The 72,089-nt window shown below is 35.2% G+C and overlaps 1 protein-coding gene and 1 non-coding gene across 3 annotated transcripts; one reads left to right on the forward strand and one right to left on the reverse strand.

The window, feature by feature from the left end:
* The first annotated feature begins 3,110 nt into the window (after positions 1-3,110).
* Positions 3,111-59,154, forward strand: SPAG6 (sperm associated antigen 6). Of its 2 annotated transcripts, XM_039877559.1 has the most exons (11): positions 3,125-3,282; positions 3,369-3,464; positions 20,185-20,351; positions 23,809-23,992; positions 37,196-37,401; positions 38,259-38,432; positions 39,582-39,734; positions 42,165-42,356; positions 50,561-50,677; positions 54,047-54,192; positions 58,212-59,154. In XM_039877559.1, the coding sequence occupies exons 1-11, from the start codon at positions 3,258-3,260 to the stop codon at positions 58,279-58,281; spliced, it is 1,530 nt and encodes a 509-aa protein (XP_039733493.1). In that variant the 5' UTR covers positions 3,125-3,257; the 3' UTR covers positions 58,282-59,154. The 2 variants fall into 2 exon arrangements, with proteins under 2 accessions (XP_039733494.1, XP_039733493.1); XM_039877560.1 differs by lacking the exon at positions 54,047-54,192 and having other exon boundaries at positions 3,111-3,282.
* LOC120614720 (5S ribosomal RNA) lies at positions 9,604-9,722 on the reverse strand. The gene has a single exon (XR_005656057.1). It is a non-coding gene; the product is annotated as a 5S ribosomal RNA (ribosomal RNA).
* Positions 59,155-72,089: the final 12,935 nt, after the last annotated feature.

Here is a 72,089-nt window from a genome sequence, read left to right on the forward strand (position 1 = left end):
TTTGAGTCTACTAACTTAGTTATGGGGCATGTAATGCCTTTATTTTTAATTCAAGTATATAAATATGGAGTTATTTCAGTAATTTTAGATTTGCTGTTGGCAAAATGATTATTGCGTTCTCATAACTCGAACAATTACATGCAAACACCAAATGAATGCTTATTTAAATACTATGTTTTAATTCTTTGGGGGGAGAAGAGAAGGAGATTTCATACATAGATAAAACTCAGCTAATTTTTCTTAAAAACGAAGTTTTTTTTACATTTAAGTGATGTTTTAGGTAGTCTCACCTCTACATAGGTTACCTCAAGTCCCTTGTCCTTGCTCCCAGAGTATTTACTGTGCTCAGAGCAATTACAGCCCTTAAAACAGGGAAGACTGCAGTAGATGCTTGTTGAATGAATTAATACTTTGTTTACATGCCTATTTCCCACTAGATTTCTTGTCCTAGAAGACAAGCACATTCCGTTATCAGCAAAGTGTCTGGCACATACTGATATTTAATATGTGTTTGGCTTGATGAATATATATGTACATTTCACCTTGATTCACCTCAACAGCAGTTTTTTAACTATGGATGTTAATATCTAATTAGTACATATTAAGCTTTAATTTTTAAAATTCAGCTGAGCTGAAGAAAAATTACATATATGTTAAAATTAACAAAATTTCTTTTAGGCATGTGTAGAGCATATTCTCATGATAATGGGATTTTCTGAATTCCAAAAGCAGATTTTTAAAGAGAAACAGAACAGGATTTTTGAAACTGGCTTTATACCGTCACTTTTTAAAATCTCATTTTCATAAATAGAAGAATTGAATACAAAGATGATTTTGCAGTTACATAAGATTAGCTTTCTACAAAAGAGCCAAAGTCTTCCAAACAAATCTTTCATGGAAACATTTTTGTAAATTGTTCAGATAACATGTTTCATTCTCAATCAAATGTATAGTTTAATGTGTTAAGTACATTGTACATCTGTATTTAAAGACAGCTGGTGCTTTAAGAACTTAATCTTAAATAGCACTTAAAAAAACTGAAAAAAAAAAAACCCTGAAATATCCCTTTGAGTAGTTTTTTTGTTTGTTCTCACTGCTTAACTGTTAGAAGTATGTTTGTGATCATGGGGTGTTCAATTAACTTTGTAAAAACAATGGTATTTTAAAGTTAGGAAGTTGAAAAATGGGTTAGAAAAATATAGATTGACTTTTTTGTCATTAAAAGTAACCTGTTGCCATATTTTATATTTGAATTACTAACGATTCATTTCTATGTAAGTTATGATCATTGTGTTACATTTATCCATTTAATTTTTAAGACTTTAAAAAAAGAAAACTAGAGTGAAGAGCAAGGATCTAGCTTCTTTGATAAGTCTAATTCCAGATATAAAGTGGGAATCTTATATGTGTTTTATCAGGAACAATACAATTTAACTCACATTGTTAATGACAAACTCTCAGAATCTATAGTTAAAAATAATTTAGATGCCATTCGAACTTAAGTTTTCAAACTTTGTAGCATTCCATAAATAGAGTTATGTTTACAGATTTAGACCTTTTTTCACCATTGAGCTCAGCTCAACACTTTTAAAGTAGAAAATACACAGTAAAACAATTACTAAAAATGGCAGCTGTAGTAGCTTGGGAGTTTGAATTGTTCAAGGGCTGAAACCAATTTTGGAACCTTTTAGTTTAAGGGGATTTTTTTTTTCAAAATGCAAAAAGGAACTGAAAATAAAATTACAATGAAGGTTTATTTGCAATTTTAATTATTTGCTCAATCTGTCCCCCGCCCCCCCCATCTTGAAATGTGGACACACAAAAGCTTTAATTATGAAAGAACTGTTTCCTTAGGGAAATGTGAAGATCATTGTGAAACTAATACCTGAGCGCTAGGTATAAAGACTGTGTATGTCGCTGGCTCTGAAATGCAAAGCAAAAGACCGGTGGGCACCTGCTCTGGGTCTCCGATTGCGGGTCCATTCCCCAATGATTTGGGGCTCCACAAAATATCAGGACTTCATCAGAAAGCTCCAGTCAGAGTGAGATATCCAAGATTATTTTATAGGACTCCCCCCAAATATGTTTGCACACTCCCTTCTACTGAAGAGATATCAAGACGTTTCCTGTCTTGGCACTACTCAGCAGCTGTGGCTAACTACTCACATGACACCTGGTGAAATTGTAGTTTCTGATGGAGAAACATTTAAACTTAACACCTGTCATTGAAACATTTGGTATACCGTTTTCAGAGAAGCTAGAAGCCAGTGTTAGACTGAGCTTTTGACTTTTGTTACAGGAGACTGGGTAAAGAGTTAAAGGTTTACAAGCTAGGGGAGTCTGGTTTAGATCATTTGAATTAAGACTTTCCAGGTAAAGACTCTCCCTTTCTTTTGAAAATGTCATTCAGCAACAAAATGAAGTCTAAATTTAAAGGACAAAGTCAAATGTTTATAAATCACATAAAAGTGAGGAAACAGCAAAGCTAGTAGTGGTAGGAGAAAGTCACAGAAGACAGGACATTTATCATATTCTTTCCTCGTCTGCTTTTCTCGTTGAATCTCTAGGAGTGCTTATTAAATGCTTTCAGTACAGTATAATTACGTGTATGAACAGCGTTGTCCTGACCCTCTAGGAATCCTGAACCCCTAAATGCTAGGCATTTAAAAGCTGGACTGAAGGGGAAAACGTTTGACTTTCAGGTCACATGGACTATAATGTATTTATCGGGTTACACAGTGTCACGTGTGAGATTTCTTTTGACCGTCGATGCTAAGACGACTCCATTGCCCAGTTTCCTTGTCTCGCCACATTTTCACCGGGTTCTCCCGACGCATGGGGCTCCCCAGCCGAGATGAGTGGCGCGCAGTCCGGCATCTACACAGGTCTGGGGTCGTTTTGTAAAGAACATGTCCTCCCGGCGGACGCCCGTACGAAGCAGCCTGGTGACACTCGACGGCGCCAGGCTCCCGCTGCGGCGGGGCGCGTTTGGCACGTCCGGGGCGCCCCTGCAGACGGAGTTCTCCGGAGGCTGGCTGTCCTTGAGGGGTGCGGGGCCCCGGGGGCCGTGACGTCACGCCGGGACTGGTCGTTGCCACGAGACGGCCGCGTTCCGGTTCCGGTCGGTTTCCCCGGAGACGCGGGTACACAGAGACGAACGGCTCCGGTCCGAGGCCCGAGTGACCGCTGCGGTCGTCCCGTCTGCGGATGAGGCACGTCACCCCCGAGCTTGTGGCGGGCGCAGAGCCGCAGTCGCCATGAGCCAGAGGCAGGTGTTGCAAGGTAGGACCCGGGGCGGGCGCCCCGACGGCGGGCGGCGGGAGCGGGGTACGACGGGGCGGCCCGCTCCACCGTGTCTCTCCCCGCAGTGTTCGAGCAGTACCAGAAAGCCCGGACCCAGTTCGTGCAGATGGTGGCAGAGCTGGCAACCAGACCCCAAAACATCGAGACTCTGCAGAATGCGGGTGAGCCCCGCACTCCTGGCACTGTGTCACCAAGGGCCCTGGCCTCGACCTGCTCCTGGAGCCCCTGGTCGCCCCGGGTCCTTGGCCCTGCCTCATCCCTCCCTCGTATCCCCCGCCCCTCGTCTCCCAGTGTCCCCTGTCCTCTCCCAGCCCAGAGTGCCGGGTCCCCCGCCTCAACCCTCTCCTCACCTCCCCCTGCCACCTTCTCCCCCCGGCCGCGCTCCGCTGTGGGCTGAGCTTTTGGGGAGGAGAAGGATGGGGACTGGAGGACGGCATCCCTAAATTTCTCCAAACCACCGCGTAGGCTGTAGAAACAGTCAGTCTCCTTCGCAGCTTTTGGGGATGAGGCCGAGAAGGTGAAGCTTCCAGATTGGTGTGCGAGGGGCCCGACGTCCCTACTTCCATCCTTATCGCAACCAGAAAAGTGTCAGTTGAAAGTCAAAGCCAAACGAATTGCCTGGAAGTCATTTTAAGTGAATGGGCATCTACCCTAATCAGACTCATTTTATCCGGGTGCCGTTTCATGTCACCCTGCCTTTGATCACCTTCGACTTCTTCACACCAAAGGAATTCCAGAGCAGTTGGCACATTATTTCTCATCTTGTATTAGTGAAGGAACAATGAATGATATGCTTAAAGATTTTCCAAGAGATTCAAAGTAGGTAAAGACAAAGCTTTGAGAAATCCTTATGGTGTTCTCACTTCACCCCTCGGTCCGAACTCATGCAGACTCTACAGAGAGAGGAAGAGTGTGAGTATGAGAGTGTGTGTGTGTGTGTGTAGAGAGAGAGAGAGAGAGAGAGAGAGAGAGAGAGAGAGAGAGGAGAGAGAGAGAGAGAGATTTGCTTCTAGGCTGTTCACATCAAAAGAAGAGATCATGGTGTTCCCTTCTCTCCATCTCTCTCTGCTCCCTCCTCGCTTCCTCCCTCCCTCCGCCTCCTTCCATCATTAAAGATGGTTCCACCACCATCTAAACTCAAAGAAAACGTTTTATCACTACTGCGTCATGAGAAACCTTCAATTTATAGAATATGATCTTTAAAACTTATTTAATTTAACGTGAAATTAAAAGAAAATTAAGAACATAGAATATATCAACAGCAAGAGAATATTTAGACATAATAATAATTTTTTTTAGAGGAATTATTACTGCACCGAGATGGTATTTTTTTTCTTTTCCTTTGTTTTGGTCACTGGGAGGGATTTTGGTGTTTATTCCTCCTTTGGCTTTATTTGGGGACAGGAGATGTATTTAGAATAGAGAAAGTGTATTTTATAATCATTTTTAAAAATGCTTTTTTTTGAGATAATTGTAGATTCACATGTAGTATGAAAAAATATGAGATCTGTGTATCTCAAAACTGTAGTGTGATATCACAATCAAGATAATGACATTGATACAAATCCATTCATTTTTTTCAAGTTTCCCCAGTTTTGTACTTTTGTGTGTTTGTGTGTGTATGCATGTGTGCTATGTAATTTTGTCCTATGTGTGTGCATCAACACCATAGTGAAGATACAGTATTCTTTCATCACCACAAAGATGCCTGATGTTGCCTTTTTATAACCACATCCACCTCCCTCTTGTTCCTAACCCTGGGCAACCACTAATCTGTTCTCCATTTCAAAAATCGTGTCATTTCAAAAGTGATAATCTTTTGTTTTGCAATTGTTTCATGTGGATTAATTTTCTTCTGCATGTGTGTGTGCTTGTATGCATGCATGTATACTTCTTAAAGTACCCAGAACATTGCTGGACACAGTGTTTCATAGATACTGACTAATTAATTAAAGCTTATTAGAGCTATTACATTTTAAAAATGCACTTATTTTTTAGTTTTTTTCTCTTAGTCTTAGTTAATGGCCTTTGTGGATGGATACTTACTATTTACAGATATTTAATTTTTGGATATTACACAGCTAAACTAAAACTTTTTTAAAAAGAAAAATGATTGACATTATATTACAAAATTGATACTGAAATATGGAAATACAGGTAACATTTAAGATACAGAATATCATGTTTTGGCATAATGGTGGCAGGTTATCTCTTTCCATCATTGTACAATGTAGAATATATTATGGAATTTAATCAATCCAAACTGTTAGGGTAAGTGATCACCAAAGTATAAGTGACTTAGATATGACATTTTAAATAGCCACCTATTTCTCTTTATGGTCTGGTGTATGAAAGGATGGAATACAAAAGGAATATAAATGTTTTGAAGTTATCTGCACTTCACTAATGTCTTGATGGAACAGTAAGATTTTTCTCTTCCTGAGAAATTTACTTTAATGTTATCTAGATTTAAATAGACACAGATAATGAATATCCTAAATATTTATTCTTTTAATTAAAAGTAATCTGTAAGCTTTGTTATGAAAACTTTTCGTAATAGTCAATTAACCATGCAAATGTTTATTCTTTTCTTGAAAAATCACCATTTAGGTGATCTAAAAAAGGATTTAAAAATGCTTTTGAATGAGCCACAATATGTGTGCATCAATTATATATTCTGATCAAGCTTTATTTTCTTTTCAGTAAAGTGACTTTATGTTAGTAGTATAAGACACCAGTACATTTTATTCCTGACTTTGACATAATCTCTGCATATCTGGGGAGGTTTTGTTTTGTTGTCTCACTTTTCTCTTCTAATAAAGTAAATAAATATGTGTCATGTATCCAAGATAATGTGAAAAACATTTTCATATAAGCAACATGATAAATAAGTAGTTTACTTGTTAAGACTTTTTGAATTCATTTACTAGGAAAAGAATCTTAAAGGTGAAAATAATCAATGGAGTTTTATTTCATTTTAAATCTCTGCTCTGTTCATTGTGTTTTTGATGTGCTAATGAATTTGCCATATTAAATATGACCAAAGTAATTACTAAGACAAAATGTTGCAGGATACCTTCTTCAGAGTATTTAGATAAAAATAAGATTGATTTCTAATCAAAATTGTTACTAGAAAGAACTCTAATGTTTCTATAACCTAGAGTTACTTTTTTCTCATTGAGATTTTATTCTTCTAAATCAAAAGAGCGTATATGAAAACATTAAAAGTTTGTTATAAAGTCTCTTTATGCACCCTCAAACCCTATAATGTTTGTCTTGCAGAGATTTGAAAATGCATTTTGATATTTCCCCTTTTTGGATAATCAGTAACACATGACTATAATAGCAGAGATAATACATTGTTACTTCTACCAATTGTAGAATTTCAGCAATTAAAGGTGGTGGTTTAGTTATAAAAATGTAAGAAACATGTTTTATGGCATATTGGAATACGAGGCCACTCTTAGGTTTTAGTGGGTCTTTTGAAATAAGCTAATAAAAGCTCCAAGAAAATTATTTTGAAATTGCTTAGCTAAACTTCTTCTGAAGCAGCCATTTTTATAAGAAAAATAGAGGTAAAGTTTAAAATAATACTTTGTAATATATTACATATAACCTATAGTAAAACAATAAACATGGCAAATCAGTTAGATAAGCACATTTTCAGAAGAGTAGGAATAGAGAAGTTTGCATAACACTTTAAATACACATTTGTATGAAGCTAATTTACAAGTTGAGTCAATTTAATGGGTTTATAATTCAAGAAAATAGTAATATATGATGACATTAAGTGATTTGAAATTACATGTGTCTGGGGCAGGGTGAAAACCTTCAAATTAATGATCTAATACCTCACTTTACTATAAGAAGGAAAAGCCTGTGGTAAGCACTTGTAATGTATTGAAAACATATCCTGGTCGGGAAGAGTACTATGATTCTCCTACAAAACTACTGTTCCATAGGATTCAGATAATTAGTAGAACAATTTGAAAAAACTTAACCAATCATGCTATTTCAATTTGATGCATTTTGTCAACGTAAGAGTCTTCTAATTATAAATGTGATAATTAACTCAAAGCACTTATTTTTTTTTTAAAGATAGGGATAGAGGTTTTTTTTAAAAAACATATGCTTAAGTGAAAAATATTCTAGGGAACTATAAAAATTTTGAACTTGTAGCACCTAACAATGTGTCCTAAAACCAAGATTATTCAGAATTTTAATCTGTGTTCCAAACCATTGTTCCTACATGGACATTGATCTGTTTCTTTATCTAAGCAATGGTACATAAATAAGGCTAGCATCTCACTGTTTTTTAGGAAAAACTGGATAATTAAAAAAAAAAAATCCAGCTATAGATGAACCTATTTAAGCAAGGCTTAGAAATGGCAAATTGTGTGAGTTAAATTTAGATGTTACATATTAATTGTTATCGAAAAGTTAAATATTTCCTAATTCCACTTTACATTTGAATGTTTTTTCATGACCTTTGCTCCTCTGACTAGCACTTTTTCCTATACTTCTTTGCCTCATTCTTTATGGCTCTGTTTAGATGTTTGTTCCTCAGAGAAACCTTTCTTGAGCCCTCATACTAAGTCTCCTGATTTATGTTTTCCTTTCTCCTAATAGTTCTCTTTCATACTTATTGCAATTGTGACGATTTAGTTTCTGTTCTCTCCACTAACTGTAGATTCCATGCCTCGTGTAATGCTTAGCATAAACAGATGTTCAACGTGTTTAAATGGAATGAAAGAGTAATTATTTCTCTAAGTGTTTTCACATCTCTTAAAAAATAGAGTAGGTATCTTCTTCAGTGTGAATACTTAAGCCAAAAAGTTGGATAACTGCTCACAGAGTGAGTTGGTTATCCAAACTGGGACCAGGATCTGTTTCTTAATTGCTGCCTGACCCTGTGCTTTTTCTGCTTGCCGATATTTGTAAACTATTTCTAAATGGTTCTAGGAGTTTCTAATAAACCTCTATGTTAATTATTAAAACAAGTTTTCTAGTTTAGGCCTTTGGGTACCATTGGCCATCCAGTAATTATGCATAATTGGCTTTTGAGGTCGTCTTGAGGACCATTATGGGGGCTTGAGGGGAGGCCAGATGTAGAGGACTAACTTTGATAAATACATGGAGGTTTGAGAGAGTGGGAATTGCATTTAGAGTTTAAACTGTCCTCAGAGCTCTAAAGCAAGGGTCCCCAACCCCCAGGCTCTGGTCCTATAACGGTCCATGGCCTATTAGGAACCAGGTCGCACAACAAGAGGTGAGTGGCCAGCAAGTGAAACTTCATCTGTATTTGCAGCCGCTCCCTAGTGCTAGCATCACCGCTTCAGCTCCACCTCAGGTCATCAGGCATCAGATTCTCATAGGAGCACCGGTCACTAGTGCCAGAAAGGTTAGGACCACTGCTCTAAAGGACCATTTGGCTTCCTCTGGCTTTTAAGGAAAAGCCTTATCAAACCAGAAGCTCATTAAAAGCACCTAGGGAAAAGTATGTAATCCATTGTGAGTTGACACCCAAGATAGTACTTCAGAGAATTGTTGGAGGAGACCCTACCTAGATTAGGGGAAGTTCAGAGGGGACTTAATTAGGGCTCTGGGTGGTCAGTTGTCCCGTGATTGGCTGCCTGCTCTCCTGGGCTTTTTGGGAACACATGAGGTAGAGCACAGTAAAGGAGGAGGCATTTGATATTTTTTGGTTGATTGGCGTGAGTATACACTTAACACCTCCATTTGTTTTTCATTTAATCATATTTTATGTGAAGAACTTTTCTCCTATGTTACATAGGGGCAGAATTTTGGGATTTCTATTGAGAAAGTGTACTGGCCCTAGGAGAAATCTGGGGCAACACCTAGAAAATATATGGCCTTGCCTTGAACACAAGTCAGTGAACACATTTTCAAAGTGAAATATTGGTTTTGCCATGTGCCCCTATGCTGTCTATCGAAGGGTAGCTCAATTTAAAATATATTATTTATTCAAGTTCTGTTAAAAGTCTAGGTGAAAACAAGTGATATTTGTGCTTGTGTGTATGTATGCATGTGTCTCCAAAAAAATGATCTCTATCCACTGTTGTACATATTCTATCTCTGTGTCAAGTTATAATCACTATTAAATTCTACACTGGGCTAGATTACATTAGTTTTCCATGGAAATATCTTTGTAGAATTAGTCTAATAATATGCTTTTTTTTTTTTTTCAGGCGAGGCAACCTTTGGTTGACCTCACAGATTGCAAGGATCTTGTCAGCTTACAATTCCTTACTTTTTATTTTTATTTAATTTTATTTTTTACGCCTACAGCACCTGGTCTTCCTAGGTGGTCTCCCATCCAAGTACTAACCAGGCCCGCCCCTGCTTAGTTTCCGAGATCAGACGGGATCAGGCTTGTTCAGGGTGGCATGGCCGTAGACTAATATGCCCTCTTTTTAATTTTTAAATTAAGGGATTATTTTAAAAATAGACAATTTCCCCGTAGTGTCTTTAATTCTGTTATTGAAAACATAGTTCATTTTGAACAAAACATTGTTAAATGTTTTTATATAAAGGTACATTTATTTAACCAATTTTCATTGTATGTCAAGCTAGTCTTAGGTATGAAATTTCAGAAAAAAATTATTCCTACTTTCATTTATTTCACAAAGTGGTTCCTTTTGTACTTTTGCTGCCAGGAAGCTCAGTGCTATGTTGAGAAATCAATTGCAGCAACGGTCTGTAACCTGTATTTCTAATAAAATTGTTCATCCTCTTCTCCACTACATGGCTTTTAATAATTACATTTGTATGCATATCTTTTAGAGTAAATCATCTAAAAAAATTAGAGTAGGTGGAGTATAAATGAAATAAAAAGTAATTCTATCTGAAGATATAGTTTTGAACTGACCGCCTTCCAAAATTTTGCTCTTCAGATATTACTCATGGAACCTCTTGGGGTAGACAGTTCTTTTAGAACTGTCCTATTTGTTCTCTATACATTTGGTTTCAGTTTGTTCATTCATAATTCAATTAACATTTGAGCGTCCAAGTGCCAGATGAATGCTTAGATGCTACTCATACAAAAATAGGAAGCATAGACAATGTCTTTAAGGAGCTTATTTGCTAACGGAGAGACATATGAAATAAAATACTGTTTAATAAGTGTCTAAAGATAGACATATAGAGCACAAATGAAGGGTACCTCACTTAAGCTTTGGGCGTGAGGGGTGCCGTTCATGGGAGACTTCTAGGAGGAGTTCCTAGGAGTTGGCCAGATGAAGAAGGGGGAGGGGAAAATTGCCTTCAGGTAGAGGTAACGTTATGTTTAAAGGGACAGAGAAAATGTGGAATGTACTTGACAGAAAAAGGCAAATGTTTAGGTGTGGCTGGAGCTTCTTAAGGCCAATATGGCAAGGGAGAGGAAAATCAGTGGCTAGAGAGGAAAACAGGATTAATTATGAAGGACCTCACCTGAAGTTTGGATTTATCTTGAAATTGATAGAGAGCCGTTGAAGAGTTTTAATTAGAGGAATGATGGAACCCATCTTGTGTTTTAGAAAAATGATTTTCATAGTAGTGTGGAGAATTGTTTGAAGGTGATTAAAACAGAATCAGGAAGACCAAGTATCTATTTTTACAATAGCAGTCACGCTGGATAAGAGATCTGCAGGACTTATGCTTAGTAGAAGCAGGCAGGGGCAAGGTCAGGTGAGGAGAGAGATGAATTCAGAATGACTCCCAGGCTTCTGGTTGCTTAGGTGCAGTAGCACCGTTCATTAATGGAGGAAGAGGGTACAAAAAGCAGAGGGAAATGGCCATTTTACTCTCTAACAGTGTTGAGTTTGTAGCGTGTCTGGGATAGCTATGTGCCAGTGACCATGGTAAACAGTTTGGATATATAGGGCTCTGGGCTTAGGAGACACATGTAACTGTTAATACGGGTTTGGATATGTGGAATTTAACATGTTCATTTGAAAACTATAGCAAAAGCCCATTTTATATTTCTTCATGTAATTATAAACATGTAAGTTCCAATCATTTTATCTAAAGTATAATATAAATTGAACTTGCCATAACTTGTATGCTCTACATTCTCAGTTCAGATCTCACACATAGATGGTGATGGCTCTGACCTAGTGCAGAGTCACACAGTTGCACTGGAAGAATGAATGGAATTTGGGTTTAAAACAGTAATCATGGGAGACAGCTACAGCAATGTCAATGGTAGAATAATGCGAATTCAGCATATTATACCCTTCAGTGTGCACTCAAAACCTGGCAATTGGCCAGTTTTCATTGGTAGATGGTGAATGCTACGTAAGTGTATGTTAAATAAGTAAATAAATACATACTGCACTGCCCTGCCCTCTCACAAGTGTTGGTAGTTGCTCAGCGAGTCAGTGGTCTTGGTCCCCTCTTCCTCTCACCCCTTCCATTTCAAAAGTGATGTATCAGATATGGTAGCCCTTCACTCATAAACAACTGACTTAACAGTAAATCGGCAAACAAAATTCATAAGCTACGATAGTGAATGAGAATAAATTTAAAAGGAGAAAGTAGATTATTCTTGATCATAAGAGTTTCTTGAATTATTTACCGTTACAATGAAATTCTATGTAAAAAGACTGTGCATATGTTTTGCGATTCGTTCTGACATTTTAAATAAACTGTAAGACTCTTCATGTGTTATAGAGGACATAGCATCTAAAATCATAACTGACTTGATAGTTATGATAGTGAAAAAGTATTTCACAGGAAACAAAACAAATAGATATGTGATACCAAAATTTATGATTTCTTAATCAAATCCAGGAATAGTGGCCAGGGGTATATAATCACAGAGGCTGAAATAAACCAAATCAAGGCCTGAAAATCCTTATTCTAAAAAAAAAAAAAAAAAAATGCAACAGAGGAACACTTACATGTTTTCAAGTAAAAAATAACCAATGAAGGAATATGAGAACATGTAAAATTCATTAGTATCATGAAACTTGCTTCAGTAATAGGTAAATGTAATATCTTATTATAAAAAAAATTAATATCTATTAAAGTTGATAAGTGTCATTGGCGTTACTCTGTGATAGGAGAATAGGTAGTGCTTAGAATAGTAAAACTGAAGTGAATGGTGTTTTCTAGAGCCAAGACCACAAGTTTTTCAATAAGAGTTAGCTGTGAATTCAGAACTGTGCTAGGTAATTTGAGAAATAGAAAAAGAATATAAAATATAAGCTCTGCTCTAGAGATGTTTGTTATTTTACTGAGGAGATAAGATATTTATTCACATAAAGTGACAAAGTAGAGAACCACATAACATGCTATGTCAAGGATGGCTGCTGTGCTTTGCATAACTTTAGGAGTGCCATTTATGTCGTGATCTATGGGAGTGGCAGCCCCTCGATTTGTACAGTCCACAGCCTACCCAGCTATACATGGTGGACCTTGGAAGTATTCAAAGTTTTCATTTTCATTTACTTCCCTGAGAGTAAGTGGTATAAACAATGAAGCTCCCCATGGCTTCCCATGTCACTTAGAATAACAAAATCTTAATTTGACCTATAGCCAGATTTGGTCTGGCCCCAACTAACCTCTCCGGCTTTAACTTTTGCCATGTCACCTTTCCCACTTTATGTCCCATGAATTTATGGCTTCTTCAACTGTATGCAATAATCATGCATCCCTTGTTTAAGCCAGAAACCTAGGTGTATCACTGATTCCTCCATCTTCTTCATATCAATCGGTTTGTTTCCTAAATATCTCCTTAGACCTTTTATTTTTCTCTTTCCCTTTTGCTAGACTTTCTTCATGTCTGGTGTAGGTTCCTACAATAGCTTCCTAAGTGGTCTTCCTGCCTCCCATCTTGTATTTCTCCATCCTTTTTTCCCAGTGTAATCACAGTGATCCTTCTTTACAAAGTGAAAATTTGATTCTGTCACGGCATAGACATTAATGTTCAGATGCAATTCAAAATACTTAAAATAATTCATTGGATCCTTGAGGACATTCGTCTCTGTCAATCTCTCAGCCTTCTTCCTCCAGCCTCCTCTCTCCTCTGTTATGCAGTAGTCATATTGCGTTTTCAGTTTTGTCAACATATCAAACTGGTTTTGGTTCTGAGCTTCATTTATATAGTTCCTTCTGGTTGGAATATTCTCCAATCCTTTTCCTCTCTGGAGACTCCCTCCAATTTTTCAGCAGGCAATCTGCCCCCAAAACCTTCCAATCTCAACTTCAATGTTACTTCCCCTGGGTCACGTTTCCTGTGTCCTTCAAAGTCTGGGTTAGATGCAGAGCACACTCTACTACTTCTCCTTTAGTCACACACATCATAGTGCGTTGCATTTATTTGTCTCTCACAACCCCTTTATAAATTCCTTGAGGTCAAGGACAATTGTGTTTTGAACATCTTGCGTATTTTTAAGAGCTATTTCTTGAATGAATGGTGACTGAATTATTCATTCTATAGTAATTCTAAACGGTAGAAAAGACTCAGTCTATGGGGCCGCAGAACCTTAAATATTTCTTCATCCGAGTGGAAGGTATTGATTAATTAATTAGTCACATACACTAATAATAAAAGTTAATAAAAAATACGGTCAACATAGAGAACTGATTAGTTAGCACTTTTATTTATCAAGCACTTACTGGTGTTTATTCTGTCCCAACACATCTTCTTAGCATTTTAGAAATTTTAATTTATTGTAATTCTCACAATAGTTTTATGAGATAGTCCTAGAATTTGCCACAATTTTACATATGAGGAAACTAAGACACAGAGATATTAAGTAGCCTCACCGAGTCCCACAGCCGGGAAGTGGCAGAACCCGGATTTGAATCCAGTCAGTCTCCCTCCAGATACGTACCTCAGTCTGTTGTCTTTCAAAATAGGCAGGAATGTAACATGCAGGGCAAGTGATTCCTTGTTTTCCCCAGCATGAAGCTTCTTTTATAGTTTCATTGGACCCCAAACAGAATGCCTGAGTCAGATGGTAACACTGACAGTCAAAGGCGAATTCTTTGCTGTGTATTGGTTAATTGTGTGTGGAAATCACTTCTTCCAAAACTTGAATAAACTACAATGGCAATTTCATAGTAAATGGTCATATAGAAAGCAGTTTAGATAAAAATGAAACATATTGTTGGAATTTAAATTTTTAAAGCTTTGCAAAATTTACAATAATAAATCTTTAACATATTTTATGTTTATGATAATTTTGAAAAAAATTGGAAAGTAAAAAATATATATAGTAGAAATCACTCATTTTAAATCTAAAAATAACAAAAGGGCATCAAAGGACACTATTAAGAGAGAAAAAAGACAGCTCACATAATGGGAGAATATATTTGCAAAGCATCTCTGAAAAGAGATTAATATCCAGAATATATAGAAAACCCCTGAAATTCAACAAACAACCTCATTAAAAAATGGCCAAAAAATTAGAATAGACCTTTCTTCAAAGAAGTTATACAAGTGGACAAAAATATGTGAAAAGATGCTCAATATCACATTATTAGAGAAAAGCAAATCAAACTATAATGAGATAGCACCTCCACACCTATTAGAATGGCTATTATAAAAACAACAAAAAGTAAATGTTGGTGAGAATGTGGATAAATTGGAACCCTTGTGCTTTGCTGGTGAGACCATAAAATGGTGCAGCCACTGTGGAAAACAAGTTTGGTGGTTCCTCAAAAAGTTAAACATAGAATTACCACTTGATCCAGCAATTACACTTCTGGTTAAACTGAAAGGATTGAAAGCAGGGATTCAAATGGATACTTGTACACCAATATTCACAACAGCATTATTCACTACAACCAAAAAGTGAAATCAACCTAAGTGTCCATCAACAGATGAACAAACAAAATGTGTTGTATACATACAATGAAATATTATTAATCTTAAAAAGGAATGAAATTCTGATACATGCTACAATAGATGAACCTTGAAAATGTATTAAGTGAAATAAGCCAGACAAAAAAGGACAAATTTTATATTATTTCATTTATATGAGATATCTACAGTAGAAAAATTCAGAGAGACAGAAAGTAGAATAGAGGTTAGCAAGAGCTGGGGGTAGAGGAGAATGGGAAGTAATGATTCAGACAGAGTATCTGTTAGTGATGATGAAAATTTCTGGAAATGATAGTGGGTGATAGTTATACAACATTGTGTATGTATTTAATGCCACTGAATTGTACACCTAAAAATGGTGAAAATGATAAATTTTATGTTATATATATTTTGCCACAATAATAAATAAAATTTAAAAAGTTAGAAAACAAAGAAGATAAGTAACCAGGGCAACCAGAAATCTTTACCATAACTTAAATGGGCCCAAAGGCCCAGTTTGCAGATACTTTTTTTTTTAAATTAAGTTTACTGGGGTAACATTGGTTAATACAATTATATAATACAATTATATAATTTAACATCTGTACATTCTATCGTGTGTTTACCACCCAAAGTCCAGTTTCCTTCAGCTACCATATATCTGATCCCCTTTACCCACTTTACTCTCCCCCTACCCACCTATATTTGACTCCCTTTAACCCGTCTACCTCCCCCATTCTCCCTCACTTCCTACCCTCTGGTAACCACTAGTCTATTGTCCATGTCCATGAGTCTCTGTTTGTTTGTCCTGTTCCTTTGTTGCTTTTAGGTTTATATCCCCCATATAAGTGACATCATGTGATTTTCAACTTTTTCTGTCTGGCTTATTTCGCTTAGCATGATTATCTCGAGTTCCATCCATGTTGTCGCAAATGGCTGTATTTCATCTCTTCTTATGGCTGAGTAATATTCCATTATATATATGTACCACAGCTTCTTTAGCAAATCATCTATCGTAGGACACTTTGGTTGTTTCCATGTCCTGGCCACTGTGTGCAAATACTTGTTTTAAAGAAACAAAGTTGAGATGTTAAATATCTTTATAAACAGAAGATTGAGATAATATGTATATAAATTATATACATAGAGTATGAGAATGAATGGGTGATATTTTTGTCTTTGGAAATGTTTGACATTTTCTTCCTGATTTATTTATATATGGAGTTGCCATGCAAAGTCAAAGTAATTAGGCCTATGTTGCATTAAAAGGAATTAAAGGAAAGAGTTGTGATTCTTTCCAGGCTATTGTATAATCTCCTCCATTAGATTATTAGTTTCTTGAGAAGAGGAACTGCCTTAACTCATGAGTAGTCTTATTCTTTGCCATTTGTAAACCTTGATCTGTTTTTTGAATGAATGATTGTGGACAGGATAAGCAAGGTTATTTTTGGCATAACTGGATTGCAGTGTAAATATTAGCAGCAGTGTCTCCGGTATGGCACTGGAACAAGAGAAATAGAAAAGGAACTCAAAGTTATAAAGTTGGAGGAGGGGGAACATTGTAAAGATTCATTCTATAAGTTAAATTTCAGAAATAGTTTCACATCATCAGATAGTACGTATTGTCTCCTTCAGTGGGGATCTCAATGAAGTCATTAGCTGCTCCTAGAGATCTTGTGTATCAGATATTGTAGCAACTGTTCAGACTGCTGTAATTTATGGACTCTAAATTTTCATGCATTCGCTCACCAAGGATCAGTCATTATGGATTCGTAATGGACGGGCAGGTAAGGGGAAATTTCTTTTTATGTTATATATACTACCTCTCTCTGTCTCTCTGTCTCTGTATCTGCCTTTCTGTCTCTGTCTCTGTCTCTCTCTGTCTCTCCCTCTCTCAGTTCTTTTTGCATTATCTGTATTTTTAGGACAAACCTGTAATTAGAATAACAAAGTCTCCATGCTTAATCTGTGTAAGAGATGAAAACATGTCCCTGGGGACTAATGATTATGAAGCACTAAGAGGCAATTCAAGGACTAGAAATTTGGGGCAATATTTTCTTTAATAAGAATGACCTTATTCAAACAAAGACATTTTAAATGGAGGCTTTAGCTTTTACTTTTATAGGTTCAGAGACTTAATTTTTTTCTAAATCCTCTTCATGCTACTGTCTGAACTAAGGAATATAGGAAAAGTATGATAGAGTAGAGTGTTTGCATAGACGCCTACCTTGGATATAGAAGGAAATAGAAGGAAAGGATTGTGTGTAATTTTATTTACATTATTTTTCCTGGGCCAGACTCAGTAGCAAAATGGAGGAGAGTATATATAAAGAAGAAAATTCCTTTGAGTATATGGATAAGCAAAATAGCTTTTTGGAGGTAGAATATTTTACTGTTAAAATTACAAACTAAAATTTTCCAAAATTGAGAGACTTTTGATATATTACATAAATGCCATAATAAACACTTATAATTAAATATTATAGACCTAGACAGATGAATCCACTCTTCAAATTCTTAACATAAAAGTTCTAAGTTCTTGAGATTTTAATTCAAAATATCTAGGTTAAATACCCCAATATGGATTGATTTTCCAATTATACTTCAAAAAGCAATAAGACACTTCCTTCACATAAATTTTTCAGTGAGAAAAAAAGGAAATAATGGAATCATCAAGGAAAAACAACATGAAACAATTGTGATTCTTTTAAAACTATTCCTTTTCTTATACTTTATGTTTTTGGCCTTGGGCTCATTAATGTATTTATTATAAAATTTTAAATATATGTTAACAAATTTAGCTTTTCTTTTTTTGAAGTATTGACTTATTTTAGTTAAAATAATGCCTATTATTACATGTGTCAAGTTATATTCAACAATAACAACAAATAACAACCCAACTTAAAAATGAGCAAAAAAAAAAAAAAGACATTTTAACAAAGAAGATATACAAATAGCCAATAAGCACATGAAAAAGACATTCACCATCATTAGTGCTAGGGAAATGAAATCAAAACCACAATGAGAAACCACTTCGCAGCTATTAAGATGGCTATAATAAAAAAAAAAGAAAAAGGAAAATAAGAGTTGGTGAGGATGTGGAGAAATTTGAACCCTTGAACTTTGCTGGTGGGAATGTAAAGTGGTGCAGCCTTGTAGAACCGTTTAACCATTCTTAGACAGTGATGATAATTACACAACATTGTAAATGTAATTAATACCTCAGAATTGCACATTAAAAATGGTTAAAATGTTATGTGTATTTACCACAATTAAAAAACTAAAAAAAAAAAAAACAAATCTAGAAGAGATTGGCAAATTGTTTTAAATCTAACTTTCTAGAAAGAATCCATATTAACTTTGGTAGTAATTCTAATACCTTATTCTGTGCTTTAAACTTTTTGTTGTGAGGTACTTCAGAAATTATCTCTATACACAGTATAATAATAAAAGCAGCACGTATGAGCGTAGACTTGTTGATTTCTCTAACAGGAGCTTTGGCATGGGCATGAGAAGGAGTGCTTCATGGCTGCAAAGTTAACTGGCCTGAGTAGGGTTCAAATTCGCCACTGTGGCCTCATATAAGATGATCCAACCAAGCCAACTTAAACATAAAAATAATCACTAAGTGAAGTTTTAAATTATGAAAAGCCACATTATTAAATGTATCTGTGATAAGCATCATTATTCTCTGTTTATGTTATTTGGCAGTACTATTTATCTTATTTTTGTCTAATCTAAGTGTTATTATAAATGTTTTCCTTTTATTCTACTTAATGTTTCTGGATATAACATTATAAAAGAATACTGGTAATGCTTGTCTTTATAGATCACTGGGTTATGTTTTTATGGAAAATATGTAATAACATCCCATTGGATAAGCTTTACAAGTAAGTCATGTAAAGTTTGGAAAGTCACGGGGCACTTCATTCCAGTTTGAGCCATGCCGTCATCTTTCTTGTGATGCCACCATCAACCTTAGACTAAAAGAGCATCATTAAAGCACAGATAGCAGTGGACTATTTTATAGTAAGGCAAAGTTAATATAAAGGGTTGGAATATCCAATAAAATGACCAAAATGCAATTATTATTTGTCTCCCTTTTCTCACCTCGATTTTTAACACATATTATTTATTTAGCAATTATCAGTAATGTCAGAATTTCTAACCTTGCTCCATCATTTATTAGTTGCATGATGATTTCCTTAAACTTTTTCAACCTCCATTTTCTCATTTATAAAAGAGACATAATAATAGGGCCTACTTCATAGATTTGTTATGAGAGCTCACTGAATTAATATGAAAAATAAGTCCTTAAAACAATGTATGTGTATAAGTGCTCCCTAAATATAAGCTACTTTTATTATTTTTGTTGTGATAATGATATACCTGCTATGTAGTCAAACCTAGAGTGAATATTATGAGAGCTAGTAATACGATTTACTTCCTTATCTCAACGAATTTATTTATTTGGAGATAATGTCAGAAATCTGATTTGTGGCCCTTCATGAATGCGAGGTCCTAGCCAAATGCTCTTCTTAGCTCCCTGGGCTCTGAGATATATCCTGATAAAATTTCTGCAATAAACTCCAAGTTCACTTGGAATCAGAGGGAAGACCAAACACAAGACTTCATTGAGAGAAAAGGGTGTGAACTGAGCCCTGAAAGACAGGATTTGCAAAGGCTGGTGGGGAACTCTATCCTCGCTGCCCCCTCCACCCTTCCGCGTCCTGGGCATTAGCCATGCGCTTCGCGACCCTTCTCTGCGTTCCTCAGGACAGCCCTGTTAGGTCACACAGCTAGTGTTTGCCAAATCAGGGATCTAAACTTTTATCCGACCCCAGAGCCTTTCTTATTTTCATGTTATACTGCTTCTTTGATAATTACAGTTTGTGTTATTCTGAATCTTGGCCAGTTGTATGCTTCTAAATATCCCATTTGTTTTCAGTGGATAATTTTTTTTTTTTCGCTGATTTTCCCTTAATTTTCTTACCTATATGTATGCCAAATTGTATGTTCACTTTTTAATTTAAATTTTGCTGATTTCTGTCTTTCATAATTTAACTCAGGTGTAATGTCTTTGCTGAGACCTCTTCTTCTGGATGTGGTCCCAACAATTCAACAGACTGCTGCTTTGGCTCTGGGGAGATTGGCTAATTACAACGATGACCTAGCAGAAGCGGTTGTGAAGGGCGACATTCTCCCACAGCTTGTTTATTCACTGGCAGAACAGAATGTAAGATTTAAAAAATATATGTCGTATGTTTTTTGTTTTGTTTTGGATTTTTAAAAATTTGATATTTTGGATACAATTGCAAGCTTGTAGGCATTAGAATTATTAAGATGTTAATATATCTTCAATTCTTTGAACTACATATAATATCTTTAGGGTATTCTACTTTGGGGTTGGTCTGTAGTGGGTTTTTTTTTTCCATTATTGTTACTATAAGGAGAAAATAGATTAAAAAATGTTAACGGAATTATGCATAGAGCAGTATTTCTGTGTTTTGGGGTATTCATTACAGGATCAATCTTAGAAAGGTATATGAAGCCCTAGGCAAACAAAAAGTTGTTTTCAGCAATCTCTATATACAGAAACCTGGTTAATGGCAACTGTAAGAAACAGCTCTAAAGCAAGGGGAATTCTCCAACAGGAAGGAGAATGAGTGTAAGGGAAGGTTTGATAAAGCATTCTGACCAAGTGTGCAAGCATGTTAGCCACTTTAAAGGCCATTTAGAGTGCCCCAGCTTTCCCCTCCTGTCTGGTTCCACCTGTTTCTGTGCAGTGCCACGTAACAATAGTTAGGGACCTTCCCATTGCTAGAGTCTTGGACTGTTCATTCTGTTCTGCTAGTTTATCATAACCTAGTGATATATCTTTCTTGATACATCTTTCAAATTAATTCCTAGTTGTGCGACCAAAGGACAGACAATCCAATTAAAAATAGGCAAAGGAATCGAATAGACAGTTATCCAAAGAAGATGTACATATGGCCAAGAAACATTAGTCATTTGGAAATGCAAATAAACGCCACAATGAGATAGCACTTTGCTTACTTAGGATGGCCATAATAAAAAACAAAAAAAGGAAAATAATAAGTGTTAGTGAAGATGCGGAGAAATTGGACCCCCCTCATACGTTGCTGGTAGGAGTGTAAAATGGTGCAGCTGCTGTGGAACAGCTTGGCAGTTCCTCAGGAAGTTAAACATAATTACCAGATGACACAGCAATTCTACCCCTAGTTATATCACCAAAAGACCTGAAAACAGGTGTTCAAACAAAACTTGTACACAAATGTTCATGTTCATACCAGAATTATTCACAATAACCAAAGGAATGACTGAGTAAACAAAATGTTTTATATATATATATATATATATATATATATATATATATATATATATATATATACACACACATACATACATACATACAATGGAGTATTATCAGTCATAAAAAGGATGAAATACTGATAATCCTACAAAGTGGATGAACCTTGAAAATGTTATGCTAAGAGAAAGAAGCCAGACACAAAGGCTACATACTGTATGATTCCATTTCTATGAAATATCCAGAATATGCAAATCCATAGAGATAGTAACAGATTGGTGGTTGCCCAGGGATGGGGGAGAGGGGAGTGAGGAGTGGCTGCTCAACACATATGGGGTGAGAAAAATATTCTGGAACTAGACAGGTGATGGTTGCACGACATTGTAAATGCGCTAAATGCCACCGAATTGTATACTTTGATGAAAATGAAAAATTTTATGTTATGTGTATTTTAGCAGAATTTAAACTACCCCACAAATCCTAATTGTTTACAAATGTGCCTTATTTTATAGATTAGAGAGTCATTTACTCATGACTTTTATCTCTATGAGGAGTCACAGAAATTTTATTTTTCTTGTAGGTGTTCCTTCTATCATCAAATACTGGTAGACTTTCTTCTTCCTGGACTCTTAGCTCCTTTGAGGGCAGAGTTCGTGTTTTGATATTCCACATAGAAGGTTCTCTAGAAGTTTTCTAACTGTCTACTAGTTGTACAGAGACAAAAAATAGTAGGGCAGAAAAGTGAGGAGAAAGCGAGAATGTGAAGCATTATTCACAAGCTTCTGTCTCCTTCGCCTACTAGTCCTTTTACTCATTTCTCACAGGAGACTTCATCTCTTTTAATGAGGTACAATTCTGGTTTTGCTTTTGCTTTTAAGGAAGTTCTTTTGGTGAGGAATGGGAAAGAAAGGAATTTGGGGAAGTGGAAATTAGGAGAAAGGGGGAATGAGTTCAGAAAGTGTGAATTATAGGCACTGTAGTTAGTAGTGACGATTGATGCCCAATAAATTGTCTGTGAATTCGAAAATTCTGCAATATAAAAAGTCAAATTAGCTTAAGGTAATGACAAGAAATGTATCATTATTATTTTCCTACAATTATAAGAAAATAATCTTGGAAGGCTACTTTAAATTCTATTTTAATTTTTACAATAAATTAGTAGATATTTGGTTACTGACATATAAAATTAGACTTTACAACAAATATTTTAATATCTATATGTTACATTTATGAAACTAAAAAAATATATAAAATCAAAATATCATGACTAGCAGCATGGCATATTTCTTATACTATCAATACATACCAAGTTTTGGGATTTAATAGGTTAAAAATATACTTGATGTATTTTTTCTCTTCTATAATTTTTATTGTAGCTTAATATTTTAGCCTAAGTAAATGTAATGCTTTCAAAACAGGTGTTATAGTCACCCAATCATATTTTAGTAGTCACTGTAAAGAAATAGAAACTTAAAATCTAAAATAGGGGATTAACTGAGTTCTATTAATAAAAGGAAGAGTTAGGAGACCATTACTGTGTCATTATATGAACCATAAAACCACAGGGAGTGTTATAGCTAAATACTTCCTAAACATTTAATATTTTTAGCTATTTAATAAAATTGTCTTTCAGTTTTATTTCTTAATCTGATAAATTTATATATATAATATTGTAAATATGAAGCATTACTTAAAATTCACATAATGGTAAGTCGTATGTATTTACCTTTTTAAAAAAGCATTTCTGAAAATAAGATAAATAACATATCCCATTGTTTGGCTAGTTTATTTGCCAGGAAAAGTTTTAAAATGTATTATAAATGTTTTGCCTTCATGTTTATCCAATGATTGGTAAGTGCATCTCAAAACATGGTTGTTATTTCAGGATAACTTAGGACACCAGAAAGATTAGTTGAGGTCACGAAAGGCCTACCATGCTTAGAGACTGAGGGCAAATAAAGGAAACGGATTTGTCAGCTGACAATTTAGTTGCACATGCTAACAATCTAAGAGTTCCCATGGGTCAAACAAATACCTTTCAGTGAATGCAGATACATAAAATCTCATTATTTTATAAATTTGTAGGAAATATAATATTTTATTTTGTAAATGCGTGTTTTAGAATAAAACATTCAAAATGAAATATAAGACTTACATTGTTCAGTTACTGGCCAGAAGCAATGGGGAATTGCTTTTGCAAAAATTGCAAAAGATTTTGCAGGATGTTTTTCATCTTTTGTATTTAAACGCTGTTGAGGTTTATTATAGTAATGTCATTTTTACATTGGTTTTCGTCTATTTTAACTTTGGGTTATATAAGTGCTCAACTCACTTTGGGTTTTTATCTATTTTATCCTTGTAGCGTTTTTACAAGAAAGCAGCTGCCTTTGTGTTACGAGCAGTTGGTAAACATTCCCCTCAACTAGCTCAGGCCATAGTCGATTGTGGAGCACTGGATACGCTGGTGATATGCTTGGAAGATTTTGACCCTGGAGTCAAGGAGGCTGCAGCCTGGGCACTTGGATATATTGCAAGACATAATGCAGGTAACGGAGCGTATTTTAACATAAGATTATTTAAGTTTAGATTTATTAGGTAAATCTGGTTTTGCTTAGTAAATCATAAGTGAGGTTTTCATGATGTTTATATATATTATCAGAGATAAAGTTTGAACGATGGCTAAGTCGTTTGGATCACAAATTTACAAAAACCTATGCATTTCAGTCTTTATCTTTTCTCTTTAGCCAAAGAGAAATTTGAAGACAGAAAGAGAAAGGGGGAGAATGAGGCAAATGAGATATTGATTAGTTCTCAAAGACCTCGGTAAATGGTTCAGTTAAGAAATTATTTTAGTTTGTCACCCCTCAGGGTACATTGGGTCTCCACTCTTACTTGTAATAAGGTGTTCCAAACTAGCCAGGGGCCATATCATATGAATAGTAATATTGAAAAGATGTGGACATGATAACTTTCTAGAACGTATTTGTACTCAGAGCATATTGGGCAGGAAGAGGAGAAAGAGAAATAGCACCTTGTCTTATAAACTGACAATGACAGTTCAGTGAAGTCATCAAGAAGGGACCTGGACCCCTTGTGCAAAGGTTGTGCTGACACACCCACTTAGTGATAAGTACATAGGGAATAAAAGTGCCCCCACCACTTTACAGAAATTGCTAAGTAATATGAATCTCAAATAACACAATAAGAATTTACAGTTTAATAAACATATGTAAAAATGATCAACTTTGGTAGTAATGAAGAATTGCATATTAAAACATGAGTGAACATATGTTTTCCCATCTAGTTGGGAAGAAAAGAGTAAAGCAGAAATCCAGCCAAGTGGTTAAGAGCATTAGACAGGTTGAGTTTGAGTCCAGGTTCTACCACTTAGCTGCTATGTGACACTGGACACGGCTTTTAAACTTTCTGAACATTAACTTCCTCATCTGTAAAAAGAGGATAACTAAAAGTAGCTACTTCGGGGATTTGTTGTGAGGATGATGAGATGATATATGTGAAGCACTTAGACCGGTGTTTGGCACATGGTAAATATTCAATAAATGAAAGATATTAGTATTAATACCGAAGGTTGGAGAGAACATGATGATGTTTATGCCCATTGGTGGAGACACCACAAATTGTATAATCCTGTGGAACGTAGTCTGGTAAAACTAAGTCATGAAAGAGTCCATGGTTATGCCAAAAAGCCTGCCTTGGGAATTCATCCTAAAGAACGAATTCCACAGAATGAAAAATTATATTCATGCAAATGTTATTGTAGCATTATTTGTAATACCAAAAAACCTCAAACATATGGCAGGAATTTAGAGGTTAAATTATGATAGTTTACTTCACGGAATCTCATTCAACAAACTAAAAAGGTAATTATGCATCCTACATGGCAACATGGAAAAGTGTTTATAAGGTAAACAAACAGACAAAATTGTATATTACAATTGTAATAATGTAAGTTTTTATGTAGATATAAATTACAAAGAGACATGTGTTTGTATTACTAGGGTGATAGAATTAAGGATTTTTTTCTTCGTTTTCTAGGTTTTTCAATGTGCATATATGTATAAAATAATAGCTACCATTCATTGAGTAATTACTAGGTACCTGGCTCTGTGCAGTATGCTTCAGATACATTACCTCATTTTGATTGTGCTACCCTTAGGGTAGGTATTACTATCCCTGTTAAACACAGGAAGAGGGTGGAACCTTGAGAGGATACCTGAAGTTATGTTAATGGTGGAACTGGAATTTGGGTCTAAATCTGTCTGATTCCAAAGCCCATGTTAACCACTGTACCACATGGCTTTACTCAATAATTCCTGAAAGAATTTTGAAGAAATTCAAAACAGAAACAGTGAGAAAGTCTCCCATGGTTATGTTTAATTTGGTTTTCAAAATGGTAAAACTATTAGAGACAAAAGGGAAATAAAATGATACAAAAATAAATTAAGAAAACTATTGTCATGTTTAGAATGGTTCTGAATTAGTACATTAAATTATTTCGTTAACATCTGGATTTTGGTTTTCCAGATAGGTTCTTGTTCTTCTTTTTTTTTTTTTCTAGATAGGCTGTTGCTTAAGATGTGTTGATTGAGAAAACTAAGGCAATGTTTTAAATCAGAAGCTGGCTATCATGAAACACATGAATATATCATTTTTTTTTTTTATGTCAGAAGACTTTATGGCAAACCGATTGTAACATGAGTATTTCAAAGGTTAATGCAAAAGAGCTTCAAGGACAACCACACAGATACATTCTCAGGCAGGTACCCAAAGAAGGCCCTTCAAACTTCCCTTCTGTTGAGTCTGAGGCTAAATGATAATAGTTCATGAATAGGCTCTGTCTTTGGGATGCCACTTCAATTTTTTGCTATAATCTGGCTCCCATGTGGAATTCCCACTGTAATTTTAATATTTCACCATACTTAGGGGCTGGGACTCATAAGTTCCCAGAAGAGATTACTGCTTAGATTTCTCAGAAGAGAATTGTTACCTAGTAAGCAATAAGAGAAGTCATCATTCGCATCCTGAATATCAGTGAAAATAGAGGATTTACTTCCAAATAACTTGATTTCTTTCTCCATGATTTCCCCAAAATGGGATATATCGAGATTAATGGGAAGACATTCACTTAGTGTTTTCTTCTTGGTATTAGTAGTAAAATGTTTGATTAGACAGTTTAAGAAATGTAAACCTTAAATGGACATGCAAAAGAAATAAAGTGTACCTTTAAGGGCACTAGAAGGAAAAGATTTTGTGTATTTTTATTTCTAAAAATAAAGTAAGTATACAAATAGAAGAGAGAAACCATTGGGCATCATTTGATTTTTTCTTATTTAAACACCACAATTTCTGAAAGTTACTTCTATATGTAGATTTTAAAGTAATTTAGAGATAATCAAAGAGGACTGGCAGCCAACAACTAGAAATGGTGGGGTTTTTTTTGTTTTTTTTTGTTCTTTTTTTAAACTCTATAAATTGTGTCATTAATTTTCTATGACTGGATCACCAGTTATTGAATACACTTGATAATATGTACCTTTCACTTTGAAGATAAATAAGTTATTTCTTTATATTTTTTCCTACTCCTTGATGAAGGCTGAGGTCGAACTCTTCTCAGGTTGGTTGTTTCTCGTCTTGCCACACTCTCCCACTCTGCAGAATTATCCTGTTAACATATATTACTTAATCAATGTCAAATCTCTCACTATTTCTCTAGACTAGGCTTGCTCGTGGAGATACAGGTGGTGAGGCAAGGAGCCTGGGCGGGCTGGCCGTTGAGGGGCGAGGCAGAAGGAGCCACCGCGCTTCCCCTGGGAGGGGCCAGGAAGCCGCTTCGACCTGCCCTGAGCCCTGCTACCCGGCTCCCACCCGCGGCCTCTCTCTTGCCTGGTCTGTAGCACAGCAGCTTTGTGGAGCTTCCAATGAACTTGGGTCAGGAGTGTGGCAGCAATTAGAATACTTGAGACCGAGGTGCCGGCAATAGCCTGGCCGGAAGTGTGAGGAGGGAGGAGCCACGTCAGTGTTTTGTGAGAATGGCCTTCCATATTCGGGCTCAGAATAAGTTTTAAGTGTTTAGTTTGGAAGCTTTAACTAAAAATGCTGTCTCTTGTGAACTGGACCTCTTGTAAATTTGGGCTGTTATTAAGCCTGTCAAAGAAGAATGCATTTGACTAGGTGTTCTAAAAAACATTTTAGTTATTAATATAATTGTCATATTATAGATGGGGAAACTGAAGTAGAGAGGTTAAAGGATGTATTCTGGTCATTCAGTACTTTATGGTGGAACCACTTGGCAATTACTCAAAACCTTTTAGAGATTTTTCATCCTTATAGTGTGAGAAAGGAAAGTGTATAAGAGCTCATCATTCTTCGTTTTAATCTCCCTGTATTTGAAAGTCTTGCCAGATACCTCTGTTTTTAATCCCTGATGGCTGGTTTCCACATGTGTGACTATTCTTTCTCCTATAGACCTGATTTATGTCCTTAGGACCTAAATCAAGTGAGAAATTTCCATTCCAGCTTAGTAGCAGTTAGGAGATGAAATTGCAGTGGCCAAAGATGAGTAGTGCTTCTAGGAACTGGCTGACTTGGAAGCTGTAGAAACATTTAGTAGAGTGTATCCTATTTATTAAATAGATAACGTAATGAATGAATCCAGACAGAGCTGGCGGCCTGATTATTTTCTTCCTAGTATAGAATGATGAAATGATTAAAGGAGAAAATAATTTTAAAATTCTGAATTTTTATAAATATTCTTTCCATACCACTCCTATAACCTAAATTGTGTGGAACAGGCTTAGGAAGCAGTAATTGGCTAAAAAAATTCACATGTTAGTGACAAATACCTAAGTTAACTAGGGATTTTGTATTGTATGTCTTTGAGTGAGGATGGACAGGAGAAGGAGACTAGAGCCTGGAAATTACAAACTATTTTAAAAGCCCTACAGGTAACTGTCTTTGTAGATGCCTGTAGATAATGTTGATTTCTGTATCATCTTTTTCTTTTTATAACTTATTTATCTTGGAGGGGTTGAGAAACAAGCATGGAGGCAGATGATATATATGAGATTATACCTAGTTTGAGCCTAAAATTTATTTCTGTAAATATTCTTCTATTTATATAGGTGTTGGTGAAAAAAGATAAAGTGAAAAATAAATGTCTCTTCTGTGTTCTTTGGGCATAGAAGCCAAATGTGTTACACAAAATAACATTTTAATGATAACTTTACTCAGTACTTACCTAATTTGTTAGTCATTTTTAGGGTTAGTTTGTATGCTAGTAAAAAAAAAATGTTGTGAATTTTTCTATATTTTTATTTGTGATTTTTAAAGTTACAAACTCCTGGTTAATAAAATTTTCTGAGAGGTATTTTTTTTTGGCATTTAAAAAAATCATAATATGGAACAATAAAATATAATTCTGTAATCTTAGATCCCTAAGTCACTGAGACCGAAAACTTTGTATGAGGCTAGCAAACAATTTATCATCATCATCATTGCAATCATCAAAAGTATTCGAGACACTTAGCCCTCTACCCCACACAATATTTCCTATACCTGATGGCACCTAATGTTCTTTTAGTCTGAGGCCTTGTTTTCCGTTTTATGCAAATACCTGTGCAAGAAATGTCACTAAATGTCTATGTGCTGAGTGGATAAAGAACAGGGTGTTTATATCCTAGTGGTTTTGTAAATCAAGTCTGAACAGTTCATCATAACATATTTTTGAGTCTGAACAAAATTGTTTCTCGAACTGGTTTATTTCTCAGTCACTAGTGTATAAGTCCTAACTATAGCGTACTTCACTGAAATTTGAAAGTACTCCAATTAAGTATTTCACAAACATCTAGAAGAGAATTTAGCTATTAAAAGCTTAGGACTTTGTTAGCATAAGAATTGTACTTTGAAATAAGTCATGTTCATCTTATCTTACCATAAATTTTTAAATTCATAGTTGACAGGAAAATAGTTGCTGTACATTTACCATGTTATCTGATAATTTTGTACAGTTAATTTTGGGGGCTTACTTTGCTCTTATCTGTGGTTTTAGATGAATGAACCAGCTTGCTATAAAAATGTAGTATAAGTTAATTGCATCAAAGCATTCTGCTCAAGAAAGGAGCTTCGGCCTTGAAGAGGTATTAACTGTAGCTATTTAACCATTTGTGTCAATATTCTATTACTAGTCGTAGACTATTTCTCTGTATCTCCTTTGATTTCACACCACAATTTTACCAATGTGGTAGCCATTGGTCACATGTTACTATCGCATACTTGAATTGTGCCTAGTGCATGTGAGGAACTAAGTCTTTAATTGCATTTACTTTTAATTAATATACATTTAAAATTGATAATCAATTATTGGAACACTATTAGGCAGGATTGGAACAACTTGGATATGTGAATCTATTTTTTCAACTGTAAACTTTTGAAATCTAAATAGAGATTATTTCCAATGAAAATAGGCAGATGAATCAAGACACGCTTTAAGTGCAAAACATACACTGCATTTCTCAGACTTGTATGACAAAAGAATGTGAGCTATCTCATTAAAATTTTAAAATATTAATTGCATGTTGAAATTATAATATTTTGTATGTGTTGTTAAATGGTGTATATTATTAAAATTGATTTTGCCTATTTTTAAGTGTGGCTTCTAGAAAATTTTAAATTCTATATGTGGCTCATGTTCCTAGTGGACAGCACTGATTGAGAATTACTGTGCCTGCGCTTTGTAGTTATTTGTTAAAAGGCAATATAGTGGCAATGCCGTGGTCCCAAAATATCAAACCTAATATTCACGTAGCCCAACTGTAGAATGCAGTAAGTTAAGGAATATGGAACTAAAAATGCCATTTGGGGAGAAATAAATAATGATTTGACTTCAGGCAATCACTTACTTGATGTAAGAGTTAAAATAAACTTTATAAGGTAAATGGCCAAACTGCCAGCCTCACACATTGTCGATGGGGACATATGCTGATACATCCCCTTTGGGAAACAATATTGCAGTGCATATTAGGTTGACCTACATGAAATTACCTATGTTTGACTGGTTTTGACTTAACGAAAACAGCGGTTTCATGTGGTTTAATCTACAAATATCAAGAACCTCAAAAATGTCTACATTCTTCCCTTCAGTAATTTCACCTCTGGGCTTCTATCTTAAGCAAATACGCACATGTGCACATACACATATGTATGCATGTTTGTATAACCTGTGAAGTTATGTATGTATGTGTGTATGTATGTATGTATGTATGTGTGACCCGTAGAGGCTAGCCCCCAAGATGCCCCTCATTAATCCTGGGTTCTGGTATTCACACCCTCGTATAGTCCCCTCCAACACTGGTCCGTGTGACCACTAGAATACCACAGAAATGATGGTATGTCACATCTAAGAATAGATGACCAGCTATAAAAGATTAAGGCTTCTGTCATAGGGTCCCTTTCTCTCTTTCCCCTCCTCCCATCCTGCTTTCTCATTACTTGCTCTGGGGAAGGCTAGCTGCTATGACAGGAGGACACTTAAGCAGCCTATGGAAAGGCCCATACGGTGAGGAACTGAGATCTCCAACAACCAGCAAGACTTGAGCTTCCCAGCAATTAGGTGAGTGAGCTTGGAAGTAGATCTTCTAGACCCAGTCGAGCCTCAGATAATGACAGCCCCGTGTCGATTGCAGCCTAGTGAGAGGTCGTGGTCCCAGATTCCCGACCTATAGAAACTATGAAATAATAAAATGTTTCTTTCCTATTTTAAGCAGCTAAGTTTGCTGTGATTTGTTACACAGGAATAGATAACTAAACCAGCTGTAAACAGATGGGTTAGACAAAAATCTATACAAATTACTTCTACTTTGGAAGTGACATTCCTAAAATTATACTAGAGTATGGTCAGTATATAACCAGTTTTGGCAATTGCAACACCATATTTGTTTTGACTATAATTTCTCCAAATCATGAAAAATGTGGTTGAATGGGGTGACTGATTTTTACAACATAGGAGTAACATCATAAGTGGTAGCTAGATTTTAAGTATATTTTAACCTGCGTTATTTCAAAAAGGTTTTGAAGTGACATAGCTACATATTTTATAGCTGGAAGCAAAACTCGCCTATTTTTAAACTGATAAACAGGGCCACCTAAGAGCAAAGAAATAATGATTCATTTTTTAAACATTTTTTAATGAAACAAATAAAATAACTTTTTGTAGGGTTTAGGAATAGTGAGTTAAAACAAGTGTTTGAAAAAAAACAAATTAAAAAGCAATAAAGTTAAACAAAATTAGAATTCCTGAGGCGTTTGATTTGCCTGATTATTTTTGAATTAGTGTGCTAAACACACACTTCCTTCCTTCATTTATTTTTTGGAGAGTCTCTTCGTTTTGAGTACTTTTTATGAGTTCTCATGATGGATAAGTTAGTTTTGCTGACATTTTCTCCTACAGCTCCATTGTGAACAGAAAAATTAGGTATCATGTTTAGATTAATCTTTAAGTTTTTCTTCAAATTCTCAGAATTCTCCCCAGAATTTTCTTATATAACCACTCGAGTGATTTTTCCTTTATGACTCAAAAACATGAGTGCAAGAATTAAAGGTGGACAGAACATCATCACCCTTCCATACCCAGGAAGCCCTCCCCCGACCCCCAGCACAGGCCGTTTTAGAAGGTGCGAGGTTTAAGCCCAAGTTGTAAAATGGCGGCTGTAGGCAGGAGCTGGCCCACAGATGGATGCATTTTATTTGGCCTGCAATATGTTGTCTCGCACAGCGTTCTTAAAAAGTTGCCTACCTTAAAAATCGGGCCACGTCACATTAAAATCAAACTTCTGGCTTCTTTTGAAAAATCAAAAGGTCTGACAACAGTAGGCCTATATCCCTAAGCGGCCATACTGGGCTGAGGCCGATTAACTGCTGTTTGTAGCTGGTGCCTACGCGTTTCCGGTTTACTGCTGGTCTCCCACTGGGTATTTTTCTTACACCCTTTGGCTTCACTTATTCTACTTGTTTGCCTGGGCCTCGTGAGACATTTCAGTTTACCACTCCAGATCTACACAAACAATTAGCCATAAATAACAGTTAAGAGGCGGGGTTGAGGCTGTTGTGAGCACTATTAAAGCAAAATTACTTTTGCCTCATTTCCCTAGTTTTACCTGTTACAGTCAAGCCTATTATACTCTGCTGGGCATTTCTGTGTGCGTTCTTCAAGTCAGCGTGAAATCATTTCTAACATTCCATTCGTCAGCTTTAGATAGCATTAATTTTATAAACAATATTGATCTTAGAAGTCCACCCTTTTACCCATGTCTCTCTGTTTTAAAATTAAATCTAAAGTTATACTGAGCTTGTTTTGATTATGCTAAATTGAAGATTTTGATGCATTTAAACAGTAACGCTTCACATCTTAATGTTAGTGAGAGAGCACTTCAAGTCTTTATTTTGTTAAGACCACGCCTACTCCCCCCGCCCCCCGAAAAAACAAAAACAAAAACAAAAGCCCAAGTCCTGAGAAAAGCATAGAATAAAATTCTTAAGAAAAAGCAGCTGTGTGAGAAGCAAAGCTGTCACCCAAATTTTTCACGTTCTTAATATTCAAAGAATTGCATGCACATAGGCCTCATAAATGTTGTTAGAAAGAACCATGGAAAAACTGAGAGGCAGAGAGAAGTATGATGGGACGACCCCACCAGCACAGAGGAGGCTGCCTCAGTTCCTCCACTGGACAACGAGCTATTTATGAGGCCCAATAGAACTAGTTACTCCTTTACTGAAGATAGCTGACCATCAAATCTGAGGACTGTATATTCAATCGTCTACATGTATGCAACAAATGGCTTTTATTATTATTTATGAATAAAGAAGATGCCATTAATAGTTTATTCTGACAATTTGTAATCTAAAAAATTGTTAAAAATGAAGCATAACCCTTAACATTAAAAAAATGTAATGCTTTAACTTAAACATAATAAGGGCATGGATTAAGGCAAGAGGGAAAGTGTGAAAAAGCCAATAGATAATATTTCTAGTGTATATTAGTAATTCTTCAAAGAATACTTATACACCCTTTCCTAATATTTTCTTTAAAGGAGACATATTCATATTTCTTTTACTTTTTAGAAAAATATAATCATATTGAAGACAATTTGGCAAATAGAAAAGGAAAATATCACTAATAGTATCATCAACCCGATAGTGACAAATCCTGTTAATATGTTGGTATATCGTATAGACTTTTTTCTCTGCATTTTTCTTGGCACAAATACTTCTAATCTTGCTTATTAACAGTATATGATCATGTCACTTGTTGCACAATAGAAGGTGTATTTTTAAAAAATTATCTTTTTTGAAGATCCACTTAAAATTTAAAACAAGGCTAAAATCTTTTCAAAGATATGAAAGATAAATTCCTTGGCTCCCTGCTTGTTTTCCAAACCTTTGATGAACATCTAAGTCTGTACATATCAATCTTTGATTTCATAAGCATGATAATTAATTGAATCAAAGCTCATTTCAAAATTAGAATTTTAATATGAACTCTTGAAATTTCCCCCAGGAGATGTGATTTTTAAATGTATCGGAATTTTGTATGTGTTTTGATTATTACTCCTTCTTTTAGAGTAGGAAAGTACAGGAAAAATAGAAAAAGGGACAAGTAAGTAAGGTGGGAAAAACTGCCTGAAATGGCACCCCTGCATATATTTTCACCAGACACTCCTCAGACGTGACTCCTAGCTCCGCTCCGTACTTCTAGTGAGTGGTCTGTTTGTATATTCACCCTGAGCAAAGTCTTCTAGAACAGAACAGTGTTTTACTCTATTCTGCTCCCCAACATCTAGCCAAATTTCTAGCATGTAGTAAGCGTTTAACGAACTCTCAGTGACTAGAGAGAGGAAAGTATGCCCATACACTGAGCACATGAGAGGACAGAGTTACATCAGGATGCTTTTGGCTATAAGTTACAGAATATCAACTACAAGTGGCTTAAACCATAAAGACACTTTTTTATTTCACATGACGCAAAGTTCAGAGTCAGGGCATCTCCAAAGCCGGTTATGCAGCTGAACAGTGTCATGGACGACCCAGATGTTTTTCATTTTCTGTACTCAGCCATCCTCAGCATATTGGTGATTTCTTCTGTTATAGTAGCAAGATGGATGTAGGAGTTCCAGATGTCATTTGCAGACATGACCATGTCCAGCAAAGATGAGGCAGTGTTTCCTCCTGTATATTTCTGTTTATGACAGAGGAAAGCCTCTCACAGATGGTTTTAGCTGACTTCTACTCAGGTCCCATTGGCCAGGATTGGTTCACGAGCCCATCCATGGCTGGCAAAGGCTATTGGGTTGACACCAACAGTCAGTGGCACAGAAATGCCAGAGGAAGCATTGGTAGGGAAGAGGAGAAAGATATGCTGTAGGAGAAAGAGTAGTGACAGAGGTAGACTGAAAGAGTTAGCCTGTGGTATGTGTAATACAATATGTTGTGCATTATTTAGGCCTATATTGTATCCTTACCTATATATACTACACTATCCTATACCTAGTGTATATGTATGAGGATAGTAGAACAATATCATTTAAAAAATATGTGCCACCCAAGAGCAGATGCCAGCTTCATAGGACAGTATAAATTTAGATACGCTAAGTACATGAAATCACAAGTACAAAACGGCTCCGCCCAGGCCACGACTTTGGGAACTTCGTTACCTTCGTGGCAAATCTTTCTCCAGAGCCATCCCCAGCTTTCCCCACATTTAACATCACTACTCCAGAGAGAACAGAAAACAGGTTAGGGTAGGATAGTGTAACAAGTCAGAAGAACAGAATTTGCTTCGTTGTTAACATTCTGGAGTTCAGGGAAAAGAGGATATGGCAGTCTGTTATTCAATGGAAGAATAAAATGTGTGGGGATTACAAAGAAAACAGATTGTTTTTTAAAGAGACAATTTTTTGTTAATAGTACTCTTAAATAGTTATAGTTTACTACATATTCTTTACTCTTATAAACTATTTATAAAAGTGATAATACATAAATAGATGAACTAACTAACCCTTAAACTCTCTTGAAGCAAAATGCTCAGCCCACCACATATATTCTAGATGCTGCTTTAGATATGTACATATAACACTGATGTTACCATACAACACCTGTGTACTTTGGGCTGGACCGAATCAATATGTCAATTAATGTAACATATGAAAATTATATCTAGAAATTACATATAATATCATGCTTTATGTTTCTTTCATTTCCCTTGGATGGGGTTGGGGAAGAGAGAGAACCACTGATCTCTTGTTTCCTGTTTTACCTGCTGTCTTGTTGGTCTTCAGGCAATTGAGGTAGAATCACAGAGGTGCTTCTGAGGAAACTGTTGATATTCTAGTCTGTTGTCTGTTGCTGTTGTTGTCTTTTTTTTTTTTCTTTTTAAAACTATTTTCATATTTCACACTAGATTTAAAAATTGAAACACATTTGCTAATAAATGTAGTATTAATTTGTAGAAGCCTGTCATCTGCATCAGATTTGAAAGTGTCTGGCACATAATAACATTTCATTAATACTTGGTTAATGCTAGAATGAATGAGATGTTTACATAATATTGGGACCTCTAAATAATTATAATAATTTAAGGAAAACAAATATTGGATGCTAATCTGTATATTTTAACATTATTTCCTGTTAGAAAATGTGATATTATCAATTTTTTTGAAAAAGTTAACACCACATTTTCTTTAAAGACTTTAAGTGATAAGCTGTAGAGATAGTTTGGCTCTTAAGACATAAATTGTCAGGGCACTACAAATCTAGGCAAATGAGAACATAATTTGAAAGGAAGAGATTATAGAAATGGGTATGTGTGATTCAGTAAGAGAGGCCATGAATACAATGAAAGTAGAATCTATAACTATGTATTGTGTTTGATGCTTTTCAAAATATATTTTTTATATATATATTTTATATGGGTCTGCCAGCCTGTCTCTCATTATCTATAACTTAAAATGTTTTATTTTTATAGCTGTTATTTTTGGGCACACGAGTAAATCACATGTATATTCAAAAGATGTTTATTTCTGACATGTAAAATGGTTGATAAATTTATTCCTTTATTTAAACATTAACATTTATATATATTAAAATATGTCGTTCAGTCGTAGATCTCATTTTTTAAAATGTTTTTATATGTACAATAAAAATGTACCTTTTTATTTTGTATAAAAATTTAAAAAATCTTTTGAAAGTCCTATAAGATGAAAGGAATTTAAAAATCAACATTATTGGCACAAGATTCGTGTTAATGTTTACTCATGTAAATAGCACAAAATACTGCCTAATTAGTGTGGTTGGTAAATTTTTGGTACTTTAATTTTCTCTGTTATTGTAAACCATGCATAAAATGCTTGCCTATTGAGAAGTGCAGAATTGTCAGAGCTTAAACAGCTGACATCTGCTTACGCTCTTAAAAAAAAAAAAAAAGAATAATAAGCCATTTCAGCCTAATCTACCTCAAATGTGTTCATGTAAATGGAGGTCCATCTATTGACCTGTATTCTTTTCAGCTTGGGATTGGTCCACATGGTTTATGAAACCAGGAAAGCTGATTTGAAATGCAGATGTCGAGACAGTGAAGTACACCCTCCCCTTTTTTCTTTGCTGTATCTGTCAGGGTGAAAAATGGCTTGCACAAGGGTCAGTCACCCATACTCACTTAATTACTTTTCTTGGACCCACAGAACTGTCACAAGCTGTGGTGGATGCGGGAGCGGTTCCTCTTTTAGTGCTCTGTATCCAGGAGCCAGAAATTGCTTTGAAAAGGATTGCTGCTTCGGCCCTTAGTGATATTTCAAAGCATTCTCCGGAGTTAGCACAGACAGTAGTGGATGCAGGAGCTATTGCTCACTTAGCCCAGATGATCCTGAACCCTGATGCTAAATTGAAGGTATTTAAAAATAAGTTAAAACACAAACCAGTCTTCTGTTAATCTAAGAAAATGGAAATGTGCCTAGATTAATATTATACATTTAAAAATAATTAGTAAATTATCATTGAAAACATGTCACTATATTATGTATTTGGTCTTTTAATATGTGAAAATTATGCTGTAAGACATGACTGGGGAAAATATGTGTAATGCTAAGAATTAGAAGTAGCCTCAGTATTAACGTTAATCATTAAAATCAGGAATCACATAATGATTTCGAATCTTAGGGTAGGAAGGGACTAATGATTTTCTAGCTCACACTATTTAAATTTCTTATGAAAATCATATTTAGTCTTTTTTTTATAGCTTTCTAAAATCTGATTTTCAGTTAACAATCACCAATTATACTTTTGTATTCTAATAGTTATATCCTACAAGGTTTTTAAATTGTTAATATTAACTAAGCAATGGAAAGTTCTTCGAAATGTTGTCATTCATCATGCCCAAAATAAGATGTTAGTTCTGCTTGATCTTTTTTGTGCTACATTACCACATGTATTGTAAATTAACAATTTAAGTATTACATAATTAAGAAGCAGTATTCATCTTTGATCATTTGTGATAGAGATTTAAATAGTACATAGAAGCTAAGACATTTAATTTGGAAATCAGAGCATTTAAGTAGAGTATTTAGGTATAAGGCTAGGATGTAAAAGTCTTGAGACTTCAGAAATCTTAGGTTATATTAGGTATGCAATTGTTTTTCTCTTTTTATAAAAAAAAATTGACTATGTATAAAGCCCTTTAAATTATATCTGAACTCCGCAGTGGACTCTACGTAATGTTTTTTATTTTGTTTTTTTTTTGCTTAACAGCGTCAAGTCCTTTCAGCGCTCAGTCAGGTTGCAAAACATTCTGTGGATCTGGCAGAAATGGTAGTTGAAGCAGAGATTTTTCCAGTTGTACTTACCTGTCTGAAGGACAAAGACGAATACGTGAAGAAAAATGCTTCTACTTTAATTAGAGAGATTGCAAAACATACACCTGAGGTAAAACAACAACAACAACAACAACAACAACAAACCCCCAAAACCTTTAAATACAATAATACTAATTTTTGTTTTTAAGTAAAACATAAATGTATATACAGGACCCAAGTACTCTACTGCATGATCTGGTTAGATCAGGGTTTCTCATCCTGAGAACTATGGACATTTGGGTTAGATAATTCTTTGTTGTAGGGGGTCGTCCTGGACACCGTAAGATGGATATGTAGCAGCATCCTTGGTCTTTGCCCACTAGATGCCAGTAGCACCCCTCCCCAAATCATGACAATCAAAAGTGTCTCCATGCATTGCCAACTGTTTCCCAGGGGACAAAAGTGCCTTCCCCTTGAGAACCACCAGGTTATAACCATGGAGTTTGAGACTGAAATCTCGGTTTTTAATCATCTTCAGCATTCCGTTTCTAGATGATGAGGACTGTGGGGCTTTGTCCTTTTTGTCATTTTAGGTCAGCTGGGCATGGTGAGAGACCACCAGTCCCCCGCTCTAGCAGTAGCTCTTACATGGTGGTTCCCGCTCTGAGTGCTTAGATGCCAAAGGAACAGTGATGAAGGAAGCCTGGGTGGATTTTGAAGTTGTATATATTTTCTGTGTGTATTTTGACTGATCAGTTTTATTTCACTAAACTTTAAAGTCCTCATTCTTTATTTCACCTAACATCTTTACTTGGTTGAGATTTTTCATGATTGAAGTGTAATCAGCTAGTAATCACTGCTTGCAAACAGGGATAATTAGGCTAGAATATTTCAAGTCCCACATTGTCTTTCAACATTCAATGATTAATCTCCTTCATATTCACACATTGTGCTTGGGGCTTTCACTAGTTAGCTAGTTATGAACTAGTCCTAGGCATCATGTCTAGATGAGGAACTCTGACATCCATTATAATAGGGGTAAAAGTTGTACCATTGATGCACGAAAAATTGAAACACTGAGTATATTTGTACATTCAAAATGGCAGAATTATTATGTTTGTATATTTCTTTATTAAGTATAGTGATTTCGCTAAACCATATTTCAAATTTTACCAGATGTGTTTAGGTCCCAGGTAAAGAAGTTTGGCAGCACTAAAGTAATATTTAAAGATCATCTTATGCTTCACGGTCACAATGACCAGTTCTCCTTCTCTCTCAGCTTTCCCAGTTGATAGTTAACGCAGGGGGAGTTGCTGCCGTGATTGACTGCCTTGGGTCCTGCAAAGGCAACATCAGGCTGCCTGGCATCATGATGCTTGGCTACGTGGCGGCTCATTCTGAGAACCTGGCAATGGCGGTGATCATTTCCAAGGTTTGTTCCTGTTCAGTTTTCTTCTCGTTATTGCAGTGAGATAGATTCTAAGACGGAACCACAGATGAATACTCTCCCATAGAGTATAGAATATAACTGACCGGAGTGAAAGAAACCTGAAGAATTTTTCAGCTTGTTTTCAAGGCTAATTAGGAAGTTTCTGAGAGCAATGCTATTGAAGTAAAGTTTACTTTGCTGCAGTTTAAAGTTTTACTTAGTATTTAATATCAACAAAGTATCAGTACCTCTGCATGTTGGTATTATCTGTATTAAAATATTCAATGTATTTGTATCTTGAAGGGTTGACTGTACATATTTACAAACATGTAAAGCGTACTTTGATTCAAGACAATTGTTATAGATGACGTGCTCGGTAGTCGTTTTCGCCGTTCTCATGGATCTCTCCATTCTCCCTTTCCTGTCGTTTGGGTAGGAGATGACAATGACGAGGGCATCCCTTTTTGTCCACTTTCTCTTCTTCAGCTTTCGATTTCTCTTTTCAGATGCAGGCAATCCTACATGTCGCAGCGCATGTCAGACAGCAATATTTTGTGTTCTCGCTCTGGGGATTTGGTCTCACCTCAATTTACAACTTAGTATTAACCCTTCATACAGTGTAGCCCTGGCACATAGTAGGTGCTCAAAAAATATTGGTTAAATGAGTATATTGATCTCCTGAAGAACACTTCAGAGGCTATGTGCTTAGTGTCTCTAGCAACCCTCTAGAATGCGGGTTTCTTACCAGCATAGAAAACCTGTTACTGTATGTTACACGGAAGTGTGGAACTTTTTTTTTTTTTTATCCTTTGCTAATCCTTAGAATAAAAAGGAGCCTCAGATCTTTATTTCCTACCTATTCCTTGATAGTTCTTTGCTTCTCCAGCTTTTTATCCCATGCTTTTCCTTTTGTTCTTCTATTACCAGAGACTGTGATAGCCACCAGAGCAGTGGTGCTGCTTTCTGAAGGGTCGCCGTGGGGATGTCCCCGGGAGTTTTGATTCTTGGTTCTTTTATGGATCATCAGAAGGCTTGCACATAGGAAGAATGATGAAAGAAGAAAGAGTTGCTTTTGCTTCCTATATTCCCTCCCCAAACCAACCAGGAGGCGCTCCCCTCCTTTGGTGCAGTGTTGCTGCTGGCCTCTCCCACCTAGTTGTCGCTCAGTTAGTTGAAGATCAAGGTGGCAGCAGCAGTCTGAGGCAAACCGCACAGTACTTTCTTTTCCCCACACAGTACTCTAAGCACATCTTCAAAGCATATTCGTGCTCCTTGTCTCACGTGGTATTCATAACAGCTGAGGCCTGTAAGTCAGAGGTTGGAGGGTCCGGGTGGAGGAGGCTGCTTTTCCTCCTGCTTCTTCAATCTTGATATGTCTCAGAATACGGACGTTCTGGAAAGTTGCCTCATTCTAAAGACAGGTCTGACCTTTTGTATTGGCAGACACACATTTTTAGTTGTAAAAAAGAAGCCAATGAAGAAATATGGCAGGTCTCTTCAGGAAATTGGTCTTAATAACCAAATTTAAAGGTTGAGGGACAAAAAAGTGTATATGATCATCTGGCCTTTGCTATGGTAGCATGACGATGTGACATTGACTTTTGTGGTACTAAATTTAAGGTGATAGTAACTATAGTCTCAAATTAGTTAGAAAATTATACAGAATCTGGAATTAGAATTTAACTTGGCTATTTGCTGCTTCTTCGGATGTATAAATTGTGATGTATTTGAGGCCCTTTAGTTACTTCTGTTTCAGTTATTTAGATAAAATTGAAGTCTACAGTGCAAAATATAAGTATGTGCTGTGTTACAAAAGTAATCATTTCCACTTTGACATTCAATCATGTTAAAATGGGCAAAACTATCATTTAAAAGTTAACCAAAATTCATGGAAATTTATTTACTCTTTCAAGAAAGGTTTTAGTGAATATATTTCATATAAAAGTTATGTAAATAGAATTCTTGCTCATATTATTAATTTGATGTTAGATCTATAGGAGTTATTTTGTTCTCAGATCTATTCTACTTAGTAAAAAGGAAATTTAAAAAGGTTTCTAAATTTACTCTTTTAACAAAGGAAAATTAAAGGTTTTAAAATCCTAAGCATTTTTGATTTGTCACAGTGGAATCTGGTTTTACCTAAATACTAGTTTGTGGCATCTGTTGTTTGGTTAAATGCCTCTCTCTCTATTTGGGAAAGTCTAGCAGAGATAGTCTTAGTTTAGCTGGATTGTTACAGATAATTAAAGTAAATTAGTTCTAGTCATTTTATCGACTTGAAAAATGATAGCCCCTGTGATGTGCTTATTTATTGAACCATTTAGGAAAAAAAGGATCAAGGCCAAAATGATTTCTTCTAACGTTTGAGAGACATGGAAGACTCTTTAATCCTGCTCTAGTTTCATACACTTGCTCTTTTGATCAACGCTGCAGGGTGTGCCCCAGTTGTCAGTCTGCTTGTCAGAAGAACCAGAAGATCATATTAAGGCTGCTGCTGCGTGGGCCTTGGGACAGATTGGGAGACACACTCCAGAGCATGCACGGGCTGTCGCAGTGACAAATACTTTGCCAGTTCTGCTTTCTTTGTACATGTCAGCAGAAAGCTCTGAGGATCTTCAAGTAAAAGTAAGCACTTAATTTTTAACTGTTTTATAAAGATTTGTTAGATTTTGACTCATTCTTAAAAATACGTAATTTAAAATGTTTTAATTTTCATTATGGACAACATTGTTTTTATGAGTTAAGAGATACAAATTCACCTGAAGAACTGAGGTGACTTCTTTGAAAATGAGTTATCCTTGTCTCTGAAAATGAACAGTACATTTTACAGAAAGTTCTCTGCAGGTGCAGTTTGTAAGACAGATGTCGCCTGCTACATTCCTGTCAACTTTTCTTATAGAACAGGAATGAAGAATAGAATTTTGGAATTAGAATGGGATGTCTAATGTAACTGAGTAGAGGATATTCCTGAAGCTATGACCTACCTCTCCTCACTCCACATCTGCCTGGGCTTTTAATTATATGTCTAATATTTGTTCCTTAAAATGTCCATAAGATTCACTAAAGTAAACATTTTTAAATATGCAGTTTTTAAAAAATCAAACTTTCTAAAAATATATTACTAGCTACTAAATGTCTGATTCATAAAACATAAAGTAGGATGAGTTGTTTAATAATTATAATATTTCAAAGAAAAAAAAGTGTTTCCAAGCATACTGACTCATTAGGAAAACATGTTACTTTTTGAAAGCAGCTTTTGGAATTGACTTGGATTGAAAGAAGTGCACAGAAAGCACAATAATTCAAAATAAAATTAATAACAGTAAGTTAAATTATACTTGAATTTTAATTAAAACAACAAATTAACAAATAAGAAAACGTATTTGCTGAAAAAACTTTAGGTGACATAATGAGGCAGGAAATTTATTAGAACTGTATAGTTCAGGGACTCTGTAAGCTATATATAGTGGATTGTTAATGATTAATTTATATCTTTATAAATTTTAAATTTTACAAAAATGAAATTATCTATATTTGGTTATGTTTACACGTTACTTCTCTATTTCTAGATCAGAGCGATGATTTGATAGACGGAGGGCTTCCTTTATATTTCTCCGATATTGACCGTGTTCCTTGCCAATGCTTGGTAGGGAGAGTAAGATTGGCCATGTGCTAAGGCTTTTTCCATTTAACAATTCTGTGATTCTTTGACTTTCTGGTTGAGAAACCACAATCCCATTTTCAATTTTGAGGTGTCCAAGACAGCTACTTTGCATATATGTAATTTTAACCTATGTCTGTAGTTCTCTTTTGGCTTCATATTTTTTTAACCCATGGTCATTATTGCCTTTTCTTCCTCCCTCTTCCCTCTCCCACCCCCCAAATTCCTCTTCTTCCCTCTACCTTCCTCCCCACTTCTCATCCTCCCTTGCCCTTTCCCTCTAGTGAGTTCAGTGACTGGGGCCACCTCTGCTGGGTTCCTATAGGCACGAGCTATGCTGCCCAGGATGTAATAATAATTGTGTTCAACTTTTATGTTGTCAACAGATAAATTATTAATATCCTGTAAAAAGTCTCTAGCACTTTCAGATTCTTGCATTTAACAACTTTTATTTTCTTGAAGTTTTAGAAATAAAGGAATACATAAGCTAGAGCATGAATAATCAGCAGTGGAGTCAACAGTAATTATAGCTGAGAAACCCTTACAAATAGTCTCTTAGATAGCACTATATACTTTTTACATACTACTAAGTTTATATATTTTGGTTTTTAATGACTTTTTTATGTTATGATATATAAAAATCACTGGAGTAAAATAAGTTTGAAAACTTCACTTCTTTAAGATAATTTTTTTGTGTTTTATTTTAACAAAGGTGATTTTAGTAAAACATTTAGGTTTACTAATAGAAGTTGAGGTTTTTCTGTCTGCATTTGATGTGATATTTACTTTCAGGAAACACACTGGGTATTAAAAAGTGGGATCTTTATCAATCGTTGTCCTGTTAGCAATCTCTCCAAGGCTTTAAGTCCATCCAAATGTTTTCTTATTGTAGGGACTTGGCCATTCTTTTTTCTTTTCTTCCCAAGGTCTCTTGGATTCTATCAGTTGTTTTAAAGACTTTAGGATGAAACTCCAAATCTGTTTGATTTGACATTGTCTCAGTAGGGAAAAATGTATTCAAGAGCTTCAGAAACTGTCTAATGGTATTTCTCAGTTGTAACTCTACGGCAGCTTTCAAATTACAAGGCCATGTTAAAGTTCATTTTGTCCCAAAGGCATGTCAGCTTCTGTAAGCATTCTCTAACTGGTTCTGATCCAAGAGAACCAATGAGCAGCCCCTTGGAATTTCTTGATATTTTCACATAGCCTTACTATCTGTCTGAGCCTATGTTCTTTCACATATCTTATAAAAAACTGAAAAAATAAATCTTTTATCTAATAAGCTTACCTATATATATTTTGAAAATATTCAGGCAATTACATTTTTCATTTGTTTTGATTTAAAGGCATCGTATTGAAATGTTTCATGTTAGTTTTGGCATTTGAATAAGTTCATTCTATCGCCTTAGTTATAAAACTATTTCTCAGATAATTATTTGATTTAAATATTGTATTCTTATCATGGTTGTTCCCCTTAAATTTTTAGTGGCTTTATTGAAACACAATTCATATACCATGTAATTTACCCATTTAAATTGTATAATTCAGTGGCTTTTAGTATATTCACAGAGTTGTGTAACCATCGCTACTATCTAATTTTAGAACATTTTCATTCCCCCATTAGCTGTATCTTCCCTGTCTAGCCCCAGGCAACCATTAATTTACTTTCTGTCTTTGTGTATTTGTCTCTTCTGGACATTTAATTTAAATGGAATCATACAATATATGTGGCCTTTTGTGCCTGGCTTCTCTCACAAAGCATAAGTTTCAAGTCTCATTCTTGTTACAGCATATATCAATATTTTGTTCTTTTTATTGCCAAGTAATATTCTACTGTATTTTGATAAATCACCTTTATCCATTCACCGGTTGACGCACAATTGGGTTGTTTCTACTTTTGGCTATTAGGAATAATGCTGCTATGAACATTACTGTACAAGTTTTTGCATGGAGAGATTTTTTTTTTTCTAAGTAGATACTTATGAGTGTAATTGCTAGCTCACATGATAACTCTGTTTAACAGTTTGAGGAACCACCAAACTGTTTTCTGATGTGAGCGCCATTTTATATTCCCACCAGCAGTGCATGAAGGTTCCAGTTGTCCATATCCTGGCCAACACTTATTAACTTTGTTTTTTGTTATAGCCATCCTAGTGGGTGTGAATTGATATCTCACTGTGTTTTTGATTTATATTTCCCTTGTGGTTAATGATACTGAAAATCTTTTCATGTGCTTATTGGCCATTCACATATCTTCTCTGGAGAAATGGTAATTAGACTCTTTGCTCTGTTTAAAAAAGGAAGGTATTTATCTTTTCATTATGGAGTTGCAAACGTTCTTTATATATTCTGGATACAAGTACTTATTAGATGTATGGTTTACAAGTATTTTCTCCCAATCTGGAGATTGTCTCATCACTTTCTTGATGGTATCATTTACAGCAAAACACTTTTAAGTTTTAGTGAAATTCAATTTTTGTATTTTTTTTCTTTTGTTACTTGTGCTGTTGGAGCCATATCTAAGAAGACTTCGTCTAACCTAAGGTCACAAAATGTATTCCTATGTTCTCCCTTCATTTAAAAAACTATATCTCTTTGGGCCAAAAAGCTTTTGGAACAAAATTAACTTTCGAATAAGAAACATTTAAGAAAAAATTTAAAGTTTTATTAAAGATCATCCATTAAGGAAAGCAACAATGAATAATTTTTATTATTCCTTCCTTTTTGTGAAGAACAATTGAAATGATATACTGACAATTTTATTTTGTTAATTATTATTCTTACGTGTGTTGTTTAGAGGTAAAATATAGTGTCGTTAGTCAGTTATGTGGTTTTTACAACAGCTTTAATCAGTGTGGACAGTTCTATAAAATAACAAAAATTGAGAACCATATGATTTCACTAATATATGGGATATAAAACTGAAAGCAATAAATGAACAAAACAAAAATGCATAGACACAGACAACAGTTTAGTGGTTACCAGAGGGAATAGGTGGGGGTGGGGTGGGAGAGAGGTAGATAAGGGTAAAGGGGGTCATATAGACAATGACAGAAGAAGGTTTGACTTTGGGTGGTGAACACACAATGCAATATACAGATGATGTATTATTGAATTGTACACTTGAAACCTATATAATTTTATTAACTGATGTCACTCAAATAAATTTAATGAAAAGAAAGCAATGACAGAAAAATGAATGAATATAGAACTGTGGATGCTATGCTAGTTTATAGGAAAACCAGGCTGAAAGTCAAGTTGTCCTAAATGTATAGCCTTTGACTCCTTCTCTGATATCATCATATATTATGTATGTCTAAAGATACACACTAGCTACTAAATGCAGTGACAATTAGCAAAATTCATAATCTGTTGTTCATTAGTTCAAAGTAAGATATCACTTGATTTACTGAGTTAAGTAAATAAAAGAGTTTGTTGATGCCATATAATTTCTGTACAATTCACAGTATGAAGTTATAAGAACTATTTTATTTTGCTCACAGCAATAAATAACCTACATAAGGCACAATTACTAAAGGCTGTCAAATTTTAAATCTAACATGTGACACAATCTTGTATGTAGAAAAGCCTACAGAATACACACACCAATACTAGAATTAATGAGTTCAACAAAATTAAAGGGTATAGGGTCAATATATCAAAATCAATTGTATTTCCACATGCTAATAATGAAGAATTCAAATATGAAATTATGAAAACAGTTTTATTCACAATGGCATAAAAAGAATAAATGACTTATGAATAAATTTAACAAAAGAAATATAAGACTTGTACACTGAAACTATAAACATTACTAAAAAATAATTAAAGAAAATCTAAATAAGTGGAGAGACATTCCACGTTCATGGATTGGAAGACTCAATATTGTTAGGATGGCAATACTACCCAAATTTATCTATGTGTTCAACACAATCTCTATCAAAATCCCAACTGTCTCTCCTACCCCCAAATTGAGAAGCTGATTCTAAAATTCACATGGAAATGCAAAGGACCCAGATTATTTAAAACAATCTTGAAAAAGGAGGACTTACTCTGCCTAATTTCAAAACTTAACAGAGCTACAGTAATTAAGATAGTACTGTACTTGCTTACAGAAAGACATATATATCAATGTAGTTGAGTTGAAAATCTGAAATAGACCCTTTTTCGGTCAATTGATTTTTTACAAAGGTGCCAAGGTGGTGTAACATGAAAAGGATAGTCTTTTCAGCAACTGGTATGGGATAATTATTATGTCCTCATTGAAAAATATTAATTTTGGACCCTTATTTCGTACCATACACCAGAATTAACTTAAAATGGATCATAGATACAATTATGAATTACGACTGTTTCTTAGAGAAAACACAAGAATAAAACTTTATGCCTTGGATTAGGCATTGATTTCTTAGATATGACACCTAAAGCATAAGTGATTTAAAAAAATTGATAAATTGCTTTTCATCAAGATTTAAAACTTATATGTTTCAAAAGAAACCATTGAGAAGAAAATGAGAAGACAAACCATAGAACTGGAAAAAATATTTGCAGATCACATACTTGAGAAAGGACTTGTATTCAAAATATATAAAGGGCTCTTACAACTCCATAATAACACAAATAACCCAAACATCAGACAAAAATTTGAATAGATATTTCACCAAAGAAGATATACAAATGACCAATCAGCACATGAAAAGATGTTAAACATCATTAGTCACTAGGGAAATGCAAATTAAAACCATAATGAGATATTACTCCATACCCACAAATGACTAAAATTAATAAGATGCACAGTAACAAGTGCTGACCATCGTGTGGAGAATCTTGAACCTTCTTACATTACTCTTGAGAATGTAAAGTTACATTGAAAAACAGTTTGGCAGTTTCTCAAAATGTTAAACATAAATTTACCATTATCACCCAACAACTCCATTCCTAGGTATCTTCCTAAAAGAAATGAAAATATTTGTCTACACACAGACTTGTGTATGCATCTTCATAGCAGCATTATTCATAGTAGCTGAAAGTGTAAACAACACAAATGTTCATCAACTGGTGAACAAATAAATAAAATGTGATAAATATGTATGATGGAATATTATTTGACAATAAAAGGAACAAAGTACTGATACATGCTATAACATGAATGAACCTCAAAAACATTATACTTAGTGAAAAAGGTCAGACTCAAAAGTTCACATATTGAATGATTCTATTTACGTGAATTGTCCAGAAATGTCAGATTTATAGACAGAAAGTAGATTAGTACTTGCCTGGCGATGGTGAGGATAAGTGGGGTGAGGGAATAGGGAATGACTACAAATGGGCATGCAGTTTCTCTCTGGGTTGATGAAAATGTTGTAAAATTAGATTGTGTTGATGGTTGCACAGCTCTGTAAATTTATTAAGAATCCATTGATTTGTGCACTTAAAATGAATTTATGGTATGTAAATTGTATCACAATAGAGTTGTTAAAAATTATAAGCACAGAAATTGACAAATAAACAAAATCTTAATTAATTAATATACTAATATTCCTTTCATAATGGGCAGTACAGCTGATTATTAATCATGACATACATTCCTATCTAGAAGTATGTAGTCATAAATCTAGGATATTTCTTGACAAAGGATAGTAAAGCTCAGTGAATTTCTAGCGTCATTAGAAGTTCAAATCCTCGAGAGTTCTTCGTTAATAACTTGACAGTACATCACCAACTTAGAACTGTTAAAATTAGAGCAAGGCTGTCTCCATGGTACAGTGAAAGTGATCTCTGCTATACTGTCAGTAGACTTTGTCACCAACAGTAGTTAAGTTAAATTTGTTGGCCTGTTAACGTCCCCATGATCTTAAGATGGTTTACAAAGATAATTAGGTTTGTTGGGAATAAAATTTCATTCCAACTTATGTTATACTACTTGTAGAAAAAATTTGGGGTTGCATTTCTTAATTTCCTGTTTTATTTAATCTAGTTTATAAAACAATATTTAAGGATAAATGTATCAAGAGATAAGAGATTATTTCAAGACGGCTTAGCCTGTGTCTTGGGGAAATCACAAATTCAGGAGTTTCTTTCCAGAGAGCACAAATGTGATGAAAGTTTTTGCAAAATTTCTCTACTGACTGTAAAATTCACGGTGTGAAAATAAGAATGCTCTGTGACATTCAGGAGCATTGCTGAACGTTCAATAGCAAGATGCCGGAACAGGTCAGCTGAGGCCTCAAATGGAGAATAGGTGATCAGAGGAAAGGCCATAAGGACGCACTGAAGCACAAAACCACACATGTACAAACAGATGTGGATTTCCAGTGGAAAACAGCTGTAGATAAACCCAGTCGTGAAGCCTTCCAAAGTGAAGGGGGCAGGCTTTAATGCAAGGGAACAGAATCACACCAGCCGTGGCCTTAGAGCTGGCTGCAGGGATGTGTTACAGCCACATCAGACTCCTTCAGCCACACTTGCAGCAGGCGGGCAGCAGCACATGGTGTCACCGTGGAATACAGAGTGCTAGGGAGAGTGGGAAAGGTACACGTGGGTACTTATTTTTTTGCTTGCAGGTAACATACTCCCTGTTGCTGAGCTTTTCTCTACAGTTAAGTAGATTCTGTTTTGCTTCTATCTATGAATGGGGCAATTTCTACCTGTGATATATAGCAGCATATCTGCAAATGCTCATCGAATAATGCACATAGGAGAATATTTCTGGCAACATACCATGAAATCTTTTGGAGAACATAGATTGCCTGGTAATGGCTTTCTATAGTAAACTAAGTATTTTCTCATATTCGTTGATTGGAAGGAATAGGACATTAGTTATCTCATAGTTTTATATATACAAAATTTATACTTATAAAATATAATCCATATTAATTTAGAGTCTCTAGTTTTATGATTTAGAATTTTAGTTCCTTCATAGGTATTTTAAGAGCTCAATAATAACTATATATGTTTTAAAATTTGACATGAAGACAACTGGCAGGGTATTCTGTGATAAAAACAATGAAAGACAATTTTTCTGACAACTATTTTGAGAAATGAAACAACTGCAGCTTGGACCGGGAAATGGATTTCATTTTCAAATTCCAGGAACATGAGACATGTATTTTTGTTAAGCTTTCATTGATTACTTACTTTGGTATGTATTTTGCTTTTATTTCAACAGAGTAAAAAAGCTATAAAGAATATCCTACAAAAATGCACCTATTTGCCAGCCCTCGAGCCGTTTCTGTATGATGCTCCTCCCAACATTCTGAAGCACGTGGTCGGGCAGTTCAGTAAGGTAAGACATGCTCTTAGCCTGGAAGAGGGGGAGGAGATGGAAATGAATTGACTTGTTTTTGTCTGTTGAGTCAATGTTTTCTTCTGTAATATGGGGGCAGGGTTTTACTACTTAATTCTCGCTGACTGTTTTGACAGAGACTGTAACGTAGGTTAGTAAAATTAACAGGCTGAAAAAATTCACACTTCCTTCTTCCTCACAGCCTCTGCACTGTCTTTTTTTGGTGTCGCTGGGGAGTAAATAGTATGTCAACACATAAAACCCTCATAATACAGATCATTTATATTTATAAGCAACTTTCAGTAATTTCCCTGGTGTCTGTTAGTCTCACTCATCTGGGAACACTGCAAAGATCTCATAAAGTAATAGAAAAAGGTCTCTGAGCCACTGAAATATTTTCCACACAGTCCATGCACTTACCGGAGATGCTCGCAGACGGTCATTTAAAGTTTATTGACTTAGGAACAACTTTAACAAATGTAGCTGTTACATTTCTTAGATGATTGCAGATCACTAGCAGTAAGGTAGGAAGATCCAGCTGCTTGCAGTGGGCAGCAGTCAGCAGGACTGGCTACTGATAGCAATGGCTGAGAGAGAATGACTGCATTGCCACAGCCATTGGTAATTAGGATGATGATTCTAAGCTATCAAGAACTGGTTAAATTGTGCCCAGGAGATTCGATGTAAGGAATTGGAGTCTGTGAAAGTGGTATCCCATAGTGGCTCTGAGCTCAGGCTGTGGAGTTTGGGTACCTGGATTTACATTTACTAGCTGTAATATCCTTAGCAAAGTCTTGACCTCTCTCAGTCTTAGTATGATCACCCATAAAACATGGATAATAAGAGTATCTATTTCATAGGACCATTGTAAAGTTAAATGCGATGTTATATGTCAAGAGTTTAGCTCAATCACTGGCACATAGTAAGCACAAATACGTATAAAATCATTTTTAAAATATAAAAACATTTCAAAAATATAAAACATAATGGTTAAGGCTCATTAAAAAGATTAATAAAAATCAGTTGGGTACCAAATTTATTTGAATAGTCAGTTAAAATACTATATAAAAGAGGTACTATACTATCTGTGCATTATATTTCTACAAAAAATAAACAAAACTATATATTGTTATAACTTGTAAATGAGGCCTTATAGGTAAATAGGTCTAGCTTTAGGTACTCATCTGAAAGATATTCTACCAGCAGCCTTCACTTCTTCAAACTCTTTCCCTGATCTCCAACAGCCTGGCTGACCCTCAAGCACCAGAGCCCCTGGATAGTAGGTTTTACATTGCTGAAGCCACCTCGAGATACAATTTTGGGTATGAAACACCTATGTTCTGTCTTCTTTCTTCTAAGAAAATAACTAAACTTTTTTTTTTTTCACCCTTCCGGGAGCTATGTAAAATACTGACCAGCTAAGAGGCAAGAAGAGTAAGGAGCTGAGTGGATCATGTATAGACAGAGTCATCAGTTCTCAAAAATGAGTAGTTGGCACTATTTCTGAAAGTTTCATTTGAATAGTCTAATCTTTTAGGCTACTGAACTTGCTATAAAAATGAACTCTAACCAGAATTAAGAGTTGAAAAGCAGTCACTAAAGTAAATAAACACATATCAGTGAGATTTGTGGAAGGTTAGATAGCCAAGATAAAATAAAGACAGACAGTACTTCATATTATGTACTCTTACAAACGTGCCTTTGGGAATATTTGCTCCAGGCACAATTTTGTGTTTTCCTAATCTAAAGATATCAGAGCATTAGAAAAAAATGGGAGAGCAAGGCAGAGGGAAAAAGGTATTAGTTTAATGTAGCTGGGGACAGACATAGGAAGTATGAAAACTCTCCAGGCCAAAATAAAAATAATATTTAAAACTGATATCTGTAAGCCATTCAATTTTTTAGAAATATCTTAGTATTGTATAATCTTTTATTGTCCAGTTGACGTGTATTACCATTCTATTAGCCAGATCTTTTTGTAGTTCGAAGTATTTGTTAAATGCCTACATGTACCCTATAAAGCTTTGGGGGATAGACAAACAAACAAACAAAAAAGACAAATAAGACAAAGTTCTTCTTCAAGGGACTTTATAATCTAGCTGGGGAGGCCAGATGAAACAATTAAAAAATACTTCGGTGTACTAGACTTCATAATACACTTCCTTTAAAAGGAGTACGTTAATGCAGTCTGAGGCATTCAGAGAGGAAATACAAGAGAAAAAAGCTGGTTTTGAGGAAAGAGTAAGGGCGGCGGGGGACAGAAAGGGCGTTTCTGTCAGAGGGAATAGTAGCGATGACCAAAGAAGAGAGTGGGAATTCCCACAATGCGAAGCTCCTCTCCAGAACCTTCCTTTTCTCATCAGTTGTTGTTGTGCTACATAATTAATTTCTTCATCTCCACTCTTTCCTCTCAGCTCACAAACATCCACTGTCAAATCCAGTGAGTTTCTTTAGTTCTCATTGGTTTCTCCTTGAAATCTTCTCTTAGATTTGTTGATTCCTTACTTTTCTAATTCTTCTATCTCTTTAACAACTCAATTTCCTTCCTCTGCCTACTCTTTAGTATGTTCATTCACTTGTTAAACATTTATTGAACATCTTTTAATCACCAGGCACTAGAGAAATGAATAAACAAATGTACAGCTTCTGACTTTATGACATTTATGTGTGACAGACATATAAACTGATAATTAAAATGTTAATTTTAATTTGGTGGCAAGTGCACCAATGGGATTTAACAGAATGCTACTAGAAAAGAAAAGTATCTAACTCATCCTGGGATAAGAGACTAAGGGTGTCCTAGAGAAAGTTTCTTAAAGGAAGTAACACCTGAGCTAAATTTTAAAGATGGACAGGAGTTAGCCAAGCAAATGGGGAGAAGAGTGTGGAAGGTGGAAGGGCATTCTAGGAGAGGAAATAGCCTAGGCAAAGGCAAGAAATGGCCTGGCACGCACATTTTGAGGTTATTGAATAAAATTTGGGATAGCGATTGATGGGAAAGGAAGGTGGGGAGGTACTTAGTTGCCGGGTCTCAGAAGACCTTCTGGGCCTTGTTAATGAATTTGTCATTAATTTTGTAGGTAGCCAAAAGATTTTGAATGGATATCTGCAAAGGAGGGATACCACTTCACATTTCATGCGTATGAGTGGATCTCCATTGCCTTTCTTTATGTTCTTTGCCTTTATCCCATATCCATAACATGAAAAGTTCGTATGTTCCTAAAAAGACTGCATTTAACTTCCAAATATAGACTCATTATGTTACAGATATATTGGACATAAATTCTCTTTTACGTTTCCTCAGATAGAGTAGCAATAATCCAACTTGAAAAAGAAAAGCTGACATTTTAATGTGCTTTACTTTTCAAGGTGCTGCCACATGATAGCAAAGCTCGACGACTTTTTGTAACAAGTGGTGGACTTAAAAAGGTTCAAGAGATAAAAGCAGAGCCTGGATCCCTCCTTCAAGAATATATTAACAGTATTAACAACTGTTATCCAGAGGAAATAGTAAGGTGGGAAAAATCGACTTTGAGAAATTCAAAGTTATAACACAGTTTTTCTGTTTTCAAATCTAGATTTTGTATCCATCGTGTCAAAACGTGGACTCTGAAATATTATAAGAGATCAATGTGTATACTTTTACTTCTGCTCTTGATCTCTTTTTTCTCTCACTTTAAATAATGTTCTCATTGACACACACGTTTCCAAATCAAACTGGAATGCCATTTGAGACATTTCTATACTAATTTAAGACATGCTTTATTAGAGCGCCCAAATACAGAGTTCAAATTAAATTAATCTTTAATGTGAACCTGATTTAGACGGGGCCTGATTTTCAGAGTTACCTGCATATTATTTTTCTGCCTTAAGCTCACATTTATATTAATGGGAGTATTATAAATAGAAAAGAGATGTCGAGTGTCAAAAAAGAAAGTTACAATCTATATTTGAAAAAAATAAAATAATGTTGTTTATGATATGCAGGTGCTTCATAATACTGTAGCAAGAAGCTATTTTCAAAATTAGTTTTTTAAAATGAAGTTGAATTGTAGAGCATTAAACCTAAGCCTCAGTCCTTATAAGTCTAAAAGAGAACTATACCACCAAACCCCAAATAATTAAAAGTTACCAAGAAAAGATAGAATGATTTAAATCAGAAAATTTTGAAAAATTCCCACGATACATGCAGAATTAAAGGCTATATTTTTCTAATCCTACCCTCATTTCTTATTTTCTCTAATTAATATTAGAGAATATAAATTCCAGTGTTCAAAACATAACATAAAAGTTATATAGACTATTTTTAAATTTAATATCAGTGGTTTTTAATACAGATAGTAATATTGATTTTAAAGACACAAAAATAATTTTCTTTAAGATTATTCTGTTCACATATATTCTGCAAGTAAATTATTTCCAAAGATACAAATTTATGCACTCTTGGGAGATTTACGAGAAATCTTTGACCAAAAGAGGTCCAACAAGTTAGCTTTGAAAGTATTAATATATATAAAACATACCAAAAGAGTACTATATCATAAAATGTATATTTACTCTATATAACATACAAATATAATGATACACTCAAAAAGTTTATATAACATATAAAATATGTTTAAAACCACTAAATAAAAGAAACAGGAAAATCTTTTCTCAAGAAAAAAAATAAAGTTAATTTTTACACATTTACACATCTCTTCATGAAGAATGCTACCTTGTATAAGTTTAAAATAACTTTCAATACCATTTTCTAACATGAAGTTATCTAAAAATAATAAGAAAGCAAATGAAAGGGTCCCCACAATGGAACAACCTATCAGAATTAACTAATGGTAAGGTACTTCCTTGAACAGAAGTCTTCTTTCTACTCTTTTCTAGGATTATTTTACAGAGCACCAGGGGAAATAAAAAAACTCTGTCATGTGAGAATCTATTCTGATGCTTTGTCAAAATACCATTGCAAGCTTTAAATTTCCAGCGTTCTGTGATCTGGGATTTTATTTTATCATGAAAAATTTTGGTTAGCTAACTTTTTCAAGTTTCTGATATATATTTTTTTAAGCTTTAGGTTCTATAAAGTGGTGTTTTATAGAAATCTTTGAAACATTATCTTTCTATGAAAAAAAGACAAATATAATCTTAAAATGGTTTTATTTTTGCAATCATATAATTCTCAAGAATCACTTGGTGACTATTTTAGAACTAATTATTCTTTATAAGACAGATTATCAACAGTTACTTTCTCCCAGCTGTTATTAGCCTAAACATTTACTTCATATTGCCTTCTAATTTTAGAAAGCTTTAAAAATTTCTAATAAATGTAGTTGGTATGATGAGAGAGAAGGGGCCCAGGACTAGATGGTAGAAGTTCTAGTCCAGATCCATTCCACAGCCAGAGGTATTTTTGGAACTCTTCTGTCTTCTGGATCTCTGCCTAAACTGGGGAAGGGAAGTTGTTTTTAGGAAATATCTAAATTTGAGAGGAAGGCATGTCTATAGTCTTCCATTTGGTACATTTCTCATACGATAACTGTATAATAACCTGAATTCTACATGGGTCTGGGATAGCAGTAAGGGGGAGGTGTAAGTACTGAGCACATTTCCTTCCCAGTTGAGAGTCCTTGAGATTGTGGAGTCTCTGAAGTCCTTGAGGAAAGAGGTATGACAGTGACAATTAGCTTGGCAATTAGCCGGGTAAAGCCTCAAGAATTATTGGTAGATCCTAATTTATTTACTGGGGACCTGGTTTTAAGGCAATACTACCAATAGAAATATGTGAGTTACATATTTAATTTTAAATTTTCTAATAGATAACATTAAAAAAAGTAAAATAAAACAGGATAAATAAATTTTAATAATATATTTTTGTTAGCCTAGTTTATCCAAGTATTAACATTTCAAATTGTAATCAATATGAAAGTTATTAATTAGTTATTTTACATTTTTTATACTAAGTTTTTGAAATCTGGTGAGTATTTTATCACTTCCGGCACATTCCAATTCACAATGCTAAATTTCATCTGAAATACTTAATCTCTATTTAGATTATATAAAGTTTATAGATGAAAAAGTAGATTCACAGGTTGTTCCAAAGACACTTAAAGTACTTCCAATACTGACTTGAGTATCAATTTTTAAATTTTTATTAAGATTAAATATGAAAAATCGGTTTCTCAAACACACGTCATAATTCTAATGCTCAATAGGCCCATGTGGTTAGTAGCTACCATATTAAAGAGCGCAATTTTTAAAGTTTAGATTTTTTAAAATCTACTTCCTGCCATTTACATAAAAAATACTTATCTTGTGTCTGACATATTCATAAGACCTAGGAAAGTAAGGTCTACTTTAAAATTTATGACTGAGAGAAAGAAACAGTTGTGAATTCCTCAGTGTATGAATACTTTGAAGAGACCCACTGTTGAAGGGCAATTTTTTCCAGAGCAGGAGGCCTGTAGAAGAAAAACATTCTTCTTTAAGGTAGCTTTTTATGTTTGTGTATGTGTGTGTGTATATATATGTTCAACTATGATAGCCTATAAAAGCACATTACTGAGAAAATACAGTTCTGTTTTGTCCACTATAACTTGACAAATTGTGGAAGAAATTAGTATACTATAAATACATGAGTGTTTAAGTCAAGCTTCTGAGCATCAATAAAGTATCACAGGACAAAGCAAGTCTCAAAAATTACATTTTATCTGGAGGAAACAACTTAAGAGGCTTAATTATTTTGAGTGTTTTGGCAATTTTTAAATTACACTTATTTAGATTTTTATTCATTTATATATGCTAGAGCGTCAGCCAAATTTTATTTGACATATTTTTATAAACATCTTTCCATGGTATATGAAACATCTCATAATGCATTAATCCATATATTTAATCCTTTTATACTAAATCTTTCATAAAATGTTCAATTTATAAATATAAATTTGTAATACTGTAGCTGCCTAAGAACAAATGAAAATGATTAGTTTTCTAGGTTTGTATGATGGAATATTTGTAAACTATTTATGAAATGGTTTAATATGAACTATGCTCCCAGAAACTTTCGTTTTTACGGATGACCAGATCTGAATAAAACAAACCTGGAGAATAATCTCTAAGGCAATCAGAATGCAGAGGCTGATTAGTAATGCTGGACTGTGTTGTCTAACTTATGAAAAAAAATCTGTTAGCTATGATGATTAAAGCAACATCAGTCACTTGACATCATAAAAACAAAGCTTCTGTAATAAAATACTATCATTGGATCCAAGCATCTTGCTTTGAAAACACCCCTTCTTTGTCACTGCATTGAAATCCCTTACATGTTTTGCTATTTATCTAGAACAGTCTTGTGAGCTGGTGCTCTCTTTATTGATAGTCTCTAACCTTATGCACAAAGCATTATTGGAGCATAATTATTCGGGGTATATTTGAAATTTCATTCACAGAATTATTTTGGATAAATACCTTATATTGAATCTTTTGTGCCTACTGTGCTGAATCTTTTCACAAATATCTAATAGAAAATTTTCTTTTTCAGGTATTATTCTCCTGGATATTCAGATACACTTCTGCAAAGAGTGGACAGCTATCAACCACTTACTAACTAAGCACAGTTACAGTTTTATACTCAAATTCACTGCAGAACACTTATGAATAAGTTGTTAAAGCTCTTTCTAAATATTCGAACTAAGTAAATTCTAGATTTATTCAATGTGAAACACCTTTGGACAATATTTTCTAAATTTACATAATACTTTAAAAATCAATGGCTTGAATATATGAGACACTATCCGTGGTCATGTACACAGAGTTTACTCTCTAAATGTAGATTTAAAAAGGACCTTAAAGGGTTTTTAAGGCATTTGTTATTATTCTGTTAAAGACCATATATACACAGACGCATACCCCTCCAACTAGATATAGATGAAAGATGGTATTCGAAAACTCATAATTATTTCGGTTAATGCCACATAGACATAGGCAAGGAAAACTAGCTTAAAAGGGAAATAGTTGAAAGAAGAAACTGACACGAAGTACAGGGCATTTGAAAGAGACTCTGATGCTGGTTACACAAGTACCTTAACTGAATACATACTCTCTGGGTAACCTTAGGGAACTTTTCTTCCATCCCAAGTTTTCTAAGCTCTTTTCTTACCCTACCTAAACTGTTCCTTATCTGTCATGGGGTTGGAGAGGATGGAAGTCAACATTAAGCATCATACCACTGCAGACATGCTTTCCATTTTCATTGAAAGGTTTCTTCGTCTAGCTCTGCTCATGAATAAACAAGAAAGAAGGTGTGTAAAGTGGGTCATCAGTATTCCCTTTTCTTAGCTAGCTTCACTTTCCCAAGTTTTGAAAGTCACATTTTCAGAGATTTAAGATGTAATTTGAAAAGAATACCATCATGCTCAGATTTTATATGCGTCTTTACTTAGGGAGCTGAAAGGGGATGAGACGGGGTTTCAATAAAATTTTAAAAAGAGCAATAGAATTGTCCTTTTCATTTTTCTTTTTTTTCTTTTTTTATTATGGTGACATCAGTTAATGAAATCCAGTGTTTCAAGTGTACAGTTCAACAGTAAGGCATATATATATTGCATTGTGTGTTCACTGCCCATAGTTAGATTTCTTTCTGTCACCACATATTTGACCCCTTTTACCCCACCTACCTCCCCCATTCCTTCTAGCAACCACTAGTCCATTGTCCATGTCCATGAGTTTCTGTTTGTTTTTCATATCTAGTGTGTTTCTGAACTTGGGGAATATGTGATTAAACTTAAGAATCTTGGTTAGTTGGCACATGTATGTCTTTTGATCTAAAGGGACATTTTTTACAGTGATCTCCCCTGGAAGACTGGAGAGGAGGTGAATGATAGCCAGGGAGCCCCTAGGCCACAGTGTTTCCAATCTGGCCAGCTTTCAGGTTTTCTTCTCAAAAGGAACCTATACATTAATTAATTTTTTTTCTGCATTCATCTCTGTTATCATTTCCTAATAGTGCATAGCTTTGCTGTACCTTTTAAAATATTATACTCAAGATTGTCTCATTTCCTTTTGCCTTATATCAGTCTAGGATTGCTTACAGTTTGACCTTTTAATACTTCTTTGTGCCTATTTTGTTTCCTTGCAGTAATTTCTTTGGCTCATTGCATAAGAAAATATAACTTTTATTCCCATTTTTGTAACTTTCCTACCTCTCCTTTCTGCCTGCATGCTTTGAACCTTTTAACAACCTGAGAAAATAAAGGTAGTTTTCGTCTTCCTTTATTAAGATCTTTTTTTTAGATGACCATTTTGCTAATGAAGAAACTGGTCTATCTGGGATAAAACCTCTTCAAACGATATGGGAATTGTGAATTTCCTATTAGATATTTCTTGCCATCGTATGTTGTACTTGAGAGTTTTTACTGCATATATCATTTCATACTTATCAAATAGCATTAAACTAAGAAAGTAATAAAATATTTAATAGTGATCGATAGGTGCTACAATTTGATCATATGCAATTTAGAATATTAATGCTATGAAATGTTTTTTGACATAAAACACTTAAAGCAAAATGAAGCTTTACTTTTTGAAAAGTCTATTACAAAACTTTAAAACTGAAAAAAAATCTTTTGTGCTAGAGCAAAAATAGTGTCTCTCATTGACGATATTCTTTGGTATTTTCACCTTTAGTTTGAATTTTTTCAATTCCAATCCTCTAGGCAGACCAATTCCTGTCCCACTGTTTCCTCTTCCCCCTGCAATTTATTTAAAAGTCAGCTATCGTTAGGATATCTCATTTAGTTGAACAATTTATTTTTAGGACTTCAGGAATAGAATTGGTTAAATCACATTATTGGTTGACCCTTATTATTATTCATTCAGTTCACCTGTTGTGGAAATAGGTACAAATCAGTGGTGCCTAAAAGAGATGTTGGAAATCTGGATTCTAGTCACATTTGTTAAGTAGTAAGGGTGATAGTACTTGCTCAGCTTACTAATAAGATGCTTGTGAAAATAACCTGCAGTGATGCATATAACAATTTTGTAATTTTGTTCTGTGCAAACCGACATGTGATGTATGAGCAATGACAGTCAATGACAAACTACACGTATGGTCCAAAAATCAAGCAATTGGGCGCACCAGGCCTCATACTCTTAGATAAGTAGAGTTTGTATCAGATGATTTACAATAAAGAAAAGCTGCATTTCCTGCCTTCATGGAGTTTTCTAATATACACACATTTGCCTGGACACAAGGAATAAAATAGGCACAAGACACTGAACACAAAACAGGCATATTTCATTTAGTATATAAAATAAATGACAACCTCATATTTACAGGAGGTTGACCTGTTTTTCTAACCTTTTCCTCTCAAATTATGCCCTTAAAGAAAGGATTAAAGATTTGCTTGTTTCTAAACTTGATTTGAGGTCCTGCTTAACATAAATCCTGACCTTAAATTCCTGGGTGAGGCCATCTCCAATCCAAGATGTCAAGTTTAAAAACTAACCTTGAAAGAATGAAGGATTTGTCTGTTGTGTTTTCACATCGTCAATCCTTTCCTTAAATTCATAAACCCTGACCTTAAATTCCTGAGTGAGGCCATCTCTAATCTAAGATGTCAAGTTTAGAAACTGACCTTAAAAGAATGAAGGGTTTGTCTGTTGTGTTTTCAAATCTCCAATCGTTTGATTAAGTTAGGCGCTAGCAAATGCTGAGGCATGTGTATGCACTGGCTTAGTGTCCCACAAAATTGTCTGTCTACGAAATATTGATTTATAGCTATTTTGTTTCAGAGATTAAACAGATCAAACGACAGTCTTAACTATAACTGTTGCATTTACCAGTTGCTTAAGGAACTTTGGACTTTTCAAATTTGATTTGTCTATAAAATTATTTTTCTAAAGGCCGTAAGATTAGACTTTCAGTGATAATTGCATTAAAGAATGATTTTATTGTGTTCATAAAAATCAGTGAATTTTTAAAAAATTTAGGCAATATATGAAAGGATAAAGCCCAAAGCAAAAACTTCACTCCAAATTTCACAACCCAGAAAATGATTGTCATTAACAAGTTAACATAATTCCAAGTTCCTCTCTGCCTTTATACGGATAGAAAAATATTTAGAGAAGTATATATATGCTACGCATACTATTTTAAAATAAAAAGCAAACGTTATAGCAGTCTGCTTGTCTCACAGAAGATGGAGTTTTCACTTTTTCTGTTTGTTTAGTGGGTTTAGGTAAAAATTCTCAACTATAGAGATCGATATAAAATATTTATAAATGCTCTCCTTTTAGTAATGATTGGCGAGTATTTGCTGTAGAGATTTTAAACTGAGTGCTAGTTATGGCTTATCAGTTTTACAACATTGGATCAAGAATATTATACTAATAATGTATCATTTTGCAAGGCAGTTTGATATAGATATTTATACATTTTAAAAAGTTCCATATATATGGAATTTGTGGTAATGCAATCTTGCTAAAATTTATACTAAAATATAAAATTCACGCATTACTGATGGTGTTTATTCAATGTATTTTTGATATAAAGAATTCCAACTCTTTGAGAACTATTGTAACCTATATTAGGTTCTCTGTTTTTAAATTTCTGTAGTATATATAGTTTAAATCATACAAATATAATTAAAATGCCAAAGAGAATGTCATCGTTCTCCAATTTTTGTGTTTTACTGACTGAAGTAGGACCTTTTTCTTGGATGAGTGATATGTGCCCCGCTTCCATTAGTCCCCAGTGGCATCCAGCACTGCGGTAAGCACAGAATAGAACAGGCAGCAGGCTGGACTGAGCTTCAGGGTAGCAAGGCTCATTGTGGTCAAATCTCTTTAAATCCCCAGGCCATAGTTTTCTGAAGTATCATGGCTTAGTGCAGAAGAGGACAGGCTCTAGAGTTAGAGACCCACATTAGAATCTCAAAACTACTACAGCCTGACTCATTGGCCTTCAGCAAGTTACCAATAGCACCCACTTTATAATATCCTGGGGATTAAGCAAAGGTGAGCCAGAATAGGTCCTGGCGTGTAGTAAGCAGTGCCACCGGTAGTCTGTCTATACGATACCTTTATGTGAGCAGTGAAAAGTATACAGCTCTCAAGAAACTTTACTTCCATTTGGCAGAAATTGTTGTAATAGTATGATTTTGTTCAAGCAAGACTTTACTGCCATCTGCTGGAAAATTTTCTTAATGAGTATGCAAATAATGATGTCAACGATGTGAACCACACCCCCTTAGACATGCTAGTGCCCTTGTACAATACGCAACCTGTGCAACTGCGCATATAAGTGCTCAATAGATTGTACTTGCTACTCTTCTTTTCACTTTTGTCAATGGGGTTTGGAAGAGGATTCCAGATAAACAATGCTATCCTATAAAGCAATTCATTTTTTAAAAAATAAAGGGGTCAAAGTTAATCTCTATAAAAAGAATCAGAATTTTGTTTCAAAACCTGGCTTACTACTTCCCTCACTTCCCATTTCCCCCACAGAAAAGTACGTTCTACAATAAAACATGCAATTTAAGTTAGCAGAGATACTAATTAAGCCATTACTCTTGCATTTATAAACACTGACTGTAAGACCAAATCAGGGGACATTTTTTTGGTATACAAAACAAAGCACATTTTGCAATAATCCATATAGCTTTTTAATCTTGATTTTTGAGACTGGATCAAGAATATTATATCATTATTGCAAGACGGTAGATCTTTGGAAAGCAACTCCACTGGGGCTCCATTCACCTCTCTTCATCCTGGAACCTGGGCTGGGATAGTCCTTAATGAGCGACCATTATAGTGTATTTTTTACACGCAAGAGGGAAAAATTTGGCTCAAACCTAGCAGTGCAATCATGAAGACTGACTAACGTTGGATTGGAGAGAGCATATAAATAATGGACACACTCTCCCAGGATGCAGGACCCCGGGTACAAGGATGGCTCTTGGAAGTTTGGAGAAATCAACCACCCACACTAAATGAAGTGAAAATGCCACACTTGCCGTGGCCAGCTTGAAAGAGATATCGGATGGCTCATGGGGGCTGGCGTTCTGGAGCGCATAACCCGCATAGTCATGGAAACCCACTGACGGACTGTTCTAAGAGACATTCCAGAGAACACACCGTTTACCAAGGCAATAAGGGATGCATTATTAGAGGGTAACGACCACTGAGAATCTCAGTGGTGGGGCTCTTCTCTATGCCAGGGTTGACTGGAGGAGACACTGTTACAGAACTGGGCTCCTTAGTAGGGTTATAGAATCCTGATACAATAGAGGCCAAGTGACAGTACTTAATTGTCAGAAGCAAAGGGTGTGCAATTATTGCAATGAGTAGCAAAATTGGTGTGGCATCCAGAGACCCAATCCATAGGGAGCTATAAAGATGATTAATAGAATTCAGTGTTCCTAGAGGCAAGATAGATAGGCAGTCAATAAGGGTATCAGTTTATAAAGTAAAAATAAATCAAGAATGGTTGGTCAGAAGGCTAAGGGCAGCTGCCCCAATGAAAAGTCACAGTCACTTGCCTAGTTTGAAGACCTGAGTCAATTCTCAGATCTGGAACCTGTTGACGGAAGGAGAGGCTGGTCCCTATGGGAATGCAGTCTGGAGGACCTTCATCAAAAGTATTTAGTAGTTATTTCTCATGCATGTTAGAGTATTGTTTCAACTCTTTTACCAGGTGATGGAGCTTGAAAAGACTGACTCTGCATCAGGCCTAGGCACCAGTGCAAGCAGCCCTGCCATATCCCTCAGCAGACCCTATGGTATTAGAGGGATCTGTGACAGGAAAAGATGTCACGTAGAGTTACCAGTAATCCCAATAGGAGAACCACAGCATAGATTCCTAGGATTCTGGAGCAAGGTCACACCATCTCTAGTAAAGATCTATACACCATTTGAATAGAAGTTCTTACAAACTAATAGGCCTTGTTTGAAATGGAGTATCTGACCGTGGGACATCAAGTAACTTTGCAACCAGAGATCACCATCACGAACTAGGTTCTGTCAGATCCAGCAGGTCATAAGTTGGGTGAGCCCAGCAGCAATCCACCTCAAAAACAAAAATGGCAGATATAAGATTGGGCATGAACAGGGCCAGAGGACATAGTAAATAAAGTTGTACCAGCTGGTGACCCAGATCCCCATGTCATCTGCTGCTACCGTGCAGGTATTCACAACTCTTGTTCACATATGTGGTGTCATCTGCCTAGACCAGCATGGGTGCTAGCTGAGGCTGAGACAAATCTAGAATGAGTGGTGGAAAATGGAATAATATATCAGTCACTTCAGGCTTGAGAACTATTGCAGCTGTAGCAACCGTAGGTTTCTCACTGACCTTCTTGTGTTTCCTCAGTAGTAAAGGCCAACCAGAGTCCTGGAGTTGCTGGCTACTGGGTGGGAGAAGGAAATGGATCTGAGCACCACAAGGGGTGACTATAACAGATACTCCAATGCTCCACTCATATCTCCTTCTCAGAGCCAAGGGCCAATGCATTCATCCTTCGGCTGCAGCTATTTTCTAGTCACACCTTTTATAGCCTTACCACAGATATGAACTGAATAAAATCCTCAGCCCACAACTAGAATGAACTTTAATAATTTGCTAAACCTTAAAATTAACACCTTAAACTGAACCAAAAAAAAAAAAAAAAAAAAAGAACACTTAGGCAACTAGTTCAGATTGGAATCAAACCAAACCCAAACATCAAATTTTCTCAGATCTAAACCCAAACCAAAGTTCCAGACACTTTGCACATATAGCTCTGGGTAGAGTCTCTGTGGCCTTAGCAGCTCTTGCTAATTAGAAGCTCTTGACTTTCCTCTGGCAGTTAAGCTGATAAATGTCTTCCAAAGTGTGCTTCCACTTGAGCTAGATTTTTTTTTTAAATTAACTTGTATTTAATTATCTGTTTGGTTCAGATAAGGAAGAATTTTTCAAAAAATAATTCCATACTCACCCAATGTCATACCCTCCAAATCACCTCATAAAAATAAGTAACACCTGGCTATGGTTAATTGTGAGGCTATCTTAGTTTTCATCTGATGTAGCCTAATTCTCTGAATACAGGGAGTAAAATCTTAACCTCATCAACGATGAGATTGCCTCACAACTCAGGCAAAATCCTTGGGTTTTTCATCCAAGAGCATGGGGGAGGGAGTTAAAAACAAAAACAAAAACAGTATTCGTGTGAAAAATTATTCTTAGGAGCCCTGACACTGTTGCTCACACAAGAGATGCAGGTCTAGGTTTAAGCACCACGAGGGCAGGTGCATCTTTGTATTGAGCATATCATTTAGCATAGTTGCCTGGCCCTCAGTAGGCAATCAATAGATAATGATTAAATGAATGAATGAGGCTGCAGAGTTCCAAAAGCTATCCTGGTTGCTGGCATTCTCTGGTGGGACTTAGGCCAGGACATTTTGAAAGTGTAGCTCACCCAAGCAAGAATAGGCTCTTTTCAAGTTCTATTCTGTCAGGACTGCTGCCACTTTGTTCACACTTTGGCATCAGAATCTGGCTGTGTTGTCAGCCACATCCATTCAACTCAAGTCAGCAGCGCCTGAAGTAGTTCTTATGACTTTAAAATGGTAGCAAAAAAGACCAGTTTCAAAGGAATGAACACACACTGTAGGACGATTTTTCAGAGTTTATTAAACAGCGTGAGCTTGAATACATACTGTGTGTGTGTGTGTGTGTGTGTGTGTGTGTGTTGTGTGTGTGTGATTCTCCTGGGAATTTTGGATTTTACACAGAGAGCCAGTAATTGCGAGTTGGTACCTTAGTTGTTAATGGCAGCTCCAAAAGAATTCGTGGATTTCAGCTTCTGGGGTTCTGGGGACTGCCCTGGTCCGGCACTCCCTGAGGAAGGTTTGGTTGTTCAACTCTTCCTTGGGTTGCTTGAGACACCCAAGTATCCATCCAGCAAATTCACTTTTACTTAAATTATCGCCAGTTGGTTTCCATTATTTGCAAGAAGAAGGAAAGCATTTTTGAGGAAACCAGTATATCCAAGTTGGATGCTGGAAGAATGGTGGTGTGATGTGGGCAGGAAAGCTGAATGGAGAGCTGGAGCGAAGGCTATAAAAACGATCACCTTTCTGCCCAGAGTCAGCTATGGACAAGAGGCTGCCAACTGTTCACCGGAGCTCAGTAGATGACTGCCAGGGGCCATACCGAGTATGTAAGACTGGTTTTTAAACATTCATTTCAAAAACTGAATGCTTCTCTTTGCCTTCCTTACTGCTTGGGAATCTTTCCTACAGTTCTTGCCTCCAGCTATTTATTTTGAGTCTCAGTTTCTTTTCTTTATCTTCCCAGGTGCTAACTAACTGCCAATAAGAGGGCCACTCGAGCTTCTCTTTGATTCCAGGATATCCTTCTGAACTATTAGACTTTTTATGGAGCCCACATAAGGAACTCAAATGGTGACTTAATCCTTGCCCCTTTTCTTCATCTTCCCAAGTATCTCATTGTGAGAATGTGGAAAGCAATTCCTGCCTCTGGTTCAAGCCATCTATTTAGATGAGTTTATTGCATGCCACTGGGAAAGAAAGGCTAAATTAGGAAGAGAGTTGTGAATTTAAGAAAACTACACCAAGTCTATGTGGGAGGAGGGAAGGAAAAGAGGTGGAATTTGGACCATTTATTTGTAGCATGTCTTACTGACAGTTAAATACAGTGGTTCGTTCTGTTTTCTGCCACTTGAGGGTTATTTAATTAAATTCATGACCTAGGATGCTAACCAGCTCCACATCTAAAATAATTGCTTCTCTGTTGGTGAGATGTAGAGCCGGGATTGATTTTCCCCTGGCCGATAGCTCTCCTTTCTGAGTCATGAATGTCATCTCCATTCTCCTCCCCACGTAATTTGATCTCTGTATTTGATCCCTATTTAGTAGTACACTTCGCTAAACAGATGTCTCAGTAATTAAAATCCCACATGGGCACACTCGTCAGTGAGTTACATCTATTTAATAGTCAGCTTAGAAAACTTTTCACCCTCGGCTCTTCTCCCATCCTGGTGTCGTATGTCACTGGCCTCTAGCAGTCTTTAACTATGAGGATTCAAACCTGCTGTGTTTGTTTTCCTGCATTCATAGAACCTCTCTTTCCATTTTCTGACTATATTTTCCTCACTGTATGGTTTTCCGCCAGCATTCAAATTCTCATTGGATGAATCATTCTATATTTCATTCATGCCAGTACCAGCATTAAAAAAAAAAAAAAAAGAACAATGTCTTTAGAACCGCGGATTAAGAGTATCTTTTATTTTTTTCCCCCGAGGCATAGCCAAATACTTCAATCTTAACAATCCCCTAAGTTTTTTTATTTTAACTATTTGAGATCAAATACTGGAAACCTGTTTGGTTGCTACAGGTCACTGAGGATTATGATGACAAAGAATTATAGAAGGAAAGAATGTACCTTTGGAGCAGGAAAGGGAAGTTAAGAAAGTCTTATTGAATGGAATTTATTCATTTTTGTGAGAGAATTCAGATGGAAATTTATGAAAATGTTTATACCTAAAGAGATAATGTTCTTATGATAATGATATTACATTGCATAAAACTTGAGGTTAATGCTGTAATTTACAGTAGGTAAAAGAATTTCCCTTGCAGTTGATGATGCAATGCATATTGACTTTAAGAACATTTCGAAATGAATAGAGAATCTACGTATCTTTTCTGATACTTTTTCGGATGAACAAAATCAGGTAAATGAGTGGGCAACAGTCACATAGAAACAAGATTCTATATTTTCTTTTAAATAGATGGAGGTCCAGTGCATTTAACATAAATCATTTTATAAAAATAAGTTTCTGAGAATATTCATGTTTCTTGTGAAGTTCCTTTGAAGTCACAATAAAAAAATGTGATCAAAAAGCAAGCAACAAGTTCAGAAGGTGATTAATCCTGTTTTAGTTCTATGTAAGCAAATTCTAAAAGTATTTGTATAAACTTTGTTATCATGATTCTATTTAAAAACTAGGTGAAAATCCTGTTGTGCAATGGAGCTTCACTTTGGTGGTCTAAACACAACTTCTAGCCTTGTTATCTAAACCAACGAAGGCTGGGTAAATAAACAGACATAAATTTAACAACAGGATTCTCAGACAAACAATGACATGGAATAGGAGCTAATATTTCAGGAAGGAAGCTGAGTTCAACATGATGAGAATGTTGTGGATGATTCTTTTCACTCTCTGTCATCTAGCTTCATTCTAGACCTGATAGATAGCTCACGGGCTGGAATGATTGCATTCTTACTATGCTCAGGATAACCTCCCTTTGCTGGTTTCCAGCTCCCTTCCCCTCCATGCAGCTTGTGTTTAATTCACATAAAGTTCAGGGCATTTCTTTGTCTCATCTAAGCCTTTAAGCTTTGTTTTCTCTCCAGTCATCCCTTATCCCATGTCCATCCATGCTCTCCTGTCAGCTTCTTTCAGATCACTAAAAAAGAAAAAAGAAGAAAAAGAAGAAGACTAATTTCAATAACCCATTTCTGGTTTCTCACTGGCTTAATGTAAATTGGGGATACTATTTCCTGACCTCTTTATAAAGCTGTGAGGGTCAAATGAGATCTTGTGGATGAAAGGACTTTGTACGTGGTTAAATATGACCAAGGAGCTTGGGCTTTAGTTCCAACTACCTGGCTCAAAAACAGCTTCAAGCATTTTCTAGCTATGTGAACTTCAATAAACCCCTTAACTTTTCTGTGCTTCAGTTTCCTAATGTGGAAAATGGAGATTATAAAAGCACCTAAGGGTTGTCTGGTGATGGTTACATGAGAGAATTTATGCATATTATGAGGCCAGAACATGCTCAGAACAGCCCCAATTTTAAGCCCTGGTAAGTGCTAGCACAAGTGCAGGCATCAGACAGTGTTTCCCACTAAGGTCAGCCAACTTCCTCACAGCCTCACATCTCTCCAATCTAAGGCCTCTGGGACCTGTTCTCTTTTGAGCACTGCGGAAAGCTAGGCTATATTCCTTGGGTGTGGTCCATGACAGCTAAGGAGCTAAGGATGGGGGCGAGAATCCTGGCTGAGCCCATGTACTGCATTTGAGGATTGGCAGGTTCTTTTAACAGTTGCCTCCCTTTCTCTGAATCATGTTCACTTGGCTTAGCTTCTCCTCTGATAACTTTATTTCAAAAGATTTTTTTATGTTAACATTTTAGTTTGCTGCCTATTTGTACTTAAAGCCACAAAGACTCATCCTTTGTAATCTGGAAAGTGGGAATAGTAAGAGTATCTACCCTGGGCTTGGAATGAGATAAATCAAGTGAACCTTTTCCAGAGGATCCAGGGAACAATATTCTAGGGGTGCTTTTGAAAAACAAATTGAAGAAAAAAGCATCTGTAATCCGAATATCACCTTGTACATATGAAATGAGATGGAAACAAAACAAAACATAGGAACACAACAAAAACCTAACATTCTAAAAATGAGACAAATGATTCTTCCAAATGACCTCTTCAAAGTGGTTCTTTCTGAGTTAATGTCCATAATATTATGCTGTTGTTGTCCCAAAGGTGTTGGGGTTTCTTCTCTGAAAAGGCTTTTAAGGACCTTGGTGCAAAAACTAACTCTGCCATTTTACGATGTTTTTGACAAATGCCTTTCTACTTTGCAACTTATTATTTAATATTGTTTTTAATTTTTTGACATACAGATGCTTATGCAGATACATAAAAATGATTTCTTCGAATCACTTGATATTCACTTATATTTTCTTTTAGTTCTTTTACTGTTTCATTTTCACATTTGCCTTTTTAATCTATCTAAGATGTATTTCAGTATAAAGTATGAAGTGAGCATCTAATTTGATTTTTTTCCTCCCAAATGGTTGATTTTTCTAGTACCAGTTATTGAATAATCCATGCCCTCATTGGTGATGCTTCATTTATTGGCATATTGAATTTTCTTTCAAATTTATCTGTTCTGAAATATTATCAATCTATCAATCTTTTCTCAGAAGTTCAAAATCATTGTAATTATTGTGGGTTTATAATATGTAGTAACATCTGGTACAGTGAATCTCTTGTTATTCTTTCTTTTCGAAAATATTCTGGCTACTCTCTCCTGTTATTTCCTCCAAACGGAAATTAATTTTTTTCAACTTCAAAAAAATCCCATTGGAATTTTGGTTAAAATCACAAATAAAAATAGATAAATTTATCTCAGAGCATAACAGATTTCTCAATTTATTAAAATTCTTTTGCTTTCTCTCTCTTTTTGTATAGATCCCTTCTAGTTCTTGCCAATATTATTTATATGTGAATAGGATCTTATTTTATATATATATATATATATATATATATATAAATATGTTATATATATGTTATATATATATATATTTCCTAACAGGTTATTGTTGGGTCACTAGATTTTTAATATTTATTTTATAATAGTTTTTCAATCAAGTCTCTTGGTTTTTTTTTAGGCAAAAATATCATCTGTAAATAAAGGCAATTTTTCTTCTGCTTTCTGATATTTTAGCTATTATTTATGTTTCTTGTCTTATTACAGAATTGCTTCAGCATAATTTTAAAGAATAGCAGGCATTTTTATACTTGATTTTAATAATGCCTCTACTGTAATGTCATTAAGTATGGAAACTTAAAACTATACCCAAAAGTAAATTGAATAGTAAAACAAAGTCTCATGTACCCATCACCTAGCCTCAACAATTATCAAAAATTTTGCATACACTTTTAGTGAGATTATAAATTAACCAACCTTTTTGCATGCTAATTTAGAAATATCTATCCAAAAATAGATCCAACAATTTCATTGCTAGGCATTAATCTTATAAGTACACTAGCACTAATAGGCAAAGATATTGAAGGATGCTGCTCACTGTAACTGTATATAATCGCAGAAAACTAGAAAACAGCCTAAACGCTCCCAATGGGTGAATGAGAAACTATGGTATGTTCATATAATAGAATTCAAAATTATGAATAATTTTGGTAGATGTATATGCTGAAGTGGGAAGATGTCCAAGGTACAATGAGAAAGGCAAGTGTAGGACAATATGTATAGTATGATTCTATTTGTTCTTTTTTTCAAAGGAAATAGTCATACACATTTATGTGCATGGAAAATTTCTGGAAGGATATGTAAGAAACTGTTAATAGAGGTTACCTCTGGGAGGGAGAATGAGGAATGGTGCTGAGAGGTTGAGGAATTAACTTTACACTTTCTACTCTTTCTTACTGTTTGACTGTCTTACCATAGCATTATTTTTTATAAAATCTTACTAAAACATATGATGTTGGCCATTGGTTTTATATTTACTAAAACTTTTTTTTTTATCTAGTTTAGTTGTTTTAATCAGAAGGAGGTGTTAGATTTTTATCATCTATTGAGATAATGGCATTTTTTTCTTATATGACCTA

The sequence above is a fragment of the Pteropus medius genome, unplaced genomic scaffold (genome assembly GCF_902729225.1).
Source record: "Pteropus medius unplaced genomic scaffold, Ma_sr-lr_union100, whole genome shotgun sequence".
In the NCBI taxonomy this organism is placed as follows: domain Eukaryota; kingdom Metazoa; phylum Chordata; class Mammalia; order Chiroptera; family Pteropodidae; genus Pteropus; species Pteropus medius.

Excerpts from the sequence above, each read along its gene's own strand:
- SPAG6 (XM_039877559.1), top strand. The coding sequence starts at position 3,258 with ATGAGCCAGAGGCAGGTGTTGCAAG. Across the intron at positions 3,283-3,368 it reads CCAGAGGCAGGTGTTGCAAG|TGTTCGAGCAGTACCAGAAA; the intron begins GTAGGACCCGGG and ends CTCTCCCCGCAG. Across the intron at positions 42,357-50,560 it reads CTGAGGATCTTCAAGTAAAA|AGTAAAAAAGCTATAAAGAA; the intron begins GTAAGCACTTAA and ends TTATTTCAACAG.